The sequence below is a fragment of the Entelurus aequoreus genome, linkage group LG10 (genome assembly GCF_033978785.1).
Source record: "Entelurus aequoreus isolate RoL-2023_Sb linkage group LG10, RoL_Eaeq_v1.1, whole genome shotgun sequence".
Lineage (NCBI taxonomy): Eukaryota > Metazoa > Chordata > Actinopteri > Syngnathiformes > Syngnathidae > Entelurus > Entelurus aequoreus.
The window spans coordinates 31,692,371-31,764,459 of NC_084740.1; the positions used below are offsets into that span (position 1 = coordinate 31,692,371).

At 43.0% G+C, this 72,089-nt stretch overlaps 2 protein-coding genes across 3 annotated transcripts; both read left to right on the forward strand.

Moving 5' to 3' along the window:
• Window positions 1-4,757: 4,757 nt before the first annotated feature.
• Window positions 4,758-27,753, forward strand: mmp13b (matrix metallopeptidase 13b). Its single transcript, XM_062062105.1, has 11 exons — window positions 4,758-4,857; window positions 4,923-5,033; window positions 8,167-8,294; window positions 8,369-8,517; window positions 13,040-13,165; window positions 13,254-13,409; window positions 13,484-13,604; window positions 20,623-20,756; window positions 20,825-20,984; window positions 25,479-25,582; window positions 25,669-27,753. Exons 1-11 carry the CDS (start codon window positions 4,768-4,770, stop codon window positions 25,767-25,769), a joined length of 1,380 nt encoding a protein of 459 aa, XP_061918089.1. The 5' UTR covers window positions 4,758-4,767; the 3' UTR covers window positions 25,770-27,753.
• Window positions 27,754-30,155: 2,402 nt separating this feature from the next.
• Window positions 30,156-36,417, forward strand: LOC133659350 (uncharacterized). 2 transcript variants are annotated; one of them, XM_062062106.1, is made up of 3 exons: window positions 30,156-30,257; window positions 30,749-30,866; window positions 34,082-36,417. In XM_062062106.1, the coding sequence occupies exon 3, from the start codon at window positions 34,616-34,618 to the stop codon at window positions 36,413-36,415; it is 1,800 nt and encodes a 599-aa protein (XP_061918090.1). In that variant the 5' UTR covers window positions 30,156-30,257; window positions 30,749-30,866; window positions 34,082-34,615; the 3' UTR covers window positions 36,416-36,417. The 2 variants fall into 2 exon arrangements, with proteins under 2 accessions (XP_061918090.1, XP_061918091.1); XM_062062107.1 differs by having other exon boundaries at window positions 34,085-36,417.
• Window positions 36,418-72,089: the final 35,672 nt, after the last annotated feature.

Sequence of the window (72,089 nt, forward strand, 5' to 3'; positions counted from 1 at the left end):
TCTACAAAGCAATTAGCTACCGGCTGCCACCTACTGATATGGAAGAGTATTACACGGTTACTCTGCCGAGCTCTAGACAGCACAGACACTCAACAACGGCACACTATTTGCAGATTATATTTACTGGTTTGCAAAAAATATTTTTAACCCAAATAGGAGAAACTACATAATCTCCCACGGCACACCAGACTGTATCTCACGGCACAGCGGTTGAAAAACACTGACATAAGGGGTGCCCTTAAAGATACACCCTAAAAGACTGATTTCTATGCAGCTCGTTTTGGGGTCTCTGATGCCCTCTTGTGTGGAGAAGTCTATTCGACAACTCCCAGCTGGTTGAAGTGTTTGTCCATTTGCCTTTGTTCTTGGTGTCAGGAAAATCATGAAAATAACTACTATTTTTGGTAGTACACTTCCACACTACTTATAGTTTGACCATTTGAGAGGAGACTCAACTTTCCAGAGGCTCAGATTGAATGTATAAACTTGATCATGTCACCACTAAACTATTCACCGATCATGAAACCATTTAAACATTACATTCATGGTGAAAGTAATGACTGTTTTCAACCCTCTGGTCTGCAATCATGCAGTTATTAAATGTACGAAAAAATATAGCAGGCTGCACTGCATGACAGGAATGTCATGCAGTCTTGCAAAAAGTAGGTTGTGTGTGTGTCAGGGCCCATTTTAAAATACCATCCAAATTTCCCCCTGACGGCCAACTTCCCCTAAATGAGTCAAGGCGCCCTTAGTGAACTGCCAAGTAAGCATCAATGATGCTTCAAAAATGTATCAATGTTAGTATGGTTACAGTGTTAAAGTACTCTCGTATCAGTTTTGACTATAATGTGCCTAATGGTGCCTGGTTTCAATTTATAGTTGTAGATGGTAGACGACGGAGACAAAGGTAAAACCAGCCTTTTTAAGGAAGAAAACTCCAATAGAACTGATATTCACTGTGGGGCAGCCATCTGTCTCTATACCAATCGGGGTCTTTCGAGAGACAGAGACGAGTGATAACAGGTTACTGTACTTTATCAATCGATAACTAAAACCCCTGGCAAAAATAATGGAATTACCAGACTTGGAAGATGTTCTTTCAGTTGTTTGATTTTGTAGAACGAAAGCAGATAACATACCTGACACAAAACAAAATAAAGAAAATAAATTGCGGTAGTTAGTAACTGTTTAATTTTTAGATCAAGCAAAGGGAAATAGGGAATAAAAAAAAACTAAAACACCACAACGCACCACTAGTAGTACTTTGTTGCACCACCACTGGCTTTTCATGAGTGACAAACAGTACTCTTATCAGTCTTGATTCAGCTTTCCCTGATTGCTGTTGCCAGATCAGTTTTGCAGTTTGGAATCTTGTCATGGACCATTTTTTTTCCAATTAACACTACACATTTATATTTGGATTGACATCTGCACTATTTGCAGGCCATGCCATTGACCTTATGTGTCTCTCTCATATGGAAGTTTTTACAGTTTTTGCTAAACAGCAAGCTAAATTATCATCTTGAAAATGATGTCATCGTGCCCAAACATTGTTTTTATTGATGAAATAAGAAGTGTCCAAAATGTCAATATAAACATGTGCATTTCTTAAAGATGTAAAGGCAGCCATCTCCCCAGTGCCATTACCTGACATGCAGCTTCACATCATCAATGACTGTGGGAATGTGCATGTTTTCTTCAGGCAGTCCTCTTCATAAATCTCATTGGAACGCCACCAAACAAAAGTTCCAGCATCATCACCTTGCCCGATGCACATTTGCGATTCATCACTGAATGTGACTTTCATCCAGTCATTCATAGTCCACGATTGCTGTTCCTTAGCCCAGTGGTTCTCAAACGTTTTTCACCAAGTATCACCTCGGAAAAAAACATGGCTACCCAAATACCACCGAAATGACCAACACTAAAATACAGTAGCGTAGTAGGCCCAAGTATTCATTAAAAACACGTCAGAGGTTTTATTTAACAAGTATATTTGTGTTTGTTTTAATATGGGAAAATAAAATACTGTACTTTAATCAGGTGATTCTTTGGCGTACCACTAGATAAAGCCCGCGTAGCACTAGTGGTACGTTTGAGAATCACTGCTTTAGCCCATTAGAACCTTGTTTTTGTGTTTACTGTAGATGTTAATTATAACTTGTATTTTAGTTTCTGTCTTGGTGCTGTGGTGTTTTCCTTGGCTTTTACAACCATCCCAAGTTGTTTGTACTTGGTCCAGATTTCAGACACAGCTGACTGTGAACAATCAACATCTTTTGCAACATTGCATGATGAAGAAGTTTGATAATCCTCTACTTTGTTTCAATTGACATCTCTAGTGACTTAGCCATGATTCATGTCAATCCACCTGCTGCAACAGCTCCAGATTTTAGACTGTGAACGATCAACATCTTTTGCAACATTGTATAATAAGAAGTTTGATAATCTTCTCCTTCGTTTCAATTGACATCTCTAGCGACGTAGCCGTGATTCATGTAAATCCACCTGCTGCAACAGCTCTACGAGGTGTGAACACTCCTTTTTTTTAAAATGCAAACTAATAAACAGATTTAATGTGATGCAGGTGTTAGCTTTGGAAATGAAAATGTACAGGGTGATTCCATATTATATGACTTTGCTTGATCTAAAAATGACGCTGTTAGTGACTACCACAATTTATTTTTGTCACGGCGCGGACTCGAACCCGTTTTTCCTCGGCAGCTGGAGCTGCCAGCGCGCTCCGACACACCCCTGCTCGCGCTGAGCGCAGCACGCCCACGCAGCAACAAGCCTGCAGACAATCACCTATCAGCGCACCTGGACCTGATGAGAGGGAGCTTCATAAAGACCAGCAGACCCAAGGAACCTTTGCCAGAACGTCGCTCATCTTCCCAGTAAGCATCACGTCTGGCATTCCCTTCCCTGTGCTTTGCTCGCCTTCTCTTTGCTCTCTCCGTGTCTCCCTTGTTCATGTCCCTTGTGTCTTCCGCAGTGACTTCCCTGTCATCCGTGATTGTGTTTTGCCTCTCGACATCCATCCGGATTCCTAACTGCCTCCCTCGATCCTCAACCCCCTGCTCGGACTCGGAATACGCTGCCTCGCTCCTACCCCCGACCTCTTGCATGTTTACGGACTGCCTCTTCGCCTTGCCCCTCCCCTTGATTCGACGAAGGATGCATCCAACACTCACAGACAACAAACCTTGGTAACTATTACACTATTAATTATACACATAGCCTACACCTAGTGATGGGTTGATGAGGCGTCATGAAGCGTTTCGACACATTGCAAAACTGTATTGATACTGTGTCACTAAATACTGACATCTGCTGGACATTAAAAATCCCTACAGGCAACCTATGGACCGACTCAACTGACACTGATTTTATGACCTAGTATATACAATAATACAAACCAAGTCATTGTATTTCATTCAGGATTATTTAATATCTTCATTTAAATAAAAATATATTTTTATCTTTTTTAGATACAGTCAATAAATAATGTGAACATGTATCATAACATGGAAATCTAAGAGAACGTGTTGTGAATGAGGATGCTTGTGGACTGGGAATTTGTATTTATTTTTTTTACACATTTTTATTAAAAAAAACAGTTTTTCCAACGTATTAAATTTTAGACGATTTCTCTTCTTAGTTATTATTTCTCCGGCTGTAGAAAAGACCTGCTCACAGGGCACAGAGGAGGCGTCAGTGCGACACAGTTTGCGTATCGGTCACGTGACCGAAACAGCTCATGATCGGTCACGTGACTTTCTAAAAGCGGTATGCGCACCGACACAGGGTTTTGCTCTTTGAGCTCGACGCATGCGCCGATGCATCGGTGTTGCCGGACCCATCACTACCTACACCCATTCACTTAGGGTAGCATACACACGCCACATAATCATCAAAGGTTTAAATAAACCTTGTGAACCGCAGTTCTGCCTTGGTTGTCGCCTCCTTCCCTTCACTGTACACAACAATTTTCTTGATTTCTTTCATTCCTAAGGCCAGAAAATTGCTATTTGAAGTGACCAGTGTCATGCCTGTGATCTTCTTTTTTTCTACAAAATTGAACAACTGAATGAACCTCCTCCAAAACTGCTGATTCCATAATTTCCATGGGTTGTATTAGTGTTAACATGAATACTAAAATAGAAGCAAAAACAATGGCATTGCTGTTGGATGCACCACTTTACGATGTGCAGAGTTTGTTTTACCATATAAATTGTGAAAACACCCTTTGTATCAACCCTCTAACTGACTGACTGACTGATGATTGTCTCAGAATCAGGGGGGATCTTGGCTGCATAACTCCCTCCCTGATCCTGGGCAGTATGAGGAGTGCAAGCCTCAATGCAAAGATGTTAGAATCAATGCAATGATTCACACGTTTCGCTCTTTGTGACAACACTTCTGGATATGCAGCAGCTGTGCGATTGACCAATGCACTTTGTCACAGGGCCAGTCACAAGTCATTCCCATCAGTCCACAAAGTGTTTTTTAAAAAGCGTAATTAGCTGAACGAGACGCTTTATTTATGAGACCACCGCACCATCCCTCATGTCCCACCATTAAATGCAACATCAGCATGTGTTTGCTTCGGTGAACTCGGACAAACTTTATCGTCACTCAAGAGGAAGTGGCTAGGTGCTTTCACATGAATCACTTAGATCCCTTCAGGGAAAAAAAGAGAGGCTAAAACAGTATAAATACCCCTCAGAGCATCACAATCTCAGTGACTGGAAGATAACAAACATGTTGTTTTGCCTCCTGCTGTTACTGCCACTGGCTGCTCACTCCTCTCTGGCAGGATCACTGCCTTCTGAGGACCAGGTGATAGCTGAGGTAAGCTGGAAGGAATGTGCTACCGTGAATAAACTCATGACGTCTTTTCACATCCTTTGACACAGAAATACCTGCGGCGCTTTTATGGCCTTCCGGCTGGTCTCCAAAGTCGGCGGCGGTCTTCAGGAGACTTTAAGATCAAGCTCAAGGAAATGCAGAAATTCTTCAATCTTGAGGTGAGGAACCAATTAAAGTATGAAAACGCTTTTTCTAGTTTTTCCTATCCATTCGTTTAATTGTGGCGGTCAAAATGTATCCATTGATTCGGCACTAACTGGGGCCCTTGGTCATTAACACATGATAATGGGACTGTGCGTGGATGTAGCTTGTCATTCAAACTACATAGTTTAAGATTGACTAGACACACTAACTCTAAGGATATAAAATGGACCTGCTTATAAAAGTGTCACAAGTCAGCAATAAATAAATAATTTTGTACTTTCAACACTTGGAATCTTTTAGCAACTTCAGATTCATCTATTGATATTAAATTTTTATTTTTTATTTTCATGTTTCCTAATGTTTTAGACCTTTTGTTAAAAATAACAACAGTGTTTTGTAATGACAAAAATGCACAAAATTCAATATTTATATATAAAAAAAGTTACACAGTGGAATATTTAAGGTCAATAACTCGTGATTTTGATACAGGGCAAGTACACAAAATATATTATTTTTACTGAGTGAGGGAGACATAAGGAAAGACTTGGTTGAGTTTATTGATTTTGCACAAGTTTTTTTATATCTTATATTTGCTATGTTATATCTGGCTAAGAATTTCAATTTTTTTCAGCGGTTTAATGACAATTTAGCTCTTTTACACTCATCAAAGCTCTAAAAAAATATACATCATGGGTTTCTGGTGCCATCTGGTGGTTAAGGGGTGCAATTACCCCACAAAAATATGTTGTTTTTCAATCAGCAGGTGAGATCTAATTGTTTTTTTTTATGGAAAAAGCATACCAGTATACCAGAATTTCCATCTGTTAAAAATATAATTTATAATGAGAGTTAATGGGGGTTAAAAGAAAGTGTGTGTACTGTACTTTGTTTAAATCCAATTTTAATAATGTTGCAATAAAAACCCCAATGCTATTTAACTATATAAAAAAAAACCCTCCCTGGAAAAATTTTAGACCGCTTACCTTCAAACTAAATAATCATGTCACAAATTGAACACACATTTCACCACATGCACGTGGGCTATTATGCAAATTATACGATGTCGTCAACACCACCCAACCTAATGCCACACATACATTGCCGTTCTTGAGGAAACACTTTTTAAGTAATATGTCAAGTGAAATATTCGATTAGTTTTGTTTGTTTTTAAGACCTTTTTTGTTGACTTGTTAAACGAGGTTGATGTTTACCACTGAGTAACAAAACTAAAATAAAATAAAGCTACTCTTGCTTTGAATACATATTTCAAAGTTTGGTTGGAACTGTTAGCCGTTTGGGTAGCTTATAATAACTATACAGTTGTCTCTCTTTTATTGCTGTTAATTGGTTTCAGACATGACCGCGATAAATGCATTTCTGCGAAAGTAGGAATCAATAATTATTCATCAAATATTTTTGTAGCTTACGGCATAAAAAACCTGTTTATGACCTTCTGTGTTTTCCAATATAATGACAGCCCTCTAGACATGAAATTACACCATTTAGTCATCTTTACGCTCTTTTAATCCAATATAGCAATGCTGTCTGAGGCTGAGCCAATCAGTTGCCTCGATACTGAAGAGCGCGCTCTGCTTTGTTTGGTCTCCTTTAATGGCCAACATTATGGTGAAAATTAAATGGATTATATCCATGTACATAGTGTATATACCCCCCATTTTTTGTATATATTGTTTTTCAAATCACCTGACATGTATACTGTGTATATGTACATGATTTATCCATTTTTTTACGTAATTTTTTATATACATGTTACAGGTTAAATATTTTTTATTATTGATTATATCAAATGTGATGAATATTTAATGGACCTCAATGTAAACAAGCCTTTTGGCATCCATTTGCCTTTTTAAAGCATTACATGGATTAAATTTTTTAAGATGTCAATAAACTTCTCAATCAATCAATATACTTGTAAAGCGCTTTTCTACCTTCCAGGTACTCAAAGCGCTTTGACACTATTTCCACATTTACCCATTCACACACACATTCACACACTGATGCTAACCACGACCCATCAGGAGCAAGGGTGAAGTGTTTTGCTCAAGGACACAACGGGCGTGACTAGGTTGGTAGAAGCTGGGGATTGAAACAGGAACCTTAAAGTTGCTGGAGCCAGTATTGATATTTTTTGTTTATTTAGTAATTTTTATGTTGGAAAATTCCTAATTTCGAAATAAGAATTGTAGAATATGCTTTAAAAAAATGTAAAATTTTCCCCCAAAAAATCTGATGTGGTGAAGCCGCAAAATCTGAAGTGCGATGTAGTAAGGGACGACTTGTTACATTAGCATCTGCTTGGTAAAATTAATTTGTGTATATTTATTGATGTAATTAATTACATAGCAGTTGGTTACAAATGTGGTTCTGTGGTTATTATCACACTTGCTGACTGATGACTGGTGCCCTGCTGTGGTCACATCACAAAAAAAGCCCCAAAAAAGTACAACATTTTATATTTAATATTTTCTGTGCTTATGTCAGGTTCAAACACTGATGACATCTATTAAACAGACAAGAAGAAAGGAATCGTGCAGGGACAGAGTTCAATTTGGCTCAAATGAGGAGAGACGTTTTTTGGGCCGTACTCTAGTTACAGATCCAAACTACGCTCTAAAGTCCAGCCCACATGCTTCCTCTATTTATTTGGGAGGTCCCTGGTTACATCACTGAAGCTGCCGCTGAAGGAAGGGGGTAATCTCAGCAGCTCCAGTTAGACACAATATATGACTATTAATGAAATGCAAATGTGCTGACACTCGTGCTGACACTCGTGATATCGCCCTGTCTCTGCTTTGTCTGTGTCACGGTACTCGATGTTCGCCCTTGGCAGTCAGCAGGCCGATTCTGGAAACAAACACTGATACGAGACGACTGGCTTTGCACAGATAGAAAAAGTACAACTTCAGCACAATTGATAATTATAGCAACGGCCCTTAAGCATAAGAGTTGTGATAATGTATACATAATTATTCCAACAGTTTAGGAAGTCTGTTGAGATTTTATGACAGATGTTTTATATTTGACTTCTATGGCATTTTCCCCCCAAACATGTAGGCAAAAAAAGTAGGTGGCTTTTTGTATTTTACTTGTCAATATCTGTATTCAAACCTTGTTTTCCATGTACAGATGACTGGCAGTTTGGATGACAACACGATAGACTTTATGAATAAAGCGAGATGCGGCGTCCCAGACATTGGCGAATACAACCACTTCCCTCGACACCTCAAGTGGAAAAACACCCAAGTGACTTTCCGGTATGGTGTATTACAATAAGTGGCCCAGCATTTTAGTGTCGCTGTTGTCCAACACACTTTCATATTTGTCGCAGGATTTTAAATTATACTCCGGACCTGAAGAAGTCTGATGTCGACCGAGCCATCCGCGCCGCCCTCAACGTTTGGTCCGATGTGACCCCGCTGACCTTCAAGAAGCTGTACCGTGGCAACGCTGACATCATGATCAGCTTTGGAAGGAAAGGTGAATTTAAACCTCTTGCGATCTTTTACATCAAAAAGCTACAATAAACAACAATAAACAAAGCAAAGCTACAATAAACAAAGCTACAATAAACCACAATAACCCTTATTGGTTATTGTTATTGTTTTTGAATCACCAGAGCATGGCCACCGCTGCTGCTCACTGCTCCCCTCACCTCCCAGTGGGTGAACGTGGGGATGGGTCAAATGCAGAGGATAATTTCACCACACCTAGTGTGTGTGTGTGACTATCGTTGGGACTTTAACTTTAACTTTTTACAATAATTCCAAATTAGACTAGACTTCATTTTTATTGTCATTCAAATTTGAACTTTACAGTACAGATAAGAACAACATTTTGTTGCATTAGCTCATGGTAGTGCAGGATAAAAAATCAATGAGGTGCAGATATAAATAAATAGATTACTGTACAGATAAATATATTGCACTTTTGCATATGCATCCAGGTTTATGGATGTATGTTATATTGTCTTTATATTCCAGCGAGTTAATCCATTTTTGGGGGGAATTGAGGGGATTATTATGATGCGTTCAAGAGTCTTACGGCCTGAGGGAAGAAGCTGTTACCTTCACCTGGAGGTTCTGCTACGGAGGCTGTGGAACCTCTTTCTAGAGTCCAGCAGTGAAAACAGTCCTTGGTGGGGGTGGGAGGAGTCTCTGCAGATTTTCTGAGCCCTGGTCAGGCAGCGGCTTTTTGCGATCTCCTGGATAGGAGGAAGAGGAGTACAGTAGTACCTCAATTTACGAGCTAAGTTGGTTAGTTGACGGAGCTCTTGACTCAAAACACGTGTATGCTAAATTAACACATTTACTGAAATCAGAGGAGCTGTTTGCAACTTGCTTAAAGTTACATTTTTCAAAGCAAAAAATATAACAAGAACCCCAATGGTTAGCTTGTGTTACCGTCATTGTTTTAACAGAATACATTTGTGTTAAAACGGTCAATATTTTTCACAATTAATAAGTTTGTGTAGTACATTTTTTTTTAATATTTGGTGTTTATGTGGACATGTCCGCGCAGGGAACGCGTGCACACATACAAAAACAGTCCAAGAAAAGCAACGAACAATTTGCAGTCATGTTGTTGTTATAATAGAATATACATTCAATGACAGCTAACACTAACTATCCATCCTTCCATCCATTTTCTACCGCTTGTCTATCCAAATCGCTATTAGCTAACAACACCTAAAGCTATTGTGCGTGCATGCGTTACGTACGTTGGTCATTACATCCTAAAAGCCGGAAGAGGGCGAGATATACTGTGTAAAATATATTGTAAAGTTAGCGCCCTCTAGACATCTGTGTAAATGTTGCTAACAGCCCCTTTAATTGAAATCTATTGAATTGGTGTGTGCGCCCGCCCCCCAAACAGCACATTTTTGCCTTTTGAAAAGAAAAACTAACTTTTAGATAATAAGTATTGTATAAATCCAGTATAATGTAGTACAAACAACTACAGCAGTTGTATGACGTAATGTTATAAAAATGTACAGTATTTACCTTTAAGAGTGAAGGTCTATGATATTTTCTACTGTGATGTATTAACATTGAATTTTTTGCATGCTCGATATAAACTGACACCATTACCATACTGCTTTTCAGTCAAAATCACCATCAGCAGCTTCTCCATATCTTTATGGATAAATGTCCGCCGTTTATATTTTATTTTAACATTCTTGGCAGACGTTGGACTCATTTTGCTTGAGTATGGTGCAGACAGCTTTCACAAAATGAGTCTTATATTTAAAAATAGAAACACCTCAATTGACACCAAACTCAGAGTCCTCCAAACGTATGTATGGTCTGTCGTACTTTACGGCTGTGAATGCTTTTTTGATTGATTGATTGATACTTTTATTAGTAGGTTGCACAGTGAAGTACATATTCCGTACAATTGACCACTAAATGGTAACACCCGAATAAGTTTTTCCACTTAAATTGATTCATGATACAGATATATACTATCATATATACTATCATCATAATACAGTCATCACACAAGATAATCACATTGAATTATTTACATTATTTACAATCAGGGGTGTGGAGGGGGGGGGGGGGGTAGGATATGGACATCAAGTAGTGGACATAGAGAGAGAGAGAGAGAGAGAGAGAGAGAGAGAGAGAGAGAGAGAGAGAGAGAGAGAGAGAGAGAGAGAGAGAGAGAGAGAGAGAGAGAGAGATCAGAAGGCATAAGAAAAAGTATCTGCATTTGATTGTTTACATTTGATCATTAGCAATTCGGGGAGGGTGTTAGTTTAGGGTTGTAGCTGCCTGGAGGTGAACTTTTATTGCGGTTTTGAAGGAGGATAGAGATGCCCTTTCTTTTATACCTGTTGGGAGCGCATTCCACATTGATGTGGCATAGAAAGAGAATGAGTTAAGACCTTTGTTAGTTCGGAATCTGGGTTTAACGTGGTTAGTGGACTTTAAACAATCAACAACTGAGAAAATTAGAGGCAACTGAAATGTGGTTCTTCAGAAAAATACTCCGCATATCATGGATTGAGAAGAAAAGTAATGAAAAGGTATTGGCAAAGGCTAAAACAAGAAGATCTCTAATTGCAACCATTCCAAAATGGGCAGCTGAAATTCCTCGGACATATCATTAGAAAAGACAGCTTAGAAAAACTGATGTTAACAGGAAAACTAGTAGGAAATAAAGCTCCAGGTCGGCAACGAACAACATAAGTCAACAGCCTAAGAGATTTTATCGGAAATATCAAGAATATAGAACTCATACATAGAGCGGACGATAGAGAATACCGGAGAGCCCTGATCATGATGTTGGTACAGACTAGCAGTGAGATGCTCAAACTGTTTCACTAAATCTTCTACACCTACTGTCATGTTTTTGATTATTTCTTTCTTTAATTCAAAGAACATCATCCACTTCTTCTTCTCCGCACTGTCCTTCACTCCCATTTTCTTCCTTTTCATGCTTGGAAGAACAAAGTTATGTCGATCTCTTGCTATAAGCTAATGCCAGCGAGTAAGTTCATATGTTTTGGGCATATTTTACGGGGTTCACTGAGACATTTGCTACACCAACTAATGGCGGGAATGCTTGTAACGCAAATTTTTGTTTGCAACTTAAAGCATAACAATTAGCTGAGAGACAGCTCTTATCTCGAAACACTCTCAAGTTGAGGTACCACTGTAAAGTTAAAGTACCACTGATAGTCACACACACACTAGATGTAGTGAAATTACCTTCTGCATTTGACCCATCCCTTTGTTCCACTCCCTGGGGGGTGAGGGGAGCAGTGAGCAGCAGCGGAGGCCGTGCTCGGGAATCATTGTGGTGATTTAACCCCCAATTCCAACCCTTGATGCTGAGTGCCAAGCAGGGAGGTAATGGGTTCCATTTTTATAGTCTTTGGTATGACTCGTATGGTATGACTGTAGCAGTATTTTTTTCCCAACATGTACTTTAAACACACACAAAAAACACACAGAAGACATGTTTTTAAACAAGTTCCCCACTTAACACAAGTTTAAAAGGAACATTTTCAAAAAACTTCAGTTTTACTCCAGCCCTGTAGGTGGTGGCAACACTCTACTGTGTTTATATGAGCGCTTACTTGACATATCTCACTGTTTGTATTTTTCTTCTTTTCTGAACAACTTGGTGGGGTCCTGCTTCTTCTTTTAGAACAGTGGTTCTTAACCTTGTTGGAGGTACGGAACCCCACCAGATTCATGTGCGCATTCACCGAACCCGAACCGTAATCATAAAATGATGTTGTATTAAAGAAATACTAATAAAGATATATTTTACAAACAGAAAGTTACAGGAATGTACACATGATCCCATGTTTACATCTCATTGTGCAACATGTGAATGTTTTAGTGGGAACTAAATGCGATATCTGAAAGGGGTACACATTATTTCCAAAGTAGGACCCCCCACCCAGACATATAATACTAGTACACAGCTAATGAAAAACAATATGTTATAGTCATTGTAAGTGGGCCAAAACACTTATATTAGAAAATAATCTCATGGAAATGATTGCTGTCATTTGATTACAATAATAAAACATTGAACTTGTTATTTCGTCAGGTTTGGGACAGGTGTGCTGCAGGTGTGACCACAGTGCATGTGCACGTCTGACGTCGCTCACATGTGCTCCACTGAATGCTCAAGGAGTTTTTGCGTTTGCTCATGTGGAAAATTAGAGGGAACATTGTTTGGGGGTATCCATAATACGCCGACAGGGAGAAGTTTTTGTTTACACGATGAGTCGGGTGTGTCTTGACCTCCGCGGCGGAGGCTCTGCCGAACCCCTGAGGCCGACTAACCGAACCCCTAGGGTTCGATCGAACCCAGATTAAGAACCACGGTTTTAGAATAACTACAGAAAAAAGAACAGTACATCTTTAAACTGAGGTCTTGGGCTGTGGCTGAAACCTTTAAAATATTTTTAAAACAATTTTAGTCCATGTATTGTCATTGTTATTGTACGTTTGGGCAAACAAGTTGCTCCCTCATGCAGAACATGGCGACTTCAACCCTTTCGATGGGCCTAACGGACTGCTGGCTCACGCCTATCCGCCAGGCGAAGGCCTCGGAGGGGACACTCACTTTGATGAGGATGAACAGTGGACCAAAGATTCCTCAGGTTTGCTGCTTAAACTCTCTTTAACATACAATCAATGATGTCTGTGGTGTGGAGGGCGGACCAATAAATGAACGTTCTCTTCTGGTAGCTTACAACCTTTTCATAGTGGCGGCACATGAGCTGGGCCATGCCATCGGTATGTCGCACTCCTCCGACCCGAGTGCCCTCATGTACCCCATCTATACATACGCGACAGGATACCCCCTTGCTGAGGACGATATCGAAGGCATTCAGGCCCTCTATGGTGATGACTCTGCATAATCCATCCGTGCTTGGTTTTCCTTGTTTTGTTGTTAAAACATTTGGTCTGAAACACAGGCCCTAATCCAGACCACAGGAAAGTGAAGCCCAAGCCGGACGCTCCCAAAAAATGTGACCCCTCGTTGACTTTTGATGCGGCGACGGAGCTCAGGGGAGAAACCTTCATCTTCAAAGACAGGTAAATCCATGTGCATCTCTGGGTGTATAATAATCAATCAATCAATCAATCAATGTTTATTTATATAGCCCTAAATCACAAGTGTCTCAAAGGGCTGTACAAGCCACAACGACATCCTCAGTACAGAGCCCACATACGGGCAAGGAAAACTCACCCCAGTGGGACGTCAATGTGAATGACTATGAGAAACCTTGGAGAGGACCGCATATGTGGGTAAACCCCCCCCCCCCCTCTAGGGGAGACCGAAAGCAATGGATGTCGAGTGGGTCTGACATAATATTGTGAAAGTCCAACACATCAGCGAGAGTCCAGTCCATAGTGGGGCCAGCAGGAACCATCCCGAGTGGAGACGAGTCAGCAGCGTAGAGATGTCCCCATCTGATGAACAGGCTAGCGGTCCACCCCGGGTTTGGAGCAGAGTAGAAAAGAAAAGAAAAGAAACGGCAGATCAACTGGTCTAAAAAGGGAGTCTATTTAAAGGCTAGAGTATACAAATGAGTTTTAAGATGAGACTTAAATGCTTCTACTGAGGTAGCATCTCTAACTTTTACCGGGAGGGCATTCCATAGTATTGGAGCCCGAATAGAAAAACGCTCTATAGCCCGCAGACTTTTTTTGGGCTCTGGGAATCACTAATAAGCCGGAGTTCTTTGAACGCAGATTTCTTGCCGGGACATATGGTACAATACAATCGGCAAGATAGGCAGGAGCTTGACCGTGTAGTATTTTATACGTAAGTAGTAAAACCTTAAAGTCACATCTTAGGTGCACAGGAAGCCAGTGCAAGTGAGCCAGTATAGGCGTAATATGATCAAACTTTCTTGTTTTTGTCAAAAGTCTAGCAGCCGCATTTTGTACCATCTGTAATCTTTTTATTTTTTTATTTTAATTTTTTATTTTTTTATTTTTTATAATGTCCTGCCCAGCTTCTCGGGCAAATCATATAGCAGATGTAGATGCCCATATCGGCTGTTCAGATTTACTTTACAAAAGAGAAGTGTAGGATACTTCTCTTGTTTGCCTTACTTGTATTTTGACTTTATTAAATGTATTTATAATTATCATTTGGTGCAGCCGGCCCGGAGCAGGAGGGGATAGAAAGAGAGGAAAAAGGAAGACAGGGGGGAATTGTGGGGACAAGAGGGGGATTAGACAGAGAGACAAAAACAACAACAGCAAACACAACAACAACAACAACAGAGCAACATCAGCAAATACGACATGTTCAAATATGATGGTAAAAGTAATAGCAAATAAGCAGTTTAGCGAAAATAAAAAAAAAAATACAGAAATGACAATGAGCATTATTACACTAAAAAATGGAGCAATATGAATACCAATAGAAATAGTGCTATTGATAATAAACAATACCAGTACTTTACCTTTATTATCAACAATACAATTGTTCAAATGCAACAATACATATACGTAATGATAACTTGAGATACGAAAAATGCAGACAAATGGAGGGAAGAAAGAGAAGCAACCTACATTAACCTTGTAGATTGTTATAGTAACAATAGGTTAGCTTTGTCAGTGTGCCATGTGTTATACCCAGTTTTACCCTAGGGCAACAACGTTAATATATGTTTGATGAAACGTGATTATGTGCATGAGTGTATGTGTGCATATGTACTTGTATATGTACAGTATGTGTATATGTGTGCTTGTACAGAGAATGTATATGTACAGTACGTGTATATGTGTGTACAGCGAATGTATATGTACAGTATGTGTATACAGTATGTGTGTTTGAACAGTGAATGTATATGTACAGTATATGTATATGTGTGTTTGTACAGTGAATGTATATGTACAGTATATGTATGTGTGTGTTTGTACAGTGAATGTATGTGTAGTATGTGTATGTGTGTGTTTGTACAGTGAGTGTATATGTACAGTATGTGTATATGTATGTTTTTACAGTGAATGTATATGTACAGTATGTGTATACAGTATGTTTGTATAATGAATGTGCGTGTGGATGTACGAACTTTGAGTGTGTAAATATGTACTGTATTTATTTGTATATGCATGTGGGAGCGTAGGTACCTATGTATGTCTGTATGTATGTGTGTGAGTATATGTGAATTTGCATGTACAATACATTTGACTCCCAGTGTGTGCGGGAGCCAGAGTACGGCCCCAGCCTCCCCGAGAGCCCATCCCACAAACAGTAGGTGTGGTGCCCAGGGAACCAGGGGCCACCGCCCCCACGCAGCCAAGCCGGACAGCGACAGGAACCCCAGAGCCTGGCCCACCGTGCCGCCCACAAGGGCCAGCAGCAGGCCGCAGACAGACGCACCCGGCAGAGGACAAGGCACGAGAAAAACAGGGGGCAGCCAGACCCCAAGCCAGCGAGAGACCACACCCCACACGGACAGAAAGGCGGGACGCCCCGCCCGAGGGGCCCGGAGACCCCCCACAACCGGACGGGAAGACTGCCCCCGCCCCACCGGCAACCGGGCCCCCACGAGCCCCCCCCCCACCCCCGGAGAGCGCGGCGAGGCCAGCCCACGGCCACCCCACCCAAGCCGGCCGCCACAGGACCACCCAGCACGGGGCCACAGGAACCACCCACCCCACCCGCAGGGACCCCAACTATGGAGATGGAACAACCAGCAACCGCCCCGCCGATAATAAAATAAATAAATACATAATAATAATAATAATAATATTAATAAAATATTTTTTTTAAAAAAATAAAAAATAAAAAAAGAATAAATAAATAATTAAATCTATTTATTTAAAAAAAAAAAAAAAATAAAAAAAAAAAAAAAAATAAAAAATAAAAGAATTAAAAGAAGATCACAGGCATGCTGACACACAAGGTCGCTACCCCAACAACTGGCCGACTCGCAGCACCTCGGAATACCCTGCAGCACCAAGCCACCACAGTAGACGCAGGGACCCGACCCAGCAGGCCCCAACCAAGACGGGCACCCGGAAGGGATGGACGGCGGGACCCAGGAGCTCCAGACACGCAGTCCGGATGCAGTAGCCTGAGGCGCCGACCCCCACCCGACAGGCAGGCCCAGAACGTACCCCCAGAAATATACATACATATATATATACATACACATAAACATACACATGTACACATACACACACATACACATGCATACACATACACATATACATACATACATACATACATACATACATACATACATACACACATACACACACACACATACACATACATATACACAGTTTGCCAGCCCCGACAACCACCACGCGCGCGCGCTGCCACCAGTTACAACATCAGCCACCCCCCTGCACCAGACCCAGCAGCCACGGGCGCCCACACCACAAACAAACGGCAGCAGAAACTGCAGCCACAACACCCCCAGACAGCCAGCACCACCCAATCAAATCAAAGCGATCAAAAAAAAAAACCGCGACCGGCAACCACACGCCAACAGGATCACAGAGACCAGCCAGCGCCAACCCGCCAGCAAGCCCAAACGCCAACACGCAAACAAGAGACACCAACACCCCCCCCCCACCAAAAGACCCCACCACCCCAACCCAAACCCGCACAAACACACCACCGCCCAAACAACCGAGACACAGTATCCAGACCAGACACGGGCGCCGCGCCGCCACCACCCCATCAAGTCGCCAACAGAGACCCCACAGCGCAAGGTCGGGCCACACGGGCACGGACCCCACCCAACAGGAAGCAAGACCCGCGCGACGCCACACACAAATAAATAATAAGATTAAACAAAAATAACAATAATTAAAAAAAAATAATAATAATAATAAAATGAAATACAAATTAAATTAAAAATAACAAATACAAATAATTAAATTAAATAAAGTAAGTAAATAATAAAAATTACCATCTGTAATCTTTTAATGCTAGACATAGGGAGGCCCGAAAATAAAACGTTACAGTAATCGAGACGAGATGTAACGAACGCATGGATAATGATCTCAGCATCGCTTGTGGACAAAAGGGACGAATTTTAGCGATATTACGGAGATGAAAGAAGGCCGTTTTAGTAACACTCTTAATGTGCGACTCAAACGAGAGAGTTGGGTCGAAGATAATACCCAGATTCTTTACAGTCACCTTGTTTAATTGTTTGGTTGTCAAATGTTAAGGTGGTATTTTTAAATAGATGTCGGTGTTGAGCAGGACCGATAATCAGCATTTCCGTTTTCTTAGCGTTGAGTTGCAAAAAGTTAGCGGACATCCATTGTTTAATTTCATTAAGACACGCCTCCAGCTGACTACAATCCGGCGTGTTGGTCAGCTTTAGGGGCATGTAGAGTTGGGTGTCATCAGCATAACAGTGAAAGCTAACACCGTATTTGCGTATGATGTCACCTAGCGGCAGCATGTAAATACTAAAGAGTGCAGGGCCAAGAACCGAATCCTGGGGAACTCCGCACGTTACCTTAACATAGTCCGAGGTCACATTGTTATGGGAGACACACTGCATCCTGTCAGTAAGATAAGAGTTAAACCAAGACAAGGCTAAGTCTGTCATCCCAATACGCGTTTTGATACGCTCTAATAAAATATTATGATCAACAGTATCGGAAGCGGCGCTAAGATCAAGAAGCAGCAACATAGATGAAGCATCAGAATCCATCGTTAGCAATAGATCATTAGTCATTTTTGCGAGGGCTGTCTCCGTAGAGTGATTTGCCCTGAAACCGGATTGAAAAGGTTCACAGAGATTGTTAGACGCTAAGTGTTCATTTAGCTGCTGTGCTACAATTTTTTCGAGGATTTTCGAGATAAACGGAAGGTGGGACACCGGCCGGTAGTTTACCAGGAGATCAGGATCGAGGTTTGGTCTTTTGAGTAGAGGATGAATAACTGCTTTTTTGAATGCTAGGGGAACAGTGCCAGAGGAAAGTGATACGTTTATAATATTTAACACTGATGGACCTGGTAATACAAAAAGCTCCTTGATAAGTTTCCCAGGAATTGGGTCAAGTAAACATGTTGTTTGTTTCGTCCCATTTACACATTTTGACAATTCCTCCAATGTTATTTCATCAAAGAGAGAGAAACTATTTTGGAGGGCGGTATCCGTCGTATATACAGTCGTATTTGTGTTAATAGAACCCAGTTGTAGCTGAGATGCATTGTCTTTAATCTCTTTTCTAATGACTTCAATTTTCTTATTACTGGGAGAAGTCCCTTGTTGGGTTAGCGATGCTACTTTACTAAACAGAAATTTAGGATCATTTTTGTTGAGGTGGATGAGATTTGAGTAATATTTAGCTTTAGCTGAGGTAAGCATGCGTTTATAAGTTATTAAACTATCACACCATGCTTGATGGAAAACCTCAAGTTTAGTCGCACGCCATTTGCGTTCCAGCTTTCTACATGATAATTTCTGGGCTTTAGTTTCTTCTGTAAACCATGGGGTACGCCTTTTAGGGGCCCTTTTTAGCTTTAGCGGTGCTACAATATCAATGGTGTCGCGCAGGGCGTCATTAAAGTTGTTAGTGAGGTTATCAATAGAGCCCACATAATTTGGGAATGGTGCCATTACCGAAGGCAGTAGGTCAGTAAGAGTCGTCGTTGTGGCAGCATTAATGTTGCGGCTGCTATAGAAGTTATTATTATTATTATTAGTTTGTTGACAATGAGTCAGAACTTCGAATTTTATAAGGTAATGATCGGACATTACTTTAGTGTACGGGAGTATCGTAACTTTAGAGGTGGTGACACCCCTGACAAGCACTAGATCTATCGTATTACCGTTGCGATGCGTGGGTTCATTTATTATTTGTGTAAGACCACAGCTATCAATTATAGTCTGGAGCGCCACGCATGGAGGGTCCGATGGGGTATTCATATGGATATTAAAGTCCCCCATTATGATTATATTGTCGGCGTGCGTCACTAGATCAGCAACAAACTCTGAGAATTCACTGATGAAGTCCGAATAGGGCCCAGGGGGGCGGTAGATAACAGCCAGGTGGAGAGGCAGCGGTGTGACAAACCTCAATATATAATCAATATATTTATTATTTAGGTTAGGTGTAAGATTATAGTTTTCATTGTATATTAGTGCGACACCCCCTCCCCTTTTAAGAGGTCGGGCAACATGTGTATTGGTATAGCCAGGAGGAGATGCTTCATTTAGCGCAAAAAAATCGTCTGGTTTGAGCCAGGTCTCGGCGAGACCAACGACGTCAAGTTTGTTGTCTCTAATGACTTCATTAACTAATAGCGTTTTGGAAGATAATGATCTTATGTTTAAAAAGCCCATATTATATGTAGTGGGCTGTTTTGAGGATTGTTTGTTGAAATTATCCGAAGTAGCAATATTAATAATGTTGCGTTTATTATGCGTATTGCACTTTAAATAGTTTCGACCATATCTAGGAATTGATACGACGGGGATATTCAGATTGTTTGCTTGATGTTGCGATAAATAGTTAGCTACCTCAGTACAATGTATGTCTGCCTCTGACACGGTCACAAAAGAAAAAACATTATGTGAGTTGTGTTTTATTCTAAGAGAATTGCTATGTGTGCAGGGATTATCCAGCCTGACGCCGGCTAGTTCTAGTTTAAATGGCTTCTTACCCGGAGACTCCACGCTTCTTTGGTTAGCTTTTTTCTTTGTTGTTATCCCAGCTCGGCATCCCCGCTTCTGCTTCCGCTCGCACCGCCTATGTCGTCTCCATTGGTGGTCACCGCTAGCACTTGACTCCGCTGCTACAAAGGCCGCTCGATGTAGCCCACGAAGTATTCCCATGCTAGCGAGGAGGTCCACCGTACATGCATCTTTCAGTCTATAACAACCCGATCCATCCACATCCAGAATTGTCTGTCGGTCATATGTGATCACAGAGTGTTCACGCTTTGAGCCAGCCATGAAATTGACAGAAATGACGGGTGTTTTTTGCCAAATCGCTCTACACTCCCAAGAGCGTTAGCAGAGCCGCTGCATTCCCATGCGCCGCCATTTTGTCATTTTTTAATAATAATAATAATCCAATATACAAGTTTCAACTCATATTTCTAACTCATGTTCAGGTTCTACTGGCGCCTTCATCCCCAGATGCACGAGCCCCAGCTCGCACTGATCAAGTCCACTTGGCCGTCCATCCCCAACAAGGTGGATGCGGCGTACGAGAACCCAGCGAAGGATCAGGTCATGATTTTTAGTGGTGGGTTAGCATCATCAACACATACCATACCTGAAACAAAACCTACGCTTAATTGGTGATTTCGGCAGGTATCCGTGTGTGGGCTATGAATGGATACAACGTGGTGAAGGGTTACCCAAAGTACATCCACACACTCGGACTTCCTAAGACCGTGAGAAACGTGGATGCGGCTGTTCACATCAGAGACACAGGGAAGACTCTCCTCTTTCACGATGAAGACTATTGGAGGTATTTTATATGTATACACCTTGTCACAAAAAAAATCATATTGATTGTGTTTTTAAAGGGTTTGGGGATACAAATGAAAATGTGTAGTCCTGACAGTTGGTATAAAAAGACCACACCAGGAAAAACATTTTTAGGGATAAGCTGATCGATCGGCCACTGATCAGTTTCGGCCATTCTTTGTAAAAAATTGTGATTGCCATTGCTGATTAATTCCTTATTATCCATCCATCCATCCATCTTCTTCCGCTTATCCGAGGTCGGGTCGCGGGGGCAGCAGCTTAAGCAGGGAAGCCCAGACTTCCCTCTCCCCAGCCACTTCGTCCAGCTCCTCCCGGGGGATCCCGAGGCGTTCCCAGGCCAGCCGGGAGACATAGTCTTCCCAACGTGTCCTGGGTCTTCCCCGTGGCCTCCTACCGGTCGGACGTGCCCTAAACACCTCCCTAGGGAGGCGTTCGGGTGGCATCCTGACCAGATGCCCGAACCACCTCATCTGGCTCCTCTCGATGTGGAGGAGCAGCGGCTTTACTTTGAGCTCCCCCTGGATGGCAGAGCTTCTCACCCTATCTCTAAGGGAGAGCCCCGCCACCCGGCGGAAGAAACTCATTTCGGCCGCTTGTACCCGTGATCTTGTCCTTTCGGTCATAACCCAAAGCTCATGACCATAGGTGAGGATGGGAACGTAGATCGACCGGTAAATTGAGAGCCTTGCCTTCCGGCTCAGCTCCTTCTTCACCACAACGGATCGATACAGCGTCCGCATTACTGAAGACGCCGCACCGATCCGCCTGTCGATCTCACGATCCACTCTTCCCTCACTCGTGAACAAGACTCCGAGGTACTTGAACTCCTCCACTTGGGGCAGGGTCTCCTCCGCAACCCGGAGATGGCACTCCACCCTTTTCCGGGCGAGAACCATGGATTTGGACTTGGAGGTGCTGATTCTCATCCCAGTCGCTTCACACTCAGCTGCGAACCGATCCAGCGATAGCTGAAGATCCTGGCCAAATGAAGCCATCAGGAACACATCATCTGCAAAAAGCAGAGACCTAATCCTGCAGCCACCAAACCAGATCCCCTCAACGCCTTGACTGCGCCTAGAAATTCTGTCCATAAAAGTTATGAACAGAATCGGTGACAAAGGGCAGCCTTGGCGGAGTCCAACCCTCACTGGAAACGTGTCCGACTTACTGCCGGCAATGCGGACCAAACTCTGGCACTGATCATACAGGGAGCGGACCGCCACAATCAGACAGTCCGATACCTCATACTCTCTGAGCACTCCCCACAGGACTTCCCGAGGGACACGGTCGAATGCCTTCTCCAAGTCCACAAAACACATGTAGACTGGTTGGGCAAACTCCTATGCACCCTCAAGGACCCTGCCGAGATTATAGAGCTGGTCCACAGTTCCACGACCAGGACGAAAACCACACTGTTCGTCCTGAATCCGAGGTTCGACTATCCGGCGTAGCCTCCTCTCCAGCAGACCTGAATAGACCTTACCGGGAAGGCTGAGGAGTGTGATCCCACGATAGTTAGAACACACCCTCCGGTTCCCCCGGTACCTCTGCCAATCCAGAGGTACTGCCCCCGATGTCCACGCGATGCTGCAGAGTCTTGTCAACCAAGACAGCCCCACAGCATCCAGAGCCTTAAGGAACTCCGGGCGGATCTCATCCACCCCCGGGGCCTTGCCACCGAGGAGCTTTTTAACTACCTCAGCAACCTCAGCCCCAGAAATAATGGTTAATTCCTTATTATGCCAATCACAAACGTTGATTCCCTCTAGCTGACACTATTTATTTTTAGTTCCCCGGAAGACAAGCGACTAGCAGTTATATATGTGTCTCCATACACCATGTGAAGAAGCTCCCCTAAGCTTATAATGATTACCTCCATTACGGCAAATACACTGCATTTCTTAGTACCTTAATTACCATTACTAAGTAAACTTATCACTGGAGGACAAGGCTAAACATGCTACACACTAGGCTTGTACGGTATACCGGTATTAGTATAGTACCACGATACTAATGAATCATATTCGGGACTATACCACCTCTGAAAAGTACCGGTCCGCGCCATGGGTGGATTTACACTTAACATCCACTGTAATGATACCAAGTACAGTAGCGTATCTAGTCGATACTACTATGATTACATCGATATTTTTTGGCATCACATCTTCTTTCGTTTTTTTTTAAATTTATACTATGTTTATAAACTCAGGAAATATGTCCCTGGACACATGAGGACTTTGAATATGACCAATGTATGATCCTGTCTCTACTTGGTATCGGATTGATACCCAAATGTGTGGTATCATCCAAAACTAATGTAAAGTATCAAATAACAGAAGAATAAGGGATTATTACATTTCAACAGAAGTGTAGATAGAACATATTAAAAAAGAAAGTGAATGAACAAGTAGATTTATAGTTCATTTTCTACCACTTGTCCTTAATAATTTTGACTAAATAATAGAATGAAAAATGACACAATATGTTACTGCATACGTCAGCAGCTAAATTAGGAGCTTTTGTTTGCTTACTTACTCATAAAAGACAAGTTGTTTTCTATGTTCACTATTTTATTTACGGACAAACTTGCAATAAGAAACATTCAGTATGTTTTATGTACCTTAAGATTTTTTTGTTAAAATAAAGCCAATAATGCGATTTTTTTTGTGGTCCCCTTTATTTAGAAAAGTAACGAAAAGTATCAAAATAATTTTGGTACCGGTACCAAAATATTGGTATCGGGACAACACTACTACACACAGAGCGCAAGCCAGGAGAAGGTATGGTAATGGCTAAGCTAACTGCTATGCTGGCTTTAAACAACACCAACAAAATAGTTGCTTAGTAAAATTTAAAAGTGTAGATAGAAACACGTCGCAGCAGAAAGTAAATAGCTTTTAACAGGAAACTAACAAAATAAGAGTCTAGAGACAGGATAATATAACAGTTGTTTGTCAGCATTGTCACAGTCAGTGAGTAAGACACAGTAAGAGGACGGTGGATTGATCCATAAATTGGTGGTGTCGATACCAAGGGTAGTATCAGTATATGATTGATATTAGAGTGATTAGGTTGATACTTTTTGTTTTTCTCAAAAAATTGTATTTGTTTTTGTTCATGTTTACTAACTTAAGTCCCTGGACAGAGGAGGATTTTGAGGGCAAAAACCAAATAATTTAGATGAGCAGTAGATAGTAGTTTTGGCTTTTGTTTAGTTATTGTGTACTATTGACTTTGAAAAATGTACAGTTAATACTTGTTATTGGTACCGGTATTGTTATCGGCCAAATTCACTCATGGGGATCGGTATTGGGCACGGCAGCATAAAACCCTGATTGGAACAATCATATTATTTTTTATCTCATGTGACGTAGGCTGCGTGAGTGTTCCTACAATCTTAGAAAAACCTAAAAAAAAAAGTGTTTAAATACAATTTCGAGGCCCTGGAAAAGTTATAGAAAGCAAAAAAAATCTGAACCAGAGTTTCCACAGCAACAAAGCAGACAACTTTGGATGTTTCTGCAAAAAAATAGATCCTCAAAGTCAGGATACTGTGGGCACTAATATGTAAATTGCTTCTACTCATTCAAGTCATCTGAGGACAGATGCTGTCTTTTTGTCACCATATTCCTGGACTGCCAAATTGCAGCGAAATATAACTGTGGTGAGAACAACTATGCCTGTGTCAGTGCTTTTGGCCGTGCTCTGCACTTTAAAAGACACTTACTGTCATTAGTAGGGGTGTCAAAAATCGATTTTTGAATTAATCGCAATTCTTATTTGTATCGATTCTTAATCAATTTTCAAAAATCAAAAAGCGATCTTTTTATTTATTTTTTTATTTTTTTATCTGTCCTGTTCAGCTATTCAGGCAAATCATATTGTTGATGTAGATGCCTATATCTGCTGTACAGATTTACTTTAGAATAGAGAAGTGTTGTATACTTCTCTTGTTGTCTTATGTGTCCATCCATTTTCTACCGCTTGTCCCTTTTGGGGTCGCGGGGATGCTGGAGCCTATCCCAGCTGCACTCGGGTTGAAGGCGGGGTACACCCTGGACAAGTCTATTTGTATTTGACTTTATTAAATACAAATTTGGTTATAATTCTATTAAACAAAAGCAGTATTTAATAACAGAACTGGCACCCAATGGTATTAAAAAAAAGTATTGCTTTTGAATCGAGAATTGTTTTGAATCAAGAATTGATTCTGAATCAAATCGTTACACCCAAGAATCGAATCGAATTGAATCACGTGGTGCCCAAAGATTCACAGCCCCAGTCATTAGTGTCCCAACAAATGGCCACAATAATTAGTTTTCGGTGTTCCAATTGAGAAAAATCGATTGATTTTGATCAAAAGTTTTGACGAAGTCATTGAAAAGTGTACAAACCCTGTATTGAAATGAGTCATTTCAATACAAATTTTAAATGGGTTTCTTTTGCACTTTTGTTTTTTGTGGATGATTTGCAGTTATGACGAAGCATCAGGCACCATGGATAAGGGCTACCCACGGACAATAGAATCAGATTTCCCAGGCATGGACGATGAAGTTGACGCGGCCGTTTATCACTACGGTACTGACTGACATTCGAGGGTGCAAAATTCAAAACGCTCAAGTGAAACTTCTTACAATTAGTGTTGTTTATGTTTCTCTTTTCAGGATACTTGTATTTCTTCCACGACAATGTGCAATATGAGTACAGTTACCCAGCAAGGAAGGTCATACGCACCCTCAAAATCAACTCCATTCTTGGCTGCTGATGCTGCTGATGCTGCTTAAGCCCTAGTGACCACGGATATTGCAATTAGAACTGGTAAATATTCAAAAAGGAGACATTCCGCTGGATACTCATGTAAACTACAATTCACAAAATATGAAATAATCTCCAAAACTGAACGGCTAAAAGGCCTCCCAGACAACATTTCAAAGTGTTGTGATTGATTGATTGATTGATTGAAACTTTTATTAGTGGATTGCACAGTACAGTACATATTCCGTACAATTGACCACTAAATGGTAACACCCGAATAAGTTTTTCAACTTGTTTAAGTTGGGGTCCACGTTAATCAATTCATGGTAGGGGTTGCTAAATCCTCTATTTTTTTTTGTAGCGTGGATACCAACCTAATCTGCAGAAATGTAATTGAACAGTTGTTCTTAAACGAGCTTGTTTATTTGCTATGTTTCATTCAATATCTCTGGAAATACTGATCTAAGAGTGATCTCACAAGTATAACTTTTCAAATGAAGCCAGGATTATGAAAATACACCTTGTTCAAATTATTTTGCAGACATGTCATAGGATAAACTTTTATTCATCCCACAATGGGGAACACGTGCTAAACCAGGGGTTTTTAACCTTCTGACCTGGGGCCCCAACCTTTACACTACATTTGGGACCGAGGCTGACTCAAAAATTAACACTGAATTAGTAACATTACTCTTGATTTTAATCATATTCAATAGTTATATTTAACCTCCCTACAGTTTACAACATTGTCAAATGATATGAAACAATGTGTTGATCACAAATATTATTTTCAAGGCTTAGGTCAGGCTGATTGGAAAAAAGTACTATCTAAATATACTGAAAAAGGGGCTCATAAACTGCTGAAAAATACCTACAATTATGTAGTGCTGAAATAAGTAAACTAAATTAATAATAAATGTTTATAAACTAAACTGTCAAGAACATTTAAGTGCAAATTAACATACAGCTTTATCACTTTCGTCATATTTTTTCGCTTAAAAAACTTCTCAATGACTTTAGCTCCAGACTTCTTCTGTTTGTTTGATGTTGTCATTACTGCCACAAGTGGTGGTAAAGTGTATCGCAACTGAGTACCGCTGCATCTGAAAAAACAGATATTTTTGCCCTGGCGGCCCAACAAGAAACACTGTGCTTAACAGTATAATGGAAAGAAAGTCCTATGAATGTAATGTAAAATGAACAGTGCTGGACACAGAAAATATTGCTTCTTATTTTTCTTATTTATTTTCTTGGGTTTAGTTTCCTCTGTTTCACTGCAAGTTTGCCCAGCTGGCCTGTAAGATTAGTTTTTATAGTTTAAGTAATAATTTATTTTATTTCATTTGGCCTCTCGTGTGATTTTAACGCTATTTATTGTCAGTGTTAAGTAAAATGACTTGACATATTTTACTTATTGCAGACCCTATTAAAAACCCTTTCAGGGAATTCTAATTCATCGTAATTTCTAATGCAATACAAAATATATGTAAGCTGATTTTTAGACATGTTTAAGGTAAAACATGAGTTATAGGACTTTTGTTTATGTATAAGTGAATAAAACAATTTCCACTAGAGGGCACTCTTATGCATATTTTGATACCATGAAAAAAAAAGCCATGCAAATGGTCTCTGATGATGCCCAATTTTGACCCTCTGCCCTGTTGGTGGCCTCTAATATGTAAACGGCAATGTTAATGTGGATCCAGTCTGGATAGAGGCTCTTATGAAAGTCAAGGGAAAAAGCAACAAAAGGAGCCAACATCCTTCTGAAAACAGTCCCGCCTAGTGATCGCTGATGACAAACAGATGGAGACGACAAATGAATCACAATACTGAATCAATTTTTCTCTTGGAAACTCCCTCCTGAGGTCACCACTATGGAAGCTGACACATATGATGCAAGACTCCCACACAATCAATGTATGTGATATCTTGTTCATTCCCTTCACTGGATTTACTTACACACATCGCCTCAAAGTTGGCGTCGATGCATTCCCCAGACAGTTAGACCAAGGTTACACTAGGTTAGGTTTTACTATTTTAAGTGAACTGACATTTGAAGAACCCCTTGAGTAAAAAATAGCAATGACTGAATGAGCAAGATTCACGAGAAAAGAAATACAGTCAGGAAAAGGAAGGGGCAACAGCATGGAGTGGATTACAGTACGTCATAGTCGAATGACACAATGGAAAGGGTTTTTTGTTTTGTTTTAATTGGTTTCCTCTAAGTAGTGTAGTGTGTGCAGGATAAAGGCAGCAACATTGTCACATTTAATGACTATGTCTGTGATCTTTTGAGTCTAATGTTAAAAAACACCTCCAAAATGGCCTGTTTTTAATTCAAAATGATCTTCTATTGTATTATAATGATAATAAACTGTTGTGATTAAATCAAACAGTGAAGTTGAAGAGTGTTGTTTTGAGTTGCTGTACTTATTGTCCATCCAGACTTGCCGTAATTCCTTGTTGCTACAGCAAAGTTGGTGTATTTCTACAAATGTTCTCCTCTAAACTTCCTATATAAAATGTTTGTATGGTAGGTATAATAACATTTTTGTTATGCTTACATGAAATAACGATTGGTATACTAAAAGGCTTTTTAAAAAAGATTGTTGTGGTTGTTGTTTTAGCATGTCAGTGTTCCTTATGTTAGGTTAGCACAATGCTTCTCAATTACTGACTGTTACGACCCCACTTAGGAAAAAGAAAACATTTTGCGCTCCGTCCACTCTACACCCCGCGCCTAAAAAGTATAATTTGCCTATAAATTTGTTAGAAGTACACCTCTGCATAACACTGTATCCTTATTAACATTAAAGAAAACAAAGAAAGAAATATAAATCAACGTACAACAAAGAATAACTTTATTACTATTGTGTTTAGTCCGTAACAGAAAAGATTTAAAGTCCATCAATTGGCCTGAAATAACATTTTAAAAAATGGAATCCCCATATTAACAATAAACATTTTTTGACCGACTTGAACCATTTGATGCTGAATTCTTTTTTTTTTTTTTTAATAAACTCAGTATATAATAATACATTACATTTTTCTCAGCAACATTACACCTAAGGAGCACAATATACAAGACTTTAAACTTTTTTAGTTTTTCGTCCCACTATTTGAAAATAACTGAGTTAGCATAATGCTAACCGCTATGGACGCGGTGATTAAAATATAATGTGCTATGGATACTTTATTTAATACATATAATTGTAATTATATGTATTAAATTAAATTATATGTATATGTAATTAATTATAATTAAAAGCAGAAAAAGACTGACATTTTGTTAAGTCACATGGTTGTTTCCCTATTTAAAAAAAAACAACCAAAAGGTGTTTTTTAAATCAAAATGATGTTGTTGGATTATAGTGATAATATCAAAAAGAGTAATTACTATTTTTTTTTTCTTTTAAGTTCATATTAGTGCAGTTAAAGACTTTAACTGCAAATGTTTTCTTTTTCCTAAGTGGGGGCGTTACAGTCAGTAATCGAGAAGCATAGAAATCACTGACATGCTAAAACAACAACCACAAATATATTTTTTTAAAAGCATTTTAGTATACAAGTTTTGTATACAAATTTTGTATACTAAAATGCTTTAAAAAAAATTGCGCCCCGAACACCCCCCCCCCCACCCCGACTCTAAAAAGTATAATTTGTCTATAAAATTCTGAGAAGTACACCTCTGCATAACACTGTATCGTTATTAACATTAAAGAAAACAAAGGAAGAAATATAGATCAACGTACAACAAAGAATAACTTTATTACTATTGTGTTTAATCCGTAACACAAAAGATTTAAAGTCCATCAATTGGCCTGAAATTTAAAAAAAATTGTAATCCCAATTTTAACTATAAATATTTTTTGACCGACTTGAACCATTTGATGCTGAAAAAAAAAAATATAATAACCTCAGTATGTAATAATACATTACATTGTTCTCAGCAACATTTTCTAAGGAGCACAATATATAACACTTTAAACTTTTTTAGTTTGTTTCCATCCCACTATTTGAAAAGAACTGAGTTAGCATGATGCTAACCGCTATGCACGTGCTGATTAAAATATAATGTGCTATGGATACTGTATTTAATACATATAATTGTGGAACCTAAAAGACTGAAATGTTGTTTTTTAGCTTCACAAGATAAAAAACTAAACTGCATTCTGCAATAAATAAAACCTTTAGTTTAATTTTGTTAAGTCACATGGTTGTTTTCCTATTAAAAGAAACCCAACCAAAAGGTGTTTTTTTTAAACCAAAATGATGTTATTGGATTATAGTGATAATATCAAAAAGAGTAATTATTAAATCAAATTTTAAAAAAATAGTTCATATTAGTGCAGTTAAAGACAGTGTTGTTTTGAATTGTTGTACTGATTGTCTATTCAGACTTGCCGTACTTTTTTTGTTTGTTACTGATGGCAATTTGTTGTATCTATAACAGACACCTTCACTTTCTCCTCTAAACCTACTAAATTGTGTTTTGGTAAGTATGATACATATTTTTGCTAAGCCTACTAAAATGGTTTAAGTCTTCTTCTGCTGAAACGATTGCTCGGATTTCGTTAGCATTTCAAAAGCACTTTCGAAGCTAGGTTAGCATAATGCTAATCGCTACATATGTGTATTTAAGGATATTTTGCGATGATTGTTTCTTAACTAATACGTGTTATTGTTAAATTAAGAAGCATATCAATCCTCTAATATTGTTTTCATGCTTAAATTTAACAAGAAAGAGACAAAACATGGAAAAATATGAAAAATGTTAGCTAACTGCCAAACCAAAATCTTCTCCTTTTTCACAAGTGATGTAAAATCAGAAGAAAGACATTATTAAGTTTGTGGTGTTTATATTTTCATTTAATGAGTTCCAGGTTAAAGGTTAAGTACAAGGCTAAACACACTTTTTAATGTTTTGTATTGTGTTCAGTAGCCTTACTGTTTGTGATTAAAAACAACAAACCCATTTTTGTGCAGTGAAAGATGAGCTCAGCTTTTGTTAGTCTGACAAAAGAAAACCTCTGTGCTGAGCTGCAACCTGCTGACACATCTCTGTCCTTCATCGAGTCAGAGGACGCTCAGACGGCGTCAGTTTGTAAGTCCACACCACCCAGGCAACATTCAGGCCATGTCCACACGGACACGGAGTGTCAAAAACAACATATTTGGGGTTAAAACAATCTCCATCCACACAAGTGCAGTTTCAAAACGGTCTATGTTTACACACAAACACATACACCTGCTGTCATGCACATTTTGTCCAATCAGAAGCCTGAAAAAAGCAGCAATATCTGACTTGGTGGCATTACACCTCCTATTATGTTTATTTTGTATTGAGTCACGCCTCAGTGCACTGCTTCCCCTTCCTATCAACACCGTGTATGGTGAGGATGGTGTTCTGCTGACCGCGACTGCGGATGTTGTGGATCGGTGGAGGGAATACTTCGAAGACCTCCTCAATCCCACCAACACGTCTTCCTATGAGGAAGCAGTGCCTGGGGAATCTGTGGTGGGCTCTCCTATTTCTGGGGCTGAGGTTGCTGAGGTAGTTAAAAAGCTCCTCGGTGGCAAGGCGATCTGCCCGGAGTTCCTTAAGGCTCTGGATGCTGTGGGGCTGTCTTGAATGACAAGACTCTGCAGCATCGCGTGGACATCGGGGGCGGTACCTCTGGATTGGCAGACCAGGGTGGTGGTTCCTCTCTTTAAGAAGGGGAACCGGAGGGTGTGTTCTAACTATCGTGGGATCACACTCCTCAGCCTTCCCGGTAAGGTCTATTCGGGTGTGCTGGAGAGGAGGTTACGCCGGTGCGGCGTCTTCAGTAATGCGGACGCTGTATCGATCCGTTGTGGTGAAGAAGGAGCTGAGCCGGAAGGCAAAGCTCTCAATTTACCGGTCGATCTACATTCCCATCCTCACCTATGGTCATGAGCTTTGGGTTATGACCGAAAGGACAAGATCACGGGTACAAGCGGCCGAAATGAGTTTCCTCCGCCGGGTGGCGGGGCTCTCCCTTAGAGATAGGGTGAGAAGCTCTGCCATCCGGGGGGCGCTCAAAGTAAAGCCGCTGCTTCTCCACATCGAGAGGAGCCAGTTGAGGTGGTTCGGGCATCTGGTCAGGATGCCACCCGAACGCCTCCCTAGGGAGGTGTTTAGGGCACGTCCGACCGGTAGGAGGCCACGGGGAAGACCCAGGACACGTTGGGAAGACTATGTCTCCCGGCTGGCCTGGGAACGCCTCGGGATCCCCCGGGAAGAGCTGGACGAAGTGGCTGGGGAGAGGGAAGTCTGGGTTTCCCTGCTTAGGCTGCTGCCCCCGTGACCCAACCTCGGATAAGCGGAAGAAGATGGATGGATGGATGGCAATATTAATATACAGGCTATTAATGCCTGTAATATTATGTGAGTTTTACTAGAATCAGTTGTTTTTGTAAGGTTTACAAATACAAAAATAAGGTTTTACTCACTATAACAGTATACTGTCACACTCAATATGACAGTTATTTTAAACATAACTCCTAAACAACACATGCAAAATGGCTAAAAAATGCCTGGAGAAATGTATTTCTGTGAGTTTTACTGGAAACAAATTTTGTAAGGTTTGCAGACACAAGTTTGTTTTTTTTACTTAATATGACAATATAACTGTCATACAAAATATGAAAGTTATAAAAACCTAACTCCAAAACCAAACATGCATTATGTCTAAAAATGCCTGTAATATTGTATCTATGTGAGTTTTACTAGATTCAGGCGTTTTGGTAAGGTTTAAAAATACAAACATTTGGTTTTACTCATAATGACAGTATAACTGCCAATATGACAGTTATTTAAACAAAGCTCCTAAACCACACATGAAGAAGCCATGGCTAATAATGTCTAAAATAATGCATCCTTGTGAGTTTTAGTCGAAACATATGCTTTTTTAAGGCTTGCAAAAAGTAGTTTGTTACTCAATATGACAGTAATGTTCTTAAAATCCTGAGATAATGCGAAAAAGGCAATAAAAATGTATTACATCATAATTCCTAAACCAAACATGCAAAATGTGTAAAAATGCCTGTAATATTGAATCCATGTGAGTTTTACTAGAATCAGTTGTTTGTAAGGTTTGCAAATACAAAAATTAGGTTTTACTCACTATGACAGTGTCACATTCAATATGACAGTTATTAAACATAAATCCTAAACTACACATGTAAAATGGCTAATAATGCCTGAAATAATGCAATCTTGTGAGTTTTCCTTGAAACATATGCTTTTTTAAGGCTTGCAAACACAAAAAGTAGTTTTTTACTGAATATGACAATAATGTTCTTAAAATCCTGAGATAATGCTAAAAAGGCAATACAAATGTATTCCATCATAATTCCTAAACCAAACATGCAAAATGTGTAAAAATGCCTGTAATATTGAATCCATGTGAGTTTTACTAGAATCATTTGTTTGTAAGGTTTGCAAATACAAAAATTAGGTTTTACTCACTATGACAGTGTCACACTCAATATGACAGTTATTGAACATAAATCCTAAACTACACATGTAAAATGGCTAATAATGCCTGAAATAATGCATCCTTGTGAGTTTTCCTTGAAACATATGCTTTTTTAAGGCTTGCAAACACAAAAAGTAGTTTTTTACTCAATATGACAGTAATGTTCTCAAAATCCTGAGATAATGCTAAAAAGGCAATACAAATGTATTCCATCATAATTCCTAAACCAAACATGCAAAATGTGTAAAAATGCCTGTAATATTGAATCTATGTGAGTTTTACTAGAATCAGTTGTTTGTAAAGTTTGCAAATACAAAAATTAGGTTTTACTCACTATGACAGTGTCATACTCAATATGAGAGTTATTAAACATAAATCCTAAACTACACATGAAAAATGACTAATAATGCCTGAAATAATGCATTCTTGCGAGTTTTACTTGAAACATATGCTTTTTTAAGGCTTGCGAACACAAAAAGTAGTTTTTTACTCAATATGACAAGAATGTTCTTAAAATCCTGAGATAATGCGAAAAAAGCAATACAAATATATTCCATCTTGATAAGTAAACCAAACATGCAAAATGTGTAAAAATGCCTGTAATATTGAAACCATTTGAGTTTTACTAGAATCAGTTTTTTTTGTAAGGTTTGTAAATACAAAAATTAGGTTTTACTCACTATGACAGTTGTGGAGAGGGGCGTGGTGCACGCGTTCCCTGCGGGCGGGTTGTGTGCAGGGGCCGGCCATGAAGCGGCAGACAGGTCAGTGGATATCTCAGCTGGAACGAGTTATCAATAACCTGTTCCTTTATTAGCAGCGTCGGAGACCATGAGAGGGGGTGTGGGCTGGAGAGCACGAGAGCGACACCACGAGAGCGGTGCTGAAAAGCAGAGGCGAGGAGCTGAAAAGCCACCAGACACGGTTGTGCAAGATCATTAAAACGATTGTAACCCGCAGCAGCAGAGTGTTTTTCCCTTTCCTGTGGTTCCAGAAGAACCCGATACAGAGGTCGCGTCACAGTGGCACCCAACAAGGCGGACCACAGAGATGTCGACAACATCCCTGCTGGAGGCGCTGGGCCAAGTACTGGCCGAGGTGTCAACGGCAAGCCGGCAGCAGACACAGGTGCTGCAGGCACTGATGGACAGAGCAGAGGCGGCGGGAGGAATGTCCTCCATGAAGCGCATGGTGGAGGGGGAGGACCCCCAGACATTCCTCGATGTCTTCGAGGCCACGGCAACATCGTGCAGGTGGCCGGAGGAGGAATGGGGCGCGAAGCTGCTGCCGCTCCTGGTGGGGGAGGCGCAGCGGGTGGCGGTGAGTCTCCCGGCGACCGCCCGCATGCAGTATGCAAATTTGCGCTGCGCAATACTGGACCGTGTCGGCAGCAGCCCCGAAGACCATCGCCGGAAGTTCCGGGCTGGATCCAAAAATGCTGGAGGCAATCGTGCTGGAGCGATTCGTGGAGGCCATCCCGGCCAGGACATCCGCGTGGGTACGCTACTACGGCCCCACAGACGTCAAATCTGCTGTGAAACTGGCGGAGGAACACCTGGCGGTCCAGCGGGAGATGGCGACCAAGAAGGCCGAGGGGCCCACCCCAGGACCCCGCCGGCGACTCGCCCCGCGATGGGGGGGGTTGGAGGGGGAACCTCCGCAGCGACGACCACGCCAGCCTGAGCCACCCGGAGCCAGCGAACAGGTTCCCCACATGGACATAAAAAAAGAACACACACCCACACGCACCCAGAGACACACGACAAGGGGGGGGACACGGGGTGATAATAACTCTACAATTTGTGCATTCCAGGATACCGGCGCTGCAGGGAGAGGGCTTCCCTCGCAGATGGCACCTGAAACACCAGGGCCGGTGTGCTGGAGGTGCGGACAGCCCGGGCACGTGCGCCGGGAGTGCTCCATGATGGAGGTGGGGCAGGTGATGCGGGTTGTCGGGCCTCCAGCACACGCCCCCGATCTGGGGGAGACATACTGTGTCCCGGTAAGGGTACAAGGGGGTATATATCGGGCAATGGTGGATTCGGGCTGCAAACAGTCCATGGTCCACCAAAACCTGGTTCGACCCGGGGCTTTGAAGCGGGCGACACGGGTGAAAATTAGGTGTATTCATGGGGATGTGCACGAGTACCCTATTGTGCCAGTGCAAATTTTATATGAGGGACAAAAGCATAAAGTCAAGGTTGCCGTAAGCGTGCACCTTACGCACCCCGTAATTTTAGGGACAAATTGGCCGGGATTTAACCATTTGGTGACACAATGTATGGGGGTGCGGTCACGGGCAGTCGGTGAGGGGGCTAGCCGCACGGTTTTCAGCGGCGACGCGGCTTCATCGGGTACTGCCGAGCGGGAACTGATGGGGGCTTCGCGGGAGGCCCCCCCGGCCCCCCGGTGGCAACCTACTGAGGAATTTCCCCTCGAGCAGTCCCGTGATGAAACCTTGCGCGAGGCCTGGGACCAGGTGGATTACATTGACGGTCAGCTGGTGCGCCCGGGGAAAGCGCGGGTATTCCCCCATTTTTCAATTATTCGGGATAGATTATACCGAGTGAGCCGTGACACTCAAACCGGGGAGGAACGCACCCAGTTGTTGGTGCCAAAACGCCGCCGGGAAATGGTTTTCCAGGCGGCGCATTTTAATCCCATGTCTGGCCATTTAGGGTATGATAAAACACTTAATCGGGTCATGGTCCGTTTCTATTGGCCAGGCCTCCGGGCAGATGTGCGCCGTTGGTGCGCTGCTTGCTCAGACTGCCAGCTGGTGAACCCAGCGGCCACCCCAAAGGCGCCCTTGCGCCCATTACCGCTCATGGAGGTCCCGTTCGAGAGAATTGGGATGGACCTCATCGGACCATTTCACCCGAGCACACGGGGATACCGTTTTGTGTTAGTCCTGGTGGATTACGCAACGCGTTATCCCGAAGCAGTGCCCTTGCGCTCTATCTCGGCCAAGAGTGTTGCGCAAGCGCTGTTTCAGGTCATCTCCCGAGTTGGAATCCCGAAAGAGATTCTGACTGACCAGGGCACGTCCTTTATGTCGCGCACGATAAAGGAACTTTACGGGTTACTGGAATTAAAGCGATCCGCACCAGCATATACCATCCGCAAACGGATGGGCTGGTGGAGAGATTAAATAAAACGCTGAAAACCATGATCCGTAAATTTATGCACGAGGACAAACAGAATTGGGATAAATGGTTGGACCCCCTAATGTTTGCGATGCGGGAGGTACCTCAGGCCTCAGTTGGTTTTGCACCGTTCGAGTTATTGTACGGCCGGAGGCCTCGCGGAGTGCTGGACGTCATTAAAGAAATTCAGTATGTCATGGACATGCGAGCAAAACTCCACAAGGTGGGGAACTTGTCACGTGAGAATTTGCTCCGTGCCCAAGAGCGTCAGCGGCGCACGTATAACAGGGGGGCCCAACTACGCAAATTCACACCGGGAGAAAAAGTACTTGTGTTGCTTCCAACCTCAAGCTCCAAATTACTTGCAAAGTGGCAGGGACCCTTTGAGGTCACACGGCAAGTGGGTGATGCCGATTACGAAGTTCGGCGCTCGGACCGACGCGGAGACACTCAGATCTATCATCTGAACCTGCTGAAGGCATGGAAAGAGGCGGAGCCTGTTTCCATGGTGACAGTGGTGAAGGAGGAGGAGGAGTTGGGGCCGGAGATCCCACGCTCTGGCCCGGCCCCTCAGTTGTCCTGTGATAACCAGCTCACATTGGCGCAGAGAGCGGAGGTTGCTGAGTTACAGCGGCGCTACTCGGATGTGTTCTCCTCGCGGCCCGGGCGCACGGATCTCATCCAACATCATATTGAGACCAGCCCGGGGGTTACGGTGCGGTCTCGGCCATATCGGCTTCCCGAACACAAGCGCAAAGTGGTTCGGGAGGAAGTAAAAACCATGCTTGAGTTGGGGGTAATAGAAGAATCCCACAGCGCGTGGTGCAGTCCCGTTGTTCTGGTTGGGAAGAAGGATGGGACTGTGCGGTTCTGTGTGGATTACCGCAGGGTGAATGAAATGTCACATTTTGACGCGTACCCAATGCCTCGGGTCGACGAGCTCCTAGATCGCCTGGGCACTGCTCGTTTTTTCACAACACTGCATTTGACCAAGGGCTACTGGCAGATTCCCTTGTCACCAGAGTCCCGAGAAAAAACGGCCTTCTCCACTCCGGAAGGTTTGTACCAATTCGTGACCCTTCCGTTTGGCTTGTTTGGTGCGCCCGCCACGTTCCAGCGTCTCATGGACCGCGTGCTGCGCCCCCACGCTGCATACGCCCCCACGCTGCATACGCGGCTGCATACCTGGATGATGTCATCATCCAGAGTGGCAGCTGGGAAGAACACATGCGGCGGGTGGGGGCGGTGCTCGAGTCCCTGAAGGTGGGCGGGGCTCACCGCCAACCCGGCGAAGTGCGCAGTTGGCCGGAGGGAGGTACAGTATCTGGGCTACCACTTGGGGCGGGGGGGGGGGGGGGGGGGAGATGCGGCCCCAGGTAGACAAAACAGCGGCAATCGCGGCCTGTCCACCCCCCAAGACAAAAAAAGAGGTGAGGCAGTTTTTGGGACTGGCGGGCTACTACCGCCGGTTCATTCCCCGGTTCGCGGACTTGACCGGCCCACTGACTGACCTCACCCGAAAGGGTGCTCCAGAACTGGTCCAGTGGACGGAGCAGTGCCAGCGGGGGTTTGAGAAGGTAAAAACAGCACTCTGCGAGGAGCCGGTGCTGCACATGCCTAACTTTGACATCCCTTTCTGTCTGCAGGCGGACGCGTCGGGCCGGGGGCTGGGGGCGGTGCTGTCACAGCGGGTGGGGGACGTCGACCGCCCCGTGCTGTACATCAGCCGAAAACTCTCGGACCGGGAGGCAAGGTACAGCACGGTGGAGAGGGAGTGCCTTGCCATCCGGTGGGCGGTCGGGGCCCACAAACCGCTCCAGTGGCTCCACCGCATGAAGGACGCCAACGCGCGGATGACCCGGTGGTATCTGGCATTACAGCCCTACAACTTCCGGGTGGTCCACAGGCCCGGTGCACAGATGGCCGTGGCCGACTTCCTCTCTCGCCCCGCTATGGGGGGGTGTGGGCGCGGCCGGACGGCTGCCCGGCCTGAGTCTAGCGGTGGAGGCATGTGGAGAGGGGCGTGGTGCACACGTTCCCTGCGGGCGGGGTGTGTGCAGGGGCCGGCCATGAAGCGGCAGACAGGTGAGTGGATATCTCAGCTGGAACGAGTTATCTAATCACCTGTTCCTTTATTAGCAGTGTCGGAGACCATGAGGGGGGGTGTGGGCTGGAGAGCACGAGAGCGACACCACGAGAGCGGTGCTGAAAAGCAGAGGCGAGGAGCTGAAAAGCCACCAGACACGGTTGTGCAAGATCATTAAAACAATTGTAACCCGCTGCAGCAGAGTGTTGTTCCCTTTCCTGTGGTTCCAGAAGAACCCGATACAGAAGTCACGTCACAACAGTATACTGCCACGCTCAATATGACAGTTATTTAAACATAACTCCTAAACCACACATGAAAAATGGCTAATAATGCCTGAAATAATGCATTCTTGCGAGTTTTACTTGAAACACATGCTTTTTTAAGGCTTGCAAACACAAAAAGGAGTTTTTTAGTCAATATGACAGTAATGTTCTTAAAATCCTGAGATAATGCGAAAAAGGCAATAAAAATGTATTACATCTTAATTAGTAAACCAAACATGCAATACGTGTAAAAATGCCTGTAATATTGAATCCATTTGAGTTTTACTAGAATCAGTTGTTTTTGTAAGGTTTGCAAATACAAAACTTAGGTTTACTCACTATGACAGTGTCAAACTCAATATGACAGTTATTTAAACATAACTCCTAAACTAAACATGAAAAATGGCTATAAATGCCTGAATTAATGCATTCTTGTGAGTTTTACTCGAAACATATGCTTTTTTAAGGCTTGCAAACACAAAAAGTAGTTTTTTACTCAATATGACAGTAATGTTCTTAAAATCCTGAGATAATGCGAAAAAAGCAATAAAAATGTATTCCAACATAACTCCTAAACCAAACATGGAAAATGTCTAATAATGCGTGAACAAATTTATCTTTGTAAGTTTTACTAGAAAAATCATCTTTCATAGAAGCTAGTTTTTTTTACTCAATGTGACAGTACAACTGCCACACTCAATATGACAGTTATTTAAACAAAACTCCTAAACTAAACATGAAAAATGGATATTAATGCCAGAATTAATGCATTCTTGTGAGTTTTACTCGAAACATATGCTTTTTTAAGGCTTGCAAACACAAAAAGTAGTTTTTTACTCAATATGACAGTAATGTTCTTAAAATCCCGAGATAATGTGAAAAAAGCAATAAAAATGTATTCCAACATAACTCCTAAACCAAACATGGAAAATGTCTAATAATGCGTGAACAAATTTATCTTTGTGAGTTTTACTAGAAAAATTATCTTTTGTAAGGTTTGCAAAGACACAAGTTAGTTTTTTTTACTCAATATGACAGTATAACTGTCATACTAAATATGAAAGTTATATAAGGATAACTCCAAAACCAAACATGCATTATGTCTAAAAATGCCTGTTATATTGTATCTGTGTGAGCTTTACTAGAATCAATTGTTTTTGTAAGGTTTGCAAATACAAAAATTAGGTTTTTCTTACTATGACAGTATACTGTCACAGTCAATATGACAGTTATTTAAACATAACTCCTAAACAACACGTGCAAAATGGCTAACAATGCCTGGAGAAATGTATCTTTGTTAGTTTTAGTAAAATAATGATCTTTTGTAAGGTTTGCAAAGACACAAGTTATTTTTTTTTACTCAATATGACAGTATAACCGTCATACTAAATATGAAAGTTATCAAACATAACTCCAAACCAAACATGCAATCTGTCTAAAAAATGCCTGTTATATTAAATCTATGTGAGTTTTACCAGAATCAGGTATTTCGGTAAGGTTTACAAATACAAAGATAGGTTTTACTCAAAATAACAGTAACTGCCACATTCAATATGACAGTTATTCCAACATAACACCTAAACCACACATGCAAAATGGCTAATAATGCATGGAGAAATGTATCTTTGTGAGTTTTACTGGAAAAACATATTTTGAAAGGTTTGTAAAGACACAAGCTAGTTTTTTTTTACTCAATATGACATTATAACTGTCATACTAAATATGAAAGTTATATAAATATAACTCAAAAAGCAAACATGCATTATGTCGAAAAATGGCTGCAATAGTGTATCCATGTGAGTTTAACAGAATCAGTTGTTTTTGTAAGGTTTGCAAATACAAAATATGGGTTTTTCTCACTATGACAGTATACTGTCACACTCAATCTGACGGTCATTTAAACATAACTCCTAAACCACACATGGAAAAAGGCTGATAATGCCTGGAGATATGTATCTTTGTGTGTTTTACTAGGAAAACTATATTTTGTAAGGTTTGCAAAGACACAAGTTAGTTTTTTTACTCAATATGACCGTATAACTGTCATACTAAATCCATCCATCCATCCATTTTCTTCCACTTATCTGAGGACGGGTTGCGGGGGCAGCAGCCTAAGCAGAGAAGCCCAGACTTCCCTCTCCCCAGCCACTTCGTCCAGCTTTTCTCGAGGGATCGTGAGACATTCCCAGGCAGCCGGGAGACATAGTCTTCCCAATGTGTCCTGGGTCTTCCCCATGGCCTCCTGCCGGTCGGACTTGCCGTAAACACCTCCCTAGGGAGGCGTTCGGGTGGCATCCTGACAGATGCCCGAACCACCTCATCTGGCTCCTCTCAATGTGGAGAAGCAGCGGCTTTACTCTGAGTCCCTCCCGGATGACAGAGCTTCTCACCCTATCTCTAAGGGAGAGACCCGCCACCCGGCGGAGGAAATTAATTTTGGCCGCTTGTACCCGTGATCTTGTCCTTACGGTCATAACCCAAAGCTCATGACCATAGGTGAGGAAGATCGACCAGTAAATTGAGAGCTTTTCCTTCTGGCTCAGCTCCTTTTTCACCACAACGGATCGATATAGCGTCCTCATTACTAAAGTCGCCGCACCGCCTGTGGATCTCTCGATCCACTCTTCCCTCACTCGTGAACAAGACTCCTAGGTACTTGAACTCCTCCACTTGGGGCAAGATCTCCTCCCCAACCTGGAGATGGCACTCCACTCTTTCCCGGGCGAGAACCATGGACTCGCCCAGGAAAGGTCATCCCAGTCGCTTCACACTCGGCTGCGAACCGATCCAATGAGAGCTAAAGATCCAGGCCAGTTGAAGCCATCAGGACCACATCATCTGCAAAAAGCAGGGACCTAATCCGGAAACCACCAAACCGGATCTCCTCAACGCCATGACTGCGCCTAGAAATTCTGTTCATAAAAGTTATGAACACAATCGGTGACAAAGGGCAGCCTTGGCGGAGTCCAACCCTCACTGGAAAAGGGCCCGACTTACTGCCGGCAATGCGGACCAAGCTCTGACAATGATCATACAGGGAGTGACCCGCCACAATCAGACTGTCCGATACCCCATACTCTCTGAGCACTCCCCACAGGACTTCCCGGGGGACACGGTCGAAAGCCTTCTCCAAGTCCACAAAGCACATGTAGACTGGTTGGGTAAACTCCCAAGCACACTCAAGGACCCTGCCGAGAGTATAGAGCTGGTCTACTGTTCAACGACCAGGACGAAAACCACACTGTTCGTCCTGGATCCGAGGTTCAACTATCCGGTGTAGCCTCCTCTCCAGTACACATGAATGACCTTACCGGGAAGGCTGAGGAGTGTGATCCATGATAGTTGGAACACATCCTCCGGTTCCCCTTCTTAAAGAGAGGAACCACCACCCCGGTCTGCCAATCCAGAGGGCGGATCTCATCCACCCCTGGGGCCTTGCCACCGAGCAGCTTTTTAACTACCTCGGCAACCTCAGCCCCAGAAATAGGAAAGCCCACCACAGATTCCCCAGGCACTGCTTCCTCATGGGAAGACGTGTTGGTGGGATTGAGGAGGTCTTCAAAGTATTCCCTCAACCGATCCACAACAGCCGCAGTAGAGGTCAACAGCACCATCCTCACCATACACGGTGTTGACAGTGCACCGTCCCCACCCACCGAGGCGGCGGATGGTAGTCCAGAATCGCTTCGAAGCCGTCCGGAAGTCGTTTTCCATGGCTTCCCCAAACACCTCCCATGTCCGAGTTTTTGCCTCCGCGACCGCTGAAGCCGCACTTCGCTTGGCCTGTCGGTACCTGTCCGCTGCCTCTGGAGTCCCATGAGCCAAAAGGACCCGATAGGTTCTTTCTTCAGCTTGACGGCATCCCTCACTGCTGGTGTCCACCAGTGGGTTCTAGGATTACCGCCACGACAGGCACCAAACACCTTGCGGCCTCAGCTCCAATCAGCCGCCTCGACAAGAGAGGCACGCATGGTCCACTCAGACTCAATGTCCAGCACCTCCCTTGTGACATGTTGAAAGTTCTTTCGGAGGTGGGAACTGAAACTCTCTCTGACAGGAGGCTCTGCTAGGCGTTCCCAGCAGACCTTCACAATGCGTTTGGGCCCGCCAGGTCTGTCCGGCATCCTCCCCCACCATCGGAGCTAGCTCACCACCAAGTGGTGATAGGTAGAAAGTTCTGCCCCTCTCTTCACCAGAGTGTCCAAAACATGAGGCCGCAAATCCGATGACACAACTACAAAGTCAATCATGGAATTGCGGCCGAGGGTGTCCTGGTGCCAAGTGCACATATGGACACCCTTATGTTTGAACATTGTGTTTGTTATGGACAATCCGTGACGAGCACAAAATAATACCTGGGATTTATATAGTGCTTTTCTAAGTACCCAAAGTCGCTTTACATGTTAAAAACCCATCACTCATTCACACCCGGTGGTGGTAAGCTACTTTCGTAGCCACAGCTGCCCTGGGGTAGACTGACGGAAGCGTGGCTGCCAATTTGCGCCTACGGCCCCTCCGACCACCACCTATCATTCATTCACCGGTGTGAGCGGCACCGGGGGCAAGGGTGAAGTGTCCTGCCCAAGGACACAACGGCATGGTAAGAGGCGGGGAGCGAACCTGTAACCCTCAGGTTTCTGACACGGGCGTTCTACCCACTACGCCATGCCGCCCAATAAGACCAATAACGGATGACAGAGCTTCTCACCCTATCTCTAAGGGAGAGACCCGCCACCCGGCGGAGGAAATTCATTTCGGCTGCTTGTACCCGTGATCTTGTCCTTTCTGTCATAACCCAAAGCTCATGACCATAGGTGAGGAAAGGAACGTAGATTGACCAGTAAATTGAGGGTTTTTCCTCCTGGCTCAGCTCCTTCTTCACCACAACGGATCGATATAGCGTCCTCATTACTGAAGACGCCGCACCGCCTGTGGATCTCTCGATCCACTCTTCCCTCACTCGTGAACAAGACTCCTAGGTACTTGAACTCCTCCACTTGGGGCAAGATCCCCTCCCCAACCTGGAGATGGCACTCCACCCTTTCCTGGGCGAGAACCATGGACTCGGACTTGGAGGTGCTAAATCTCATCCCAGTCGCTTCACACTCGGCTGCGAACCGATCCAATGAGAGCTGAAGATCCTGGCCATTTGAAGCCATCAGGACCCCATCATCTGCAAAAAGCAGAGACCTAATCCGCTACCAAACCGGATCTCCTCAACGCCATGACTTTGCTTAGAAATTCTGTTCATAAAAGTTATGAACAGAATCGGTGACAGAGGGCAGCCTTGGCGGAGTCCCACCCTCACTGTAAAGGGGTCCGACTTACTGCCGTTTGGCCTGCCGGTACCTGTCTGCTGCCTCTAGAGTCCCATGAGCCAAAAGGACCCGATAGGTTCTTTTTTCAGCTTGACGGCATCCCTCACTGCTGGTGTCCACCAGCGGGTTCTAAGATTACTGCCACGACAGGCACCAAACACCTTGCGGCCTCAGCTCAATCAGCCGCCTCGGCAAGAGAGGCACGGGACATGGTCCACTCAGACTCAATGTCCAGCACCTCCCTCGTGACATGTTCAAAGTTCTTCCAGAGGTGGGAATTGAAACTCTCTCTGACATCACACTCTGTTAGGCGTTCCCAGCAGACCCTCAAATAAGTTTGGACCTGCCAGGTCTGTCCGGCATCCTCCCCCACCATCGGAGCCAGCTCACCACCATGTGGTGATCGGTAGAAAGCTCTGCTCCTCTCTTCACCCGTGTCCAAAAAATGAGGCCACAAATCCGATGACATGACTACAAAGTCATTCATGGTATTGCGGCCGAGGGTGTCCTGGTTTCAAGTGCACACATGGACCCCTTATGTTTGAACATTGTGTTTGTTATGGACAATCCGTGACGAGCACAAAAGTCCAATAACAAAGATCCGGGTGGCCATTTTTCCCAATCACGCCTCTCCAGGTTTCACTGTCATTGCCAACATGAGCGTTGAAGTCCCTCAGCAGAACAAGGGAATCACCCAAGGGAGCACTTTCCAGTACTCCCTCAAGGGAATCCAAAAAGAGTGGGTAGTCTGAGCTGCTGTTTGGCGCGTAAACACAAACAACAGTCAGGACCCGTCCCCCAACCCGAAGGCGGAGGGAAGCTACCATCTCGTCTACTGGGTTAAAGTCCAACGTGCAGGCTTTGAGCCGGGGGGCAACAAGAATTGCCACCCCAACCTCTCATTGCTTGCAACGCCAGAGTGGAAGAGAGTCCAGCCCCTCTCGAGAGAACAGGTTCCAAAGCCCTTGCTGTGCGTCGAAGTGAGTTCAACTATATCTAGCCGGAACTTCTCCACCTCGCGCACCAGCTCAGGCTCCTTCCCTCCCAGCGAGGTGACATTCCACGTCCCAAGAGCTAGCTTATGTAGCCGATGATCGGACCGCCAAGTGCCCTGCTTTCGTCTGCCGCCAAGCTCACCTGCACCCGACCTCTATGACCCAGCCCATGAGTGGTGAGCCCATTGGAGGGGGGACCCACGTTGCCAATTCCAGCTGAGCCCGGCCGGGCCCCATGGGGACAGGCCCAGCCACTAGGCGCTCGCCATCGTGCCCCACCTCTGGGCCTGGCTCCACAGGGGAGTCACGGTGACCCACATCCGGGCGAGGAAAAATCTAGGTCCTCGATTTGTACTTTTCATAAAGGTCTTTGAGATGCTCTTTGTCTGATCGCTCAGCTAGGACCTGTTTGTCTTGGGAGACCCTAGGATGCCTAGGATCAGTGGGACACGCTAACTCCTCTACCATGATAAGGTGGCGGCTCAGAAAGGAAGTTATATAAACATAACTCCAAAACCAAACATGCAATATTAATACTCCTCTCTGAGCTGCCACCTTACCGTGGTAGAGGAGTTTGTGTGTCCCAATGATCCTAGGAGCTATGTTGTCCGGGGGCTTTATGCCCCCTGGTAGGGTCTCCCAAGGCAAACTGGTCCTAGGTGAGGGATCAGACAAAGAGCAGCTCGAAGACCTCAATGAAAAATAAAAACAAGGAACCCAGATTTCCCTCGCCCGGACGCGGGTCACCGGGGCCCCCCTCTGGAGCCAGGCCCGGAGGTGGGGCACGATGGCGAGCGCCTGGTGTGCCCATGGGGCCCGGCCGGGCACAGCCCGAAGAGGCAACGTGGGTCCCCCCTCCAATGGGCTCACCACCCATAGCAGGGGTCATAGAGGTCGGGTGCGAAGTGAGCTGGGCGGAGGCCGAAAGCAGGGCACTTGGCGGTCCGATCCTCGGCTACAGAAGCTAGCTCTTGGGACGTGGAACGTCACCTCGCTGGGGGGGGAAGGAGCCTGACCTAGTGCGAGAGGTGGAGAAGTTCCGGCTAGACATAGTCTGACTCACTTCGACGCACAGCAAGGGCTCTGGAACCAGTTCTCTCAAGAGGGGCTGGACTCTCTTCCACTCTGGCGTTGCCGGCAGTGAGAGGCGACGGGCAGGGGGGGAAATTCTTGTTGCCCCCCGGCTCAGAGCCTGCATGTTGGAGTTCAACCCGGTGGACGAGAGGGCAGCTTCCCTCCGCCTTGGGGGGGGGAACGGTCCTCGCTCAGAGTACCCACCCTTTTTGGATTCGCTCGAAGGAGTACTTGAGAGTGCTCCCCCGGGTGATTCCCTCGTTCTACTTGGGGACTTCAACGCTCATGTTGGCAGCGACAGTGAAACCTGGAGAGGCCTGATTTGGAAGAATGGCCGCCCGGATCTGAACCCGAGCGGTGTTTTGTTATTAGACTTTTGTGCCCGTCACAGATTGTCCATAACGAACACCATGTTCAAACATAAGGGTGTCCATACGTGCACTTGGCACCAGGACACCCTAGGCCGCAGGTCCATGATCGACTTTGTAGTTGTGTCGTCGGATTTGCGGCCTCATGTTTTGGACACTTGGGTGAAGAGAGGGGCGGAGCTTTCTACCGATCACCACCTGGTGGTGAGTTGGCTGCGATGGTGGGGGAGGATGCCGGACAGACCTGGCAAGCCAAAACGCATTGTGAGGGTTTCCTGGGAAAGTCTGGCAGAGTGTCCTGTCAGAGAGAGTTTAAAGTCCCACCTCCGGAAGAACTTTGAACATGTCACGAGGGAGGTGCTGGACATTGAGTCCGAACGGACCATGTTCCGCGCCTCTATTGTCGAGGCGGCTGATAGGAGCTGTGGCCGCAAGATAGTTGGTGCCTGTCGTGGTGGTAATCCTAGAACCCGTTGGTGGACACCGGCGGTGAGGGATGCCGTCAAGCTGAAGAAGGAGTCCTATCGGGTTCTTTGGGCTCATAGGACTCCTGAGGCAGCGGACAGGTACCGACAGGCCAAGCGGTGTGCGGCTTCAGCGGTCGCGGAGGCAAAAACTCGGACATGGGAGGAGTTCGGGGAAGCCATGGAAAACGACTTCCGGACGGCTTCGAAGGGATTCTGGACCACCATCCGCCGCCTCAGGAAGGGGAAGCAGTGCACTATCAACACCGTGTATGGTGAGGATGGTGTTCTGCTGACCTCGACTGCGGATGTTGTGGATCGGTGGAGGGAATACTTCGAAGACCTCCTCAATCCCACCAACACGTCTTCCTATGAGGAAGCAGTGCCTGGGGAATCTGTGGTGGGCTCTCCTATTTCTGGGGCTGAGGTTGCTGAGGTAGTTAAAAAGCTCCTCGGTGGCAAGGCCCCGGGGGTGGATGAGATCTGCCCGGAGTTCCTTAAGGCTCTGGATGCTGTGGGGCTGTCTTGGTTGACAAGACTCTGCAGCATCGCGTGGACATCGGGGGCGGTACCTCTGGATTGGCAGACCAGGGTGGTGGTTCCTCTCTTTAAGAAGGGGAACCGGAAGGTGTGTTCTAACTATCGTGGGATCACACCCCTCAGCCTTCCCGGTAAGGTCTATTCGGGTGTGCTGGAGAGGAGGTTACACCGGTGCGGCGTCTTCAGTAATGCGGACGATGTATCGATCCGTTGTGGTGAAGAAGGAGCTGAGCCGGAAGGCAAAGCTCTCAATTTACCGGTCGATCTATGTTCCCATCCTCACCTATGGTCATGAGCTTTGGGTTATGACCGAAAGGAAAAGATCACGGGTACAAGCGGCCGAAATGAGTTTCTTCCGCCGGGTGGCGGGGCTCTCCCTTAGAGATAGGGTGAGAAGCTCTGCCATCCGGGGGGCGCTCAAAGTAAAGCCGCTGCTTCTCCACATCGAGAGGAGCCAGTTGAGGTGGTTCGGGCATCTGGTCAGGATACCACCCGAACGCCTCCCTAGGGAGGTGTTTAGGGCACGTCCGACCGGTAGGAGGCCACGGGGAAGACCCAGGACACGTTGGGAAGACTATGTCTCCCGGCTGGCCTGGGAACTTCTCGGGATCCCCCGGGAAGAGCTGGACGAAGTGGCTGGGGAGAGGGAAGTCTGGGTTTCCCTGCTTAGGCTGCTGCCCCCGTGACCCAACCTCGGATAAGCGGAAGAAGATGGATGGATGGATGGCAATATTAATATACAGGCTATTAATGCCTGTAATATTGTAGCTATGTGAGTTTTACTAGAATCAGTTGTTTTTGTAAGGTTTACAAATACAAAAATAAGGTTTTACTCACTATGACAGTATACAGTCAAACTCAATATGACAGTTATTTTAAACATAACTCCTAAACAACACATGCAAAACGGCTAAAAAATGCCTGGAGAAATGTATTTCTGTGAGTTTTACTGGAAACAAATGTTGTAAGGTTTGCAAAGACACAAGTTTGTTTTGTTACTTAATATGACAATATAGCTGTCATACAAAATATGAAAGTTATAAAAACCTAACTCCAAAACCAAACATGCATTATGTCTAAAAATGTCTGTAATATTGTATCTATGTGAGTTTTACTAGATTCAGGCGTTTTGGTAAGTTTTAAAAATACAAACATTTGGTTTTACTTATAATGACAGTATAACTGCCAATAAGACAGTTATTTAAACAAAACTTCAACACCACACATGGCTAATAATGTCTAAAATAATGCATCCTTGTGAGTTTTCCTTGAAACATATGCTTTTTTAAGGCTTGCAAACACAAAAAGTAGTTTTTTACTCAATATGACAGTAATGTTCTCAAAATCCTGAGATAATGCTAAAAAGGCAATAAAAATGTATTCCATCATGATTCCTAAACCAAAAATGCAAAATGTGTAAAAATGCCTGTAATATTGAATCTATGTAAGTTTTACTAGAATCAGTTCTTTGTAAAGTTTGCAAATACAAAAATTAGGTTTTACTCACTATGACAGTGTCATACTCAATATGAGAGTTATTAAACATAAATCCTAAACTACACATGAAAAATGACTAATAATGCCTGAAATAATGCATTCTTGCGAGTTTTACTTGAAACATATGCTTTATTAAGGCTTGCAAACACAAAAAGTAGTTTTTTACTCAATATGACAAGAATGTTCTTAAAATCCTGAGATAATGCGAAAAAAGCAATACAAATATATTCCATCTTGATAAGTAAACCAAACATGCAAAATGTGTAAAAATGCCTGTAATATTGAAACCATTTGAGTTTTACTAGAATCAGTTTTTCTTGTAAGGTTTGTAAATACAAAAATTAGGTTTTACTCACTATGACAGTATACTGCCACGCTCAATATGATAGTTATTTAAACATAACTCCTAAACCACACATGAAAAATGGCTCATAATGCCTGAAATAATGCATTCTTGCGAGTTTTACTTGAAACACATGCTTTTTTAATGCTTGCAAACACAAAAATAGTTTTTTAGTCAATATGACAGTAATGTTCTTAAAATCCTGAGATAATGCGAAAAAGGCAATACAAATGTATTACATCTTAATTAGTAAACCAAACATGCAATACGTGTAAAAATGCCTGTAATATTGAATCCATTTTTGTTTTACTAGAATCAGTTGTTTTTGTAAGGTTTGCAAATACAAAACTTAGGTTTACTCGCTATGACAGTGTCAAACTCAATATGACAGTTATTTAAACATAACTCCTAAACTAAACATGAAAAATGGCTATAAATGCCTGAATTAATGCATTCTTGTGAGTTTTACTCGAAACATATGCTTTTTTAAGGCTTGCAAACACAAAAAGTAGGTTTTTACTCGATATGACAGTAATGTTCTTAAAATCCTGAGATAATGCGAAAAAAGCAATAAAAATGTATTCCAACATAACTCCTAAACCAAACATGGAAAATGTCTAATAATGCGTGAAAATATGTATCTTTGTAAGTTTTAATAGAAAAATCATCTTTCATAAGGTTGCAAAGACACAAGCTAGTTTTTTTTACTCAATATGACAGTACAACTGCCACACTCAATATGACAGTTATTTAAACATAACTCCTAAACTAAACATGAAAAATGGCTATTAATGCCTGAATTAATGCATTCTTGGGAATTTTACTCGAAACATATGCTTTTTTAAGGCTTGCAAACACAAAAAGTAGTTTTTTACTCAATATGACAGTAATGTTCTTAAAATCCTGAGATAATGCGAAAAAAGCAATAAAAATGTATTCCAGTATAACTCCTAAACCAAACATGGAAAATGTCTAATAATTTATGAAGAAATGTATCTTTGTGAGTTTTACCAGAAAAATTATCTTTTGTAAGGTTTGCAAAGACACAAGTTAGTTTTTTTTACTCAATATGACAGTATAACGGTCATACTAAATATGAAAGTTATATAAGGATAACTCCTAAACAACACATGCAAAATGGCTAACAATGCCTGGAGAAATGTATCTTTTTTAGTTTTAGTAAAATAATGATCTTTTGTAAGGTTTGCAAAGACACAAGTTATTTTTTTTTACTCAATATGACAGTATAACCGTCATACTAAATATTAAAGTTATCAAACATAACTCCAAACCAAACATGCAATCTGTCTAAAAAATGCCTGTTATATTAAATCTATGTGAGTTTTACCAGAATCAGGTATTTCCGTAAGGTTTACAAATACAAAGATAGGTTTTACTCAAAATAACAGTAACTGCCACATTCAATATGACAGTTATTCCAACATAACACCTAAACCACACATGCAAAATGGCTAATAATGCATGGAGAAATGTATCTTTGTGAGTTTTACTGGAAAAACATATTTTGAAAGGTTTGTAAAGACACAAGCTAGTTTTTTTTACTCAATATGACATTATAACTGTCATACTAAATATGAAAGTTATATAAATATAACTCAAAAAGCAAACATGCATTATGTCGAAAAATGGCTGTAATAGTGTATCCATGTGAGTTTAACAGAATCAGTTGTTTTTGTAAGGTTTGCAAATACAAAATATGGGTTTTTCTCACTATGACAGTATACTGTCACACTCAATCTGACGGTCATTTAAACATAACTCCTAAACCACACATGGAAAAAGGCTGATAATGCCTGGAGATATGTATCTTTGTGTGTTTTACTAGAAAAGCTATATTTTGTAAGGTTTGCAAAGACACAAGTTAGTTTTTTTACTCAATATGACCGTATAACTGTCATACTAAATCCATCCATCCATCCATTTTCTTCCACTTATCTGAGGACGGGTTGCGGGGGCAGCAGCCTAAGCAGAGAAGCCCAGACTTCCCTCTCCCCAGCCACTTCGTCCAGCTTTTCTCGAGGGATCGTGAGACGTTCCCAGGCAGCCGGAAGACATAGTCTTCCCAATGTGTCCTGGGTCTTCCCCGTGGCCTCCTGCCGGTCGGACTTGCCGTAAACAACTCCCTAGGGAGGCGTTCGGGTGGCATCCTGACAGATGCCCGAACCACCTCATCTGGCTCCTCTCAATGTGGAGGAGCAGCGGCCACCGAGCAGCTTTTTAACTACTTCGGCAACCTCAGCCCCAGAAATAGGAAAGCCCACCACAGATTCCCCAGGCACTGCTTCCTCATGGGAAGACGTGTTGGTGGGATTGAGGAGGTCTTCAAAGTATTCCCTCCACCGATCCACAACAGCCGCAGTAGAGGTCAACAACACCATCCTCACCATACACGGTGTTGACAGTGCACTGCCCCCACCCACCGAGGCGATGGATGATAGTCCAGAATCGCTTCGAAGCCGTCCGGAAGTCGTTTTCCATGGCTTCCCCAAACACCTCCCATGTCCGAGTTTTTGCCTCCGCGACCGCTGAAGCCGCACTTCGCTTGGCCTGACGGTACCTGTCCACTGCCTCTGGAGTCCCATGAGCCAAAAGGACCCGATAGGTTCTTTCTTCAGCTTGACGGCATCTCTCACTGCTGGTGTCCACCAGTGGGTTCTAGGATTACCGCCACGACAGGCACCAAACACCTTGTGGCCTCAGCTCCAATCAGCCGCCTCGACAAGAGAGGCACGCATGGTCCACTCAGACTCAATGTCCAGCACCTCCCTCGTGACATTTTCAAAGTTCTTTCGGAGGTGGGAATTGAAACTCTCTCTGACAGGAGGCTCTGCTAGGCGTTCCCAGCAGACCTTCACAATGCGTTTGGGCCCGCCAGGTCTGTCTTTCATCCTCCCCCACCATCGGAGCCAGCTCACCACCAAGTGGTGATAGGTAGAAAGCTCTGCCCCTCTCTTCACCAGAGTGTCTAAAACATGAGACCGCAAATCCGATGACACGACTACAAAGTCAATCATGAAATTGCGGCCGAGGGTGTCCTGGTGCCAAGTGCACGGATGGACACCCTTATGTTTGAACATTGTGTTTGTTATGGACAATCCGTGACAAGCACAAAAGTCCAATAACGGATGATAGAAATTCTCACCCTATTTCTAAGGGAGAGACCCGCCACCCGGCGGAGGAAATTCATTTCGGCCGCTTGTACCCGTGATCTTGTCCTTTCGGTCATAACCCAAAGCTCATAACCACAGGTGATGAAGGGAACGCAGATCGACCAATAAATTGAGAGCTTTTCCTTCTGGCTCAGCTCCTTCTTCTCCACAACGGATCGATATAGCGTCCTCATTACTGAAGTCGCCGCACCGCCTGTGGATCTCTCGATCCACTCTTCCCACACTCGTGAACAAGACTCCTAGGTATTTGAACTCCTCCACTTGGGGCAAGATCTCCTGCCCAACCTGGAGATGGCACTCCACCCTTTCCTGGGCGAGAACCATGGACTCGGACTTGGAGGTGCTGATCTTAATCCCAGTCGCTTCACACTCGGCTGCGAACCGATCCAATGAGAGTTAAAGATCCAGGCCAGTTGAAGCCATCAGGACCACATCATCTGCAAAATGCAGAGACCTAATCCGGCAGCCACCAAACCGGATCTCCTCAACGCCATGACTGCACCTAGAAATTCTGTTCATAAAAGTTATGAACAGAATCGGTGACAGAGGGCAGCTTTGGCGGAGTCCCACCCTCACTGGAAAGGGGTCCGACTTACTGCCGGCAATGCGGACCAAGCTCTGACAATGATCATACAGGGAGTGAACCCCCACAATCAGACTGTCCGGTACCCCATACTCTCTGAGCACTCCCCACAGGACTTCCAGGGGGACACGGTCGAATGCCTTCTCCAAGTCCACAAAGCACATGTAGACTGGTTGGGTAAACTCCCATGCACACTCAAGGACCCTGCCCACTGTCTACTGTTCCACGACCGGAACGAGAACCACACTGTTCGTCCTGGATCCGAGGTTCGACTATCCGGTGTAGCCTCCTCTCCAGTACAAATGAATAGACCTTACCGGGAAGGCTGTGGAGGGTGATCCACGATAGTTGGAACACACCCAAATAGAGGAACCACCATCCCGGTCTGCCAATCCAGAGGGCGGATCTCATCCACCCCTGGGGCCTTGCCACAGAGCAGCTTTTTAACTACCTCGGCAACCTCAGCCCCAGAAATAGGAAAGCCCATCACAGATTCCCCAGGCACTGCTTCCTCATGGGAAGACGTGTTTGTGGGATTGAGGAAGTCTTTAAGGAATTCCCTCCACCAATCCACAACAGCCGCAGTAGAGGTCAGCAGCACCATACTCACCATACACGGTGTTGACAGTGCACTGCCCCCACCCACCGAGGCGGCGGATGGTAGTCCAGAATCGCTTCGAAGCCGTCCGGAAGTCGTTTTCCATGGCTCCCCAAAACACCTCCCATGTCCGAGTTTTTGCCTCCACGACCGCTGAAGCCGCACTTCGCTTGGCCTGTCGGTACCTGTCCGCTGCCTCTGGAGTCCTATGAGCCAAAAGGACCCGATAGGTTCTTTCTTCAGCTCGACGGCATCCCTCACTGCTGGTGTCCACCAGCGGGTTCTAGGTTTACTGCCACGACAGGCACCAAACACCTTGCGGCCTCAGCTCCAATCAGCCGCCTCGGCAAGAGAGGCACGGAACGTGGTCCACTCAGACTCAATGTCCAGCACCTCCCTCGTGACATGTTCAAAGTTCTTCCGGACGTGGGAATTGAAACTCTGTCTGACAGGAGACTCTGCTAGGTGTTCCCAGCAGACCCTCACAATGCGTTTGGGCCTGCCAAGTCTGTCCGGCATCCTCCCCCACCATCGGAGCTAGCTCACCACCAAGTGGTGATAAGTAGAAAGTTCTGCCCTTCTCTTCACCAGAGTGTCCAAAACATGATTCCGCAAATCCGATGACACAACTACAAAGTCAATAATGGAATTGCGGCCGAGGGTGTCCTGGTAGCAAGTGCACATATGGACACCCTTATGTTTGAACATTGTGTTTGTTATGGACAATCCGTGACGAGCACAAAAGACCAATAACAGATGACAGAGCTTCTCACCCTATCTCTAATGGAGAGACCCGCCATTCGGCGGAGGAAATTCATTTCGGCTGCTTGTACCCGTGATCTTGTCCTTTCTGTCATAACCCAAAGCTCATGACCATAGGTGAGGAAGGGAACGTAGATTGACCAGTAAATTGAGAGCTTTTCCTTCTGGCTCAGCTCCTTCTTCACCACAACGGATCGATATAGCGTCCTCATTACTGAAGACGCCGCACCGCCTGTGGATCTCTCGATCCACTCTTCCCTCACTCTTGAACAAGACTCCTAGGTACTTGAACTCCTCCACTTGGGGCAAGATCTCATCCCCAACGTGGAGATGGCACTCCACCCTTTCCTGGGCGAGAACCATGGACTCGGACTTAGAGGTGCTGATTGTCATCCCAGTCGCTTCACACTCGGCTGCGAACCGATCCAATGAGAGCTGAAGATCCTGGCCATTTAAAGCCATCAGGACCACATCATCTGCAAAAAGCAGAGACCTAATCCGCTACCAAACCGGATCTCCTCAACGCCATGACTTTTTTTTAGAAATTCTGTTCATAAAAGTTATGAACAGAATCGGTGACAGAGGGCAGCCTTGGCGGAGTCCCACCCTCACTGTAAAGGGGTCCGACTTACTGCCGTTTGGCCTGTCGGTACCTGTCTGCTGCCTCTAGAGTCCCATGAGCCAAAAGGACCCGATAGGTTCTTTTTTCAGCTTGACGGCATCCCTCACTGCTGGTGTCCACCAGCGGGTTCTAGGATTACAGCCACGACAGGCACCAAACACCTTGCGGCCTCAGCTCCAATCAGCCGCCTCGGCAAGAGAGGCACGGAACATGGTCCACTCAGACTCAATGTCCAGCACCTCCCTCGTGACATGTTCAAAGTTCTTCCAGAGGTGGGATTTGAAACTCTCTCTGACATCACACTCTGTTAGGCGTTCCCAGCAGACCCTCAAATAAGTTTGGGCCTGCCAGGTCTGTCCGGCATCCTCCCCCTCCATCTGAGCCAGCTCACCACCATGTGGTGATCGGTAGAAAGCTCTGCCCCTCTCTTCACCCGTGTCCAAAAAATGAGGCCACAAATCCGATGACACAACTACAAAGTCATTCATGGTATTGCGGCCGAGGGTGTCCTGGTGCCAAGTGCACACATGAACCCCTTATGTTTGAACATTGTGTTTGTTATGGACAATCCGTGACGAGCACAAAAGTCCAATAACAAATATCCGGGTGGCCATTTTTCCCAATCACGCCTCTCCAGGTTTGACTGTCATTGCCAACATGAGCGTTGAAGTCCCTCAGCAGAACAAGGGAATCACCCAAGGGAGCACTCTCCAGTACTCCCTCAAGGGAATCCAAAAAGAGTGGGTAGTCTAAGCTGCTGTTTGGCGCGTAAACACAAACAACAGTCAGGACCCGTCCCCCAACCCGAAGGCGGAGGGAAGCTACCATCTCGTCTACTGGGTTAAAGTCCAACGTGCAGGCTTTGAGCCGGGGGGCAACAAGAATTGCCACCCCAACCTCTCATTGCATGCAACGCCAGAGTGGAAGAGAGTCCAGCCCCTCTCGAGAGAACAGGTTCCAGAGCCCTTGCTGTGCGTCGAAGTGATTACAACTATATCTAGCCGGAACTTCTCCACCTCGCGCACCAGCTCAGGCTCCTTCCCTCCCAGCGAGGTGACGTTCCACGTCCCAAGAGCTAGCTTATGTAGCCGATGATCGGACCGCCAAGAGCCCTGCTTTCGTCTGCCGCCAAGCTCACCTGCACCCGACCTCTATGACCCAGCCCATGAGTGGTGAGCCCATTGGAGGGGGGACCCACGTTGCCTCTTCCAGCTGAGCCCGGCCGGGCCCCATGGGGACAGGCCCAGCCACTAGGCGCTTACCTGGCTCTCTGTGGAGCCAGGCCCACCTCTGGGCCTGGCTCCACAGGGGAGCCACGGTGACCCGCGTCCGGGCGAGGAAAAATCTAGGTCCTCGATTTGTACTTTTCATAAAGGTCTTTTAGCTGGTCTTTGTCTGATCTCTCAGCTAGGACCTGTTTGTCTTGGGAGACCCTACCAGGGGGCATAGAAGCCCCCGGACAACATAGCTCCTAGGATCAGTGGGACACGCTAACTCTACCACGATAAGGTGGCAGCTCAGAAAGGCAGTTATATAAACATAACTCCAAAACCAAACATGCAATATTAATACTCCTCTCTGAGCTGCCACCTTACCGTGGTAGAGGAGTTTGCGTGTCCCAATGATCCTAGGAGCTATGTTGTCCGGGGGCTTTATGCCCCCTGGTAGGGTCTCCCAAGGCAAACTGGTCCTAGGTGAGGGATCAGACAAAGAGCAGCTCGAAGACCTCAATGAAAGATAAAAACAATGAACCCAGATTTCCCTCGCCCGGACGCGGGTCACCGGGGCCCCCCTCTGGAGCCAGGCTCGGAGGTGTGGGGGACGGGTCCTCGCTCAGAGTACCCACCCTTTTTGGATTCGCTTGAGAGTGCTCCCCCGGGTGATTCCCTCGTTCTACTTGGGGACTTCAACGCTCATGTTGGCAGCGACAGTGAAACCTGGAGAGGCGTTATTGGGAAGAATGGCCGCCCGTATCTGAACCCGGGCGGTGTTTTGTTATTGGACTTTTGTGCCCGTCACAGATTGTCCTTAACGAACACCATGTTCAAACATAAGGGTGTCCATATTTGCACTTGGCACCAGGACACCCTAGGCCGCAGTTCCATGATCGACTTTGTAGTTGTGTCGTCGGATTTGCGGCCTCATGTTTTGGACACTTGGGTGAAGAGAGGGGCGGAGCTTTCTACTGATCACCACCTGGTGGTGAATTGGCTGCGATGGTGGGGGAGGATGCCGGACAGACCTGGCAAGCCAAAACGCATTGTGAGGGTTTGCTGGGAAAGTCTGGCAGAGTCTCCTGTCAGAGAGAGGCTTCAAGTCCTACCTCCGGAAGAACTTTGAACATGCCACGAGGGAGGTGCTGGACATTGAGTCTGAATGGACCATGTTCCGCGCCTCTATTGTCGAGGCGGCTGATAGGAGCTGTGGCCGCAAGGTAGTTGGTGCCTGTCGTGGTGGTAATCCTAGAACCCGTTGGTGGACACCGGCGGTGAGGGATGCCGTCAAGCTGAAGAAGGAGTCCTATCGGGTTCTTTGGGCTCATAGGACTCCTGAGGCAGCGGACAGGTACCGACAGGCCAAGCGGTGTGCGGCTTCAGCGGTCGCGGAGGCAAAAACTCGGACATGGGAGGAGTTCGGGGAAGCCATGGAAAACGACTTCCGGACGGCTTCGAAGCGATTCTGGACCACCATCCGCCGCCTCAGGAAGGGGAAGCAGTGCACTATCAACACCGTGTATGGTGAGGATGGTGTTCTGCTGACCTCGACTGCGGATGTTGTGGATCGGTGGAGGGAATACTTCGAAGACCTCCTCAATCCCACCAACACGTCTTCCTATGAGGAAGCAGTGCCTGGGGAATCTGTGGTGGGCTCTCCTATTTCTGGGGCTGAGGTTGCTGAGGTAGTTAAAAAGCTCCTCGGTGGCAAGGCCCCGGGGGTGGATGAGATCTGCCCGGAGTTCCTTAAGGCTCTGGATGCTGTGGGGCTGTCTTGGTTGACAAGACTCTGCAGCATCGCGTGGACATCGGGGGCGGTACCTCTGGATTGGCAGACCGGGGTGGTGGTTCCTCTCTTTAAGAAGGGGAACCGGAGGGTGTGTTCTAACTATCGTGGGATCACACTCCTCAGCCGTCCCGGTAAGGTCTATTCGGTGTGCTGGAGAGGAGGTTACGCCGGTGCGGTGTCTTCAGTAATGCGGACGCTGTATCGATCCGTTGTGGTGAAGAAGGAGCTGAGCCGGAAGGCAAAGCTCTCAATTTACCGGTCGATCTACATTCCCATCCTCACCTATGGTCATGAGCTTTGGGTTATGACCGAAAGGACAAGATCACGGGTACAAGCGGCCGAAATGAGTTTCCTCCGCCGGGTGGCGGGGCTCTCCCTTAGAGATAGGGTGAGAAGCTCTGCCATCCGGGGGGCGCTCAAAGTAAAGCCGCTGCTTCTCCACATCGAGAGGAGCCAGTTGAGGTGGTTCGGGCATCTGGTCAGGATGACACCCGAACGCCTCCCTAGGGAGGTGTTTCGGGCACGTCCGACCGGTAGGAGGCCACGGGGAAGACCCAGGACACGTTGGGAAGACTATGTCTCCCGGCTGGCCTGGGAACGCCTCGGGATCCCCCGGGAAGAGCTGGATGAAGTGGCTGGGGAGAGGGAAGTCTGCTGCCCCCGTGACCCAACCTCGGATAAGCGGAAGAAGATGGATGGATGGATGGCAATATTAATATACAGGCTATTAATGCCTGTAATATTGTAGCTATGTGAGTTTTACTAGAATCAGTTGTTTTTGTAAGGTTTACAAATACAAAAATAAGGTTTTGCTCACTATGACAGTATACTGTCACACTCAATATGACAGTTATTTTAAACATAACTCCTAAACAACACATGCAAAACGGCTAAAAAATGCCTGGAGAAATGTATTTCTGTGAGTTTTACTGGAAACAAATTTTGTAAGGTTTGCAAAGACACAAGTTTGTTTTTTTACTTAATATGACAATATAACTGCCATACAAAATATGAAAGTTATAAAAACCTAACTCCAAAACCAAACATGCATTATGTCTAAAAATGCCTGTAATATTGTACCTATGTGAGTTTTACTAGATTCAGGCGTTTTGGTAAGGTTTTAAACATAATGACAGTATAACTGCCAATATGACAGTTTTTTAAACAAAACTTCTAAACCACACATGAAGAAGCCATGGCTATAATGTCTAAAATAATGCATCTTTGTGAGTTTTACTCGAAACATATGCTTTTATAAGGCTTGCAAACACAAAAAGTAGTTTTTTAGTCAATATGACAGTAATGTTCTTAAAATCCTGAGATAATGCTAAAAAGGCAATAAAAATGTATTCCATTATAATTCCTAAACCAAACATGCAAAATGTGTAAAAATGCCTGTAATATTGAATCCATTTGAGTTTTACTAGAATCAGTTGTTTGTAAGGTTTGCAAATACAAAAATTAGGTTTTACTCACTATGACAGTGTCACTCTCAATATGACAGTTATTAAACATAAATCCTAAACTACACATGTAAAATGGCTTAATGCCTGAAATAATGCAATCTTGTGAGTTTTCCTTGAAACATATGCTTTTTTAAGGCTTGCAAACACAAAAAGTAGTTTTTTACTCAATATGACAGTAATGTTCTTAAAATCCTGAGATAATGCTAAAAAGGCAATAAAAATGTATTCCATTATAATTCCTAAACCAAACATGCAAAATGTGTAAAAATGCCTGTAATATTGAATCCATGTGAGTTTTACTAAAATCAGTTGTTTGTAAGGTTTGCAAATACAAAAATTAGGTTTTACTCACTATGACAGTGTCACACTCAATATGACAGTTATTAAACATAAATCCTAAACTACACATGAAAAATGACTAATAATGCCTGAAATAATGCATTCTTGCGAGTTTTACTTGAAACATGTGCTTTTTTAAGGCTTGGAAACACAAAAAGTACTTTTTTACTCAATATGACAAGAATGTTCTTAAAATCCTGAGATAATGCGAAAAAAGCAATAAAAATATATTCCATCTTGATAAGTAAACCAAACATTCAAAATGTGTAAAAATGCCTGTAATATTGAAACCATTTGAGTTTTACTAGAATCAGTTTTTCTTGTAAGGTTTGTAAATACAAAAATTAGCTTTTACTCACTATGACAGTATACTGCCACGCTCAATATGACAGTTATTTTAAACATAACTCCTAAACAACACATGCAAAACGGCAAAAAAATGCCTGGAGAAATGTATTTCTGTGCGTTTTACTGGAAAAAAATTTTGTAAAGTTTGCAGACACAAATTTGTTTTTTTACTTATTATGACAATATAACTGTCTTACAAAATATGAAAGTTATAAAAACCTAACTCCAAAACCAAACATGCATTATGTCTAAAAATGCCTGTAATATTGTACCTATGTGAGTTTTACTAGATTCAGGCGTTTTGGTAAGGTTTAAAAGTACAGACATTTGGTTTTAAACATAATGACAGTATAATTGCCAATATGACAGTTTTTTAAACAAAACTTCTAAACCACACATGAAGAAGCCATGGCTAATAATGTCTAAAATAATGCATCCTTGTGAGTTTTACTCGAAACATATGCTTTTATAAGGCTTGCAAACACAAAAAGTAGTTTTTTACTCAATATGACAGTAATGTTCTTAAAATCCTGAGATAATGCTAAAAAGGCAATACAAATGTATTCCATTATAATTCCTAAACCAAACATGCAAAATGTGTAAAAATGCCTGTAATATTGAATCCATGTGAGTTTTACTAGAATCAGTTGTTTGTAAGGTTTGCAAATACAAACATTAGGTTTTACTCACTATGACAGTGTCACACTCAATATGACAGTTATTAAACATAAATCCTAAACTACACATGTAAAATGGCTTAATGCCTGAAATAATGCAATCTTGTGAGTTTTCCTTGAAACATATGCTTTTTTAAGGCTTGCAAACACAAAAAGTAGTTTTTTACTCAATATGACAATAATGTTCTTAAAATCCTGAGATAATGCTAAAAAGGCAATACAAATGTATTCCATCATACATCCTAAACCAAACATGCAAAATGTGTAAAAATGCCTGTAATATTGAATCCATGTGAGTTTTACTAGAATCAGTTGTTTGTAAGGTTTGCAAATACAAAAATTAGGTTTTACTCACTATGACAGTGTCACACTCAATATGAGAGTTATTAAACATAAATCCTAAACTACACATGTAAAATGGCTAATAATGCCTGAAATAATGCAATCTTGTGAGTTTTCCTTGAAACATATGCTTTTTTAAGGCTTGCAAACACAAAAAGCAGTTTTTTACTCAATATGACAGTAATGTTCTTAAAATCCTGAGATAATGCGAAAAAGGCAATACAAATTCATTCCATCTTAATTAGTAAACCAAACATGCAATACATGTAAAAATGCCTGTAATATTGAATCCATTTGAGTTTTACTAGAATCAGTTGTTTTTGTAAGGTTTGCAAAAACAAAAATTAGGTTTTACTCACTATGACAGTGTCAAACTCAAAATGACAGTTATTTAAACATAACTCCTAATCTAAACATGAAAAATGGCTATTAATGCCTGAATTAATGCATTCTTGTGAGATTTACTCGAAACATATGCTTTTTTAAGGCTTGCAAACACAAAAAGTATTTTTTTACTCAATATGACATTAATGTTCTTAAAATCCTGAGATAATGCGAAAAAGGCAATAAAAATGTATTCCATCTTAATTAGTAAACCAAACATGCAATACATGTAAAAATGCCTGTAATATTGAATCCATTTGAGTTTTACTAGAATCCGTTGTTTTTGTAAGGTTTGCAAATACACAAATTAGGTTTTACTCACTATGACAGTATGCTGCCAAATGCAATATGACAATTATTTAAACATAACTCCTAAACCACACATGAAAAATGGCTAATAATGCCTGAAATAATGCATTCTTGCGAGTTTTACTGAAACATATGCTTTATTAAGGTTGCAAAGACACAAAGTAGTTTTTTACTCAATAAGACAGTAATGTTCTTAAAATCCTGAGATAATGCGAAAAAGGCAATACAAATGTAGTCCATCATAATTTCTAAACCAAACATGCAAAATGTGTAAAAATGCCTGTAATATTGAATCCATTTGAGTTTTACTAGAATCAGTTGTTTTTGTAAGGTTTGCAAATACAAAAATTAGGTTTTACTCACTATAACAGTATACTGCCACACATAATATGACAGTTATTTAAACATAACTCTTAAACCACACAAGAAAAATGGCTAATAATGCCTGAATTAATGCATTCTTGTGAGTTTTACTCGAAACATATATGCTTTTTTAAGGCTTGCAAACACAAAAACTATTTTTTTTTCAATATGACAGTAATGTTCTTAAAATCCTGAGATAATGGTGAAAAAAGCAATACAAATGTATTCCATCATAATTCCTAAACCAAACAAGCAAAATGTGCAAAAATGCCTGTAATATTGAATCCATTTGAGTTTTACTAGAATCAGTTGTTTTTTTAAGGTTTGCAAATACAAAAAATAGGTTTTACTCACTTTGACAGTGTCACACTCAATATGACAGTTATTTAACATAACTCCTAAACTACAGATGAAAAATGGCTAATAATGCCTGAAATAATGCATTGTTGTGAGTTTTACTTGAAACATATGCTTTTTCAAGGCTTGCAAACACAAAAAGTATATTTTTACTCAATATGACAGTAATGTTCTTAAAATCCTGAGATAATGCGAAAAAGGCAATAAAAATGTATTCCATCTTAATTAGTAAACCAAACATGCAATACATGTAAAAATGCCTGTAATATTGAATCCATTTGAGTTTTACTAGAATCAGTTGTTTTTGTAAGGTTTGCAAATACACAAATTAGGTTTTACTCACTATGACAGTATGCTGCCAAATGCAATATGACAATTATTTAAACATAACTCCTAAACCACACATGAAAAATGGCTAATAATGCCTGAAATAATGCATTCTTGCGAGTTTTACTGAAACATATGCTTTTTTAAGGTTGCAAAGACACAAAGTAGTTTTTTACTCAATATGACAGTAATGTTCTTAAAATCCTGAGATAATGCAAAAAAGGCAATACAAATGTAGTCCATCATAATTTCTAAACCAAACATGCAAAATGTGTATAAATGCCTGTAATATTGAATCCATTTGAGTTTTACTAGAATCAGTTGTTTTTGTAAGGTTTGCAAATACAAAAATTAGGTTTTACTCACTATAAAGTATACTGCCACACATAATATGACAGTTATTTAAACATAACTCTTAAACCACACAAGAAAAATGGCTAATAATGCCTGAATTAATGCATTCTTGTGAGTTTTACTCGAAACATATTGTCATGATCCATGGTCCGGATCATGTTTTTGTGTTTTCTGTTAATTTTGGACTCCTTTTGTTATTTGTTGTGCTCCTGTGAGTTTGTTTTGGTTGTCATGGTCACTCTTTGTGTGCACCTGTCTCTGATTAGTGCTCGCCCGCTCACCTGCTTCCCGAGCGCTAATCAGAGGCATTATTTAAGTTGCCTTTGCCAGTCACTCGTCCTGCTCTCATTGTGTTTGCTCCATGCACCTGTCACGTGAGTTTTTGAGTTCTAGTGTTCCTTGTCTTTTGCCTATGCTAAGTAATAGTTCCTTAACTTCCCGTGCGCTCTGCACGCATCCCTGTTGTTTTTGTTTATTGGATGATTTATGATAAATAAATCACTTCCTACCTTACGCCTTCGTCCGGAGCCGTTCCTTTGCATTGGGAGAACAACCGCGCAGCAAGCTGCGACCCCTGATCGTGACACATATATGCTTTTTTAAGGCTTGCAAACACAAAAAGTATTTTTTTTTCAATATGACAGTAATGTTCTTAAAATCCTGAGATAATGTGAAAAAAGCAATACAAATGTATTCCAACATAATTCCTAAACCAAACATGCAAAATGTGTAAAAATGCCTGTAATATTGAATCCATTTGAGTTTTACTAGAATCAGTTGTTTTTGTAAGGTTTGCAAATACAAAAATTAGGTTTTACTCACTATGACAGTATACTGTCACACTCAATATGACAGTTATTTAAACATAACTCTTAAACCACACAAGAAAAATGGCTAATAATGCCTGAAATAATGCATCCTTGGGAGTTTAACTCGAAACAAATGATTTTTCAAATCTTGCAAACATAAAAGTAGTTTTTTAGTCAATATGACAGTAATGTTCTTAGAATCTTGAGATAATGCGAAAAAAGCAATACAAATGTATTCCAACATAACTCCTAAACCAAACATGGAAAATGTCTAATAATGTGTGAAAAAATGTATCTTTGTAAGTTTTACAAGAAAAATCATCTTTTGTAAGGTTGCAAAGACACAAAATAGTAATTTTTACTCAATATGACAGTATAACTGCCACACTCAATATGACAGTTATTTAAACATAACTCCTAAACTAAACATGAAACATGGCTAATAATGCCTGAATTAATGCATTCTTGTGAGTTTTACTCGAAAAATATGCTTTTTTAAGGCTTGCAAACACAAAAAGTAGTTTTTTTACTCAATATGACAGTAATGTTCTTAAAATCCTGAGATAATGCGAAAAAGCAATAAAAATGTTTTCCAACATAACTCCTAAACCAAACATCGAAAATGTCTAATAATGCGTGAAAAAATGTATCTTGTGAGTTTTACTAGAAAAAATATATTTTGTAAGGTTTGCAAAGACACAAGTTATTTTTTTTTTACTCAATTAGACAGTATAACTGTCATACTAAATATCAAATTTCAACTCCAAACATAAACTCTAAAACCAAACATGCATTATGTTAAAAATGCCTGTAATATTGTATCTATGTGAGTTTTACTAGAATCAGTTGTTTTTGTAAGGTTTTCAAATGCAAAAATTAGGTTTTACTCATAATGACAGTATAACTGCCACATTCAATATGACAGTTATTCCAACTAACACCTAAACCACACATGCAAAATGGCTAATAATGCCATGAGAAATGTTTCTTTGTGAGTTTTACTGGAAAAAAATATTTTGTAAGGTTTGTAAAGACAAAAGCTAGTTTTTTTTTTACTCAATATGACATTATAACCCATCCATCCATCCATTTTCTACCGCTTATTCCCTTCGGGGTCGCGGGGGCCTATCTCAGCTACAATCGGGCGGAAGGCGGGGTACACCCTGGACAAGTTGCCACCTCATCACAGACATTATAACTGTCATACTAAATATGAAAGTTATATAAACATAACTCCAAAACCAAACATGCATTATGTTTAAAAATGCCTGTAATAGTATATCCATGTGACTTTAGAATCAGTTGTTTTTGTCAGGTTTGCAAATACAAAATATGGGTTTTTCTCACTATGACAGTATACTGTCACACTCAATCTGACACTTATTTAAACATAAATCCTAAACCACACATGCAAAATGGCTAATAAGCCTGGAGATATGTATCTTTGTGAGTTTTACTAGAAAAGCTATATTTTGTAAGGTTTGCAAAGACACAAGTTAGTTTTTTTTACTCAATATGACCGTATAACTGTCATACTAAATCCATCCATCCATCCATTTTCATCCGCTTATCCGAGGTCGGGTTGCGGGTGCAGCAGCCTAAGCAGAGAAGCCCAGACTTCCCTCTCCCCAGCCACTTCGTCCAGCTTTTCTCAGGGGATCGCGAGGCGTTCTCAGGCCAGCCGGGAGACTTAGTCTTCCCAATGTGTCCTGGGTCTTCCCCCGTGGCCTCCTGCTGGTCGGACTTGCCCTAAACACCTCCCTAGGGAGGCGTTCGGGTGGCATCCTGACAGATGCCAGAACCACCTCATCTGGCTCCTATCAATGTGGAGGAGCAGCGGCTTTACTCTGAGTCCCTCCCGGATGACAGAGCTTCTCACCCTATCTCTTTTCTTTTTTTTTTTTTTTTTTGTCCTGTCCAGCTTCTCAGGCAAATCATATAGTAGATGTAGATGCCCATATCGGCTGTTCAGATTTACTTTACAAAAGAGAAGTGTAGGATACTTCTCTTGTTGCCTTATTTGTATTTGACATTTATATTATCATTTAGTGCAGCCGGGCCGGAGCAGGAGGGGATAGAAAGAGAAAAAAAGGAAGACAGAGGGGGGAATTGTGGGGACAAGAGGGGGATTATACAGAGAGACAAAAACAACAACAGCAAACACAACAACAACAACAACAACAACAACAACAACAACAACAACAACAATAGAGCAACATCAGCAAATACGACATATGATGGTAAAAGTAATAGCAAATAAGCAGTTAGCGAAAATAAAAAAATAATACAGAAATTGACAATGACCATTATTACACTACAAATGGAGCAATACAAATACCAATAGAAATAGCGCTGTTGATAATGAACAATACCAATACTTTACCTTTATTATCAACAATACAGTTGTTCAAATGCAACATTACATATACGTAATGATAACTTGAGATAAGAAAGCAAGTGGAGGAGTTCAAGTACCTCGGAGTCCTTGTTCACGAGTGAGGGAAGAGTGGATCGTGAGATCCACAGGCAGATCGGTGCGGCTGTCTTCAGTAATGCGGACGCTGTATCGAGCCGTTGTGGTGAAGAAGGAGCTGAGCCCGGAAGGCAAGCTCTCAATTTACTGGTCGATCTACGTTCCCATCCTCACCTATGGTCATGAGCTTTGGGTTATGACCGAAAGGACAAGATCATGGGTACAAGCGGCCGAAATGAGTTTCCTCCGCCGGGTGGCGGAGCTCTCCCTTAGATAGGGTGAGAAGCTCTGCCATCCCGGGGGAAGCTCAAAGTAAAGCCGCTGCTCCTCCACATCGAGAGGAGCCAGATGAGGTGGTTCGGGCATCTGGTCAGGATGCCACCCGAACGCCTCCCTAGGGAGGTGTTTAGGGCACGTCCGACCGGTAGGAGGCCACGGGGAAGACCGAGGACACGTTGGGAAGACTATGTCTCTCGGCTGGCCTGGAACGCCTCGGGATCCCCCGGGAGGAGCTGGACGAAGTGGCTGGGGAGAGGGAAGTCTGGGTTTCCCTGCTTAGGCTGCTGCCCCCGTGACCCAACCTCGGATAAGCGGAAGAAGATGGATGGATGGATGGAAGAAAGAATGCAGCAAAATGGAGGGGAAGAAAGAGAAGCAACCTACATTAACCTTGGTAGATTGTTTATAGTAACAATAGGTTAAGCTTTGTCAGTGTGCCATGTGTTATACCCAGTTTACCCTAGGGCAGGGGTCACCAACGCGGTGCCCGCGGGCACACAGGTCGCCCGTAAGGACCAGATGTAAAAAAAAAATAAAAAAAATAAAAAAAATTAATTTTTATTTATTTTTTATTTTTTATTTTTATTTTTTATTTTTTTTAAATTAAATCTACATAGAAAAAACACAAGATACACTTTCAATCAGTGCATCAACCCAAACAACCTCCCCCATGCCACACTCATCCACACCCACTCCACACAAAAGGGGTTATTTCTTTCTGCTACCAATATTCTGGTTCCCCACAACATAGACAACACATCTGCAAGGGACACAGTCCCTGAAGCACACAGGATTGTACAGGCTGCTGGTCCACCTAACATTTTCATTAATTACTATTTTTTATGTAATTATTTTTATATTGTTTTACTTTCTTTTTTTTCCAAGAAATGTTTTTATTTATTTATCTTATTTTATTTTATTTTTTTTAAAAAGGGCCTTATGTTCAACAGACCAGGTTGTCAATGAAATTAGATTTGCTTAAAGGGTTTTTTAAACCAGGCCCAGTCCAGATAATGTCCAAGTCGGACTCAGCAACACACACCTTCATTCATGTACACAGAAACAAATTAGGGAACACAACAGATTGCATATAATTTATAAACAAAATTACATTTTCAAAATAAGCATTTATGTACAGTCCAGATTATGTCCAGGTCACTCAAATTAGGGAACACAACAACAGATATCATATAATCTATAAACATAATTATACTTTCAAAATAAGCCTTTGAGGACTTCTCGTCTTTTTTTTAAATGTTTTAAGGCATCATTATCGTTTTCAACCATGTAACTTTCTAAATTAGAAATACTGAATAAATGTTTTAAAGAAAGTAATACTAAGTGAATATCTGTTTTTGGCCTTAAAAATAAACATTTTACCGAGTACTATAATTAAATTGACTAAATCATGATTGTCAATGAACTCTCCTAAAATAACAGGAAACCAACATTAAGCTTCATAAACAAACCAATCCTTTAAACACATTTTTTCGTCAACTTTCACCCAAAACAAAGACACAATATGACAATACCAAAAACAAATGCAGGGTGGATTCAGGCTCCTGACAACAAAATCGGCAATCATCTGACTCTGTCATATTCCATAATTTTAACATTTTCCCTGTGGTTAAGAAGTGATAAATAATTTTAATTTGAAAATAACGATTTTGCACATCGATAGTGGTTTTATAGATTAGTTTGAATATGGCATCCCATGGCAACGGGCAGTCAAAAAAAGTCCTCCATTTTCCATTTGTGTTGTTATGAGGCAGCCTTCAAAGATTTATTTATTAAATAAAAATTATATATTTTTCTATTTATTTTAGTTTCTTTTTGCCAACTAGAATTTCTTATTAGAGGTTTACAAAGTAATAATTTAGTAGTTCCATAATTAATTATTTGTTTCCATCTTTTCCCAATTACTCCAGTTAGTTGATAAAATGAAAAACTTGAGCAAGCATCACCATACATAGCTCTAAATTCATCATACTTCATATTTTTACCATTCTCATTGATAATATCATTGACAAAAATGATTCCTCTTTCAAACATATTTTTTCCAAAAGAAAGGCTTTCCATCTATTACAATATTAGAGTTCATCCATATTAACTGCTGCAAAATATTGTCTCTTTTTTCTGGCACATAAAATTGAAAACACCACTATGAGTGGATTGTTTCCTTTATGAACCCCGCCATGTTTCCCAGCAGACTCTCTGGGAGGGGATCACTTGTAAAAAAGGATACAATTTATTTTGATACAGTACATGTTTTTTGTCCAACAGGACATTTGTGTACCACTCAATGTTTAAATACATCTTTGGAACAATTGATGCTTTTAAAGACAGACACATAGCTTCAAGGTTGAGAAGTTTCAGGCCCCCATATTCATACTCTTTGTACAAAACCTTTCTTTTAATCTTTTCTGGTTTGCCATTCCAGACAAAATCGAAGACCCTCCGCTCATAAATCTTAAAAAAGTTTTGTGATGGAGCTGGTAATGACAAAAACTAATAAATAAATTGAGGAATAATTAACGAGTTGGCAATAGACATTTTACCATACAAGGTTAGGGATTTCCCTTTCCATAATTGCATACTTTTGTCCAGCTTTCTTAGTCGATTATCATAATTTACTGAGCCTAGATCTTCCAGATTTTCTGGGACAACAAGACCAAGTATGTTAACTGGTCCATCTGTCCACAAAACAGGCACTTTGCATTCCATTCGAAAGGACGTTCCCTTTAGATTTCCGATCCTTAACATTTTACATTTATCATAATTAAGCTTAAGGCCAGATTGCTGTGAAAATATGTCCAAAAGATTAAGAAGGTTCCGCAAACAATGAAGACAAATCTTATCTTTGTGAATCAGCCTTTTCTGACATGAACTTCATCAAGAACAAACACAGAACACGCCTCACTGATGCACATCTGCAAGACTCACTCAGAGTTGCAGTGTCAAGTTACACACCAGAGTACAACACACTAGTTAACAGCATGCAATGCCAGGCTTCCCACTAACTGACAAAGAAACAGATAACAGATTTGGTGTCCAGTTCAAAGTGTGACATGATTTAAAAATTTGAGAGTTTACTTTTGTATTTTACATGAGTTATTATTTGTACAAACATGGTGCAAAGTAATTCATGATTTGTTAAAACATGTTAGTGGCTAGCTAGTTAAAATGGGATATTGTGATTTCACAAGACTGTCTTAGAAGTGATCATTTGAAAATGTTCAATTTGAAAAATGTGCACTTAGAGAAAATATAAAAATAAAGTGTTGCATATTGATATTTATCTGTTTCTATATATATTTATTGTGAGAAATCATTAAGATGATCAGTGTTTCCACAAAGATAAATATCATTAATTATTAATAATAACAGAGTTAAAGGTAAATTGAGCAAATTGGCTACTTCTGGCAATTTATTTAAGTGTGTATCTAACTGGTAGCCCTTCGCATTAAATCAGTACCCAAGAAGTAGCCCTTGGTTTCAAAAAGGTTGGTGACCCCTGCCCTAGGGCAACAACATTAATATATGTTTGATGAAACGTGATTATGTGCATGAGTGTATGTGTGCATATGTACTTGTATATGTACAGTATGTGTATATGTGTGTTTGTACAGTGAATGTATATGTACAGCATTTTAATTACAGCAAGGTGGTCTTGCCGCTGGGCCTTAGGCCTGTCGCACCTCCACCGGTGTCTGTGGTGGACTGTGCATGGCAGGGACGTCCTCTTCCCTGAGGCAGGCCTAAACCTGACCGCATACCAGAAAAGGTTTTGCTGCAGGGTCTTTAGCTGGGGACCACCTCTCATTGATGTTTCGCCCTTTAGCCCAGAACATCTCCCGGTGGCGGGGCAGTGAACAGGGACGTCTCCTTGACACCCTCTGCAGCAAAAACCTACTTGGATGTTGCTCCCCAAGCCTTGTTGCGGCGTTTGAGCCAGAGCCAGTGGCTAGCTTTCTCTGCTACTTCTGAAGCTCCTTGGTGGATCTGCTCAGGGTGGCTCCACGTAGTCCCAGGTCCTTGAGCAGGCGTGGTGTTCTGCCCACAAAGCCTCTGGCTCCCACCTCCACCGAATACAGTCTCACCCTCCATCCGCTTTCTCTGCACTCCGTGACCAGGTCTGCATACTTTGCCTTCTTTCTCTCGTAGGCAGCTTCCAGTCCCTCCTCCCATGGCACTGTCACTCAAACAGAGCTGCAGACCACAGCACCACATCTGGTCTTAAGGTGGTGCTGCATATCTCCTGTGGGAACTGGAGATGCCTACCCAGGTGCAGTTCCATCTTCCACGCCGCCCCTGGTGTTAATAGCTTGGCGTGTGGTCTCTTGCTGGAATGTGTCGCAGGTTCCCCCTGCCTTAGGAAGTGGATCCTGCATTGACTTTCTGCTGGACTCTGGTTGTTTGCCTCCTGCCGACTTTTCTCCAGCACCTCTGCCAGTTTGCTGAGCACTTGGTCGTGCCGCCATCTGAGACGACCTTGTGTCAGCGCCATTTTGCAGCCTGACAGAACGTACTGGAGCGAGGCATTATGTCGCAGGACTGCTCTGTGCCAAGCCATTGGTGGAGGTTTTTAGGGCTCGGCAGGGTGTCATATGTTGCCCTGATGAGGAAACTGAGCCTGTGGCAGTTTCCAGAAATCTGCCCAGCTGATTGCTCGGTTCGAGAGACCCTCCCAAGTTGTCCCCCCCCCCCCCCCCCCCCCTGCTGCCCCTGTGCCACATACCTTACTCTGAGCTCCTCCTGCTCAATCCTGGTGACCTCAGCAACAACAAGGTCCTTCCTCTCTTTCCTGCCTGCCTTGGGTGGATCGCTTCATCCAAGGCCTGCCCGGCCTGTCTGGACCATGCACACGACTTCTTGATGTTGCAGTCTCGCCATCGCCTTCTGGATCTCCTCCTTGGCCCTCCACTTCCTTCCAGTCTCGACTCTGGCATTTGCATCCGCCACTGCCCTGTCGGAGGAGTCCCTTAGCTCCATCACCAGCCTTGCCTTCTCCTGCCTGTAGCCCAGGGTGATAGATTTCAGGGGTAGCTGGAGTGAGTTCCATCCATACAGGCCAGCAGCTGAGAAGCACCGTGGCAGGCCAAGCCATTTTCGGATGAAAGAGTTGGCTTTTGCTTCCATCCG

Bases quoted from the DNA above. Each gene is read 5' to 3' on its own strand.
- LOC133659350 (XM_062062106.1), top strand. From the start codon at position 34,616: ATGCAAATTTGCGCTGCGCAATACTGGACCGTGTCGGCAGCAGCCCCG.
- mmp13b (XM_062062105.1), top strand. From the start codon at position 4,768: ATGTTGTTTTGCCTCCTGCTGTTACTGCCACTGGCTGCTCACTCCTCT. The intron at 20,757-20,824 runs GTGGGTTAGCAT...TGATTTCGGCAG, and splicing joins TCAGGTCATGATTTTTAGTG to GTATCCGTGTGTGGGCTATG. The intron at 25,583-25,668 runs GTACTGACTGAC...TTCTCTTTTCAG, and splicing joins CGCGGCCGTTTATCACTACG to GATACTTGTATTTCTTCCAC.